At 35.5% G+C, this 72,089-nt stretch overlaps 1 long non-coding RNA gene across 1 annotated transcript; it reads left to right on the forward strand.

Annotated features, from left to right (window-relative positions):
* The first annotated feature begins 24,401 nt into the window (after positions 1-24,401).
* Positions 24,402-54,278, forward strand: LOC125962682 (uncharacterized). The gene is made up of 4 exons (XR_007474216.1): positions 24,402-27,883; positions 28,489-28,551; positions 46,036-46,108; positions 54,180-54,278. It is a non-coding gene; the product is annotated as an uncharacterized LOC125962682 (long non-coding RNA).
* The last annotated feature ends 17,811 nt before the right edge of the window (positions 54,279-72,089 follow it).

Consider the following 72,089-nt stretch of genomic DNA (forward strand, 5'->3'; position numbering starts at 1 on the left):
TCCATGTTTTAGCTTAGGTTCCACCAAAAAGCAAAGTTTTCATATGGGTAGTTTAATTTTGGAAATTACCCCAAGGAACAGGATTTAGGGAATTGAAAGAGGAAAACAGGAAGGAGGAAAAACAAATTTGTAAGTGTGATATGGATCTGGTTACCAATGTGAGCAACTAGGACACACACACTAAAAAGAGCTATGGGGAATGCACCTCGGAACTCCCCCCAGTGTAAAGAAGAGAGTATTTATATACTAGTACCTAGTCAGGAGTTATCTCATGCAGAGTTAATTTCCTCATATTTCCAGGTTTGGATACTCAACAGAATTACCGTCTGTAGCTGTTTGCTACAGCAACGTCTGTAAAAAAGCTGGGCCAGGGTCGTGAAAGGTGGAGCATGAGATCATTTTCAAAGATGCCTCTAGTCTATTGCTATTACTAGCTATGTGAATTTAGGCCTATTATATCTGTTTCTGAGATATAAACACTAATATCAGTTGGTTATTTTACTTACCTTGTATGGGTTGTTGTGAAGATAAACTTTTATCAATTTTTATTAAAGAACTGAACCATGCTTTACAAGCATTTCCTTATGCTGTTAATTAGCATATTCTTCAAGATGACAGATGATAATTATTAAAGATCTTGTAGTTAAACATGGTTACTTCTACACCTTGGGAAAGAACAAGTCTGCCTCTATGAGACAGGTTCAATAGGGCACGACGGTCAAGGAAAACTTACAAAGAGTAGTGAGGGAGAAGAGAACCTTCCCACTGACCATCAACCAGATAAACCCTTCAATCAATGTTAATCAGATGCCACAAAAGGATGCTCTTAAAGCAAATCATCAGTGTTCCCCAACGATGCAAAAAAATTCAGAAAGGCTATCTGTAACTCCTCTATAAGTACAGTTTGAGTACCTACACACACACAAAAGAATATGACCCAAGAATCACTTTCCTGGTAGCTTTTTCTAAGGAAATAATACAAAGTAAAGCTTTAGCTATAACAACATCAAGTTAGCAATAACTTCAAAGTTCAAGGATAAGGGAATTAATTAAGTTATTCTTCCATATGATAAAATTTTAAGCAAACATTAAAATTATGATTTCCAAAATAATATTTATATCACAGACACTGTGTTTTCATAGACACATGAAAAGAAACTATAAAATGACACATGTGATACTATTTCAAATATGCATAAATCTTTCCTATATATGGGAAAATGATGAGAAAAAATGAAGAATTGAAATCAAGAAGCAGGGCTGATTGAGGGTGTATTTTTTTAGTTTTTGTTTTAATATTTTACCATTATTCATTTTTATAGGCATTATAGCATAGTTGTTAACATGGGATGTAAAACCAACTACCTGAATTAGAATTTTTTTTTTCCATTCACTAAATATATGAACTTGGGCAAATCAATTTCTCTGAGTTTCTATTAGTTCCTCTGTAAAGCAAAAATAATAAGACTACCTTACACATAGGGTAGGGAGAGCACTGAATGAGCTAATGCACGATAAATGCTTGGCACAATACCTAACCCATAATAAGTGCTCAGTGAACATCATCTATTTTTATTACGTTGGAAGGTGAATTCATTGTAATTGTTTCCATGAACACCTTCAGCCAAGCATAAAAATTATAGTGATAATTTCCAAAGATTATTGCATCGTAGCCTTCTTTTCTTAAAAATTCACTTTGAAACAGAAATGTATGTATGCTGGTAAAGAAAAACTAATTAACACCTTTTGTTAAATGACGAGGTAATAAAAATATTGAGAGTTAGCTACGAGGGAAACAATGTAAATATTTGAGATGACTTAACCTTCCCTAATCAGAGTACAAATTTGCAAATTTGCACTGCAAATGTTCTTAGCTATAGATTTTGATCTGATGAATTGAAAATTTTCATCTTACTGTTAGCTGAGCGATTTTAGTTCAGGAATATGTGACACCCCCCCCCCTTTTTTTTAAGATGTTGGGGTTAGGAGTTTAGTAATTTATTTATTTATTTTTGCTGTGTTTGGTCTTCGTTTCTGTGCGAGGGCTTTCTCTAGTTGTGGCAAGCGGAGGCCACTCTTCATCGCGGTGCACAGGCCTCTCACTATCACAGTCTCTCTTGTTGCGGAGCACAGGCTCCAGACGTGCAGGCTCAGTAGCTGTGGCTCACGGGCCCAGTTGCTCCGCGGCATGTGGGATCCTCCCAGACCAGGGCTCGAACCCGTGTCCCCTGCATTAGCAGGCAGATTCTCAACCACTGTGCCACCAGGGAAGCCCTTGTGACCTTTTTGTAGGTACACATGACAGGATGAGGTAGGACAAAAGCCTTGCTTCCAGAGATATCAGCTACTTTAAGTTATTGTTTATTGTATTTTCTTCATCTAGTCAGAGCATGTGCCAGACATGGACAGCAGAGTCAATATAGAGGAAAGCAGGATCTCACAAAGGCGCCAAACTCAGAAAGGTGAACGTAAGTTGCTTCTTCTCAGCTACATACGTGGCTCCTCATCTGACTCAGTTTCCCTAACACTTTGTCCTTAAGCTGATTAAAAACAGAATGATAGTAGTTGGTAGGCAGAACCCACTGGATCTGAATGCCACGGACTGATTCCCCAAAGTACAGGTTATGCTGAGCTCTCCTGTATGGTAGGTGGCATGCTGATACTAAGTGTGCTGAGATTTCATTATGAGTACCCATGCAAAGCAAAAGGACGTTTCCTAAGGCATGGAAACATCCTTCTTCTCACTTCTTGATACAGAATAATACACTATCTCTCTCATTTTGTTGGTGGCTCAATTTTGTTCTACCTTCACCCCAAATTCATTTATCTTTGGTTGACTAAATAACAAAAAAAAGATCTGAGTGTTACTAGGATATACCGTATGAAAAATAAAAGCATCCAAAATAAAGGCTCTGGAATACCTAGTTTGGTTTACCACTAACTTAAGCACTTAATAGCTCAGAGTTTGGCAAGTTTATCAAAATTCCCTTTGCCTCAGTTTGAGCATCTGTGAAATGGTGAATCATATTTACCAAGAGGCTGTCATGTGTATTAAATGAGATAATATAAATACAAAACTGGTATGCCTACATTATATTCATTACTAAGTAAATTAATACTATTTCTTTATAGTATTGTTGATTATTTATACCAGTGAGTGTTGGAAAAGCATGGACCATTCTACACAGCTCATAAATAAAATGCATTAAATAGTAACACCAAAATAATTTATTATAGACAAAAGTCATAAACAGTCTACTATTTGTGGTATTAGGATAAGAGGGAAATGGAAGAAAGCAAGCTTGCTAGAAAAGCATTTCCTTCATATAAATCCTAGGGGAAAATAATCCATCTACCAAAGAAATGTACTCCATTTATTAGGAAAAAAGATAAACTGATTTCTTTAGAAAAGTATTTTTGCAAACTGTTGCTTCATCAAATTAAAACCTACAAACGCTTGTTTATAAAAGAGTACCTAACAGAATAGCTTCTATCTCAATATTTTAAATAGTTCCCTTCTAAGTGAAATGAGCCATTCACAGAAAAACAAACACTGCATGATTCCAGTTACTTGAGGTATCCAAAGTCAAATTCATGGAATCAAAGAATGGAATGGTCCTTGCCAGTGGCTGGGGAGAATGGGAAATGGAAGGTTACTAAACAAAGGGCAAAAAGCTGCAGTCAAGGGACTTCCCTGGTGGTCCAGTGGTTAAGAATCTGCCTTCCAATGCTGGAAACTCAGGTTCAATCCCTGGTCGAGGAACTAGGATCCCACATGCCGCGGGGCAACTAAGCCCACGCGCCTCAACTAGAGAGAGAAAACCCGCACACCACAACTAGAGAGAAGCCGGTGTGCCGCAATGAAGAGCCCATGTGCTGAGTCCACGCGCCACAATGAAAGATCCCATATGCCGCAACGAGGATCCAGTGTGCCACAACTAAGACATGATGCAGCCAAAAAATAAAAAATAAAATAAAATAAATAAATATTAAAAAAGCAAGTCAAGCAAGATGAATAAGCTCTAGAGATCTGCTGTACAACATCGTACCTATAGTTAACAAAATATTATACATTTAAAAATTTATTATGAGGCTCGAGCTCATATTAAGTGTTCTTCCCACAATAAATTGTTTTTAAAAATTAAAAAGGTGTACTAACATAGCTGCCAAATCAATAAAATTTGGTCCCAAAGTCAAGCATCTGTAAAAAAAATTTCCCTCTCTTATCCTATTCTTACCAGCTTGTCATCAAATTATGTATAGTATTTATGTTTAAAAAATTTTTAAATCTGATGTTATAGATACACAGATTTATTGCATAATTTTTACATACAGCTGTAGTGAAGTTCTCTGTTTTGCCTAATATTTTAAAATATTCTTTAAGTTTCTTCAACAGTCTGGCCAATGAATGGTATATTTTGTTAGTCTTTTCAAAGAAGCAACTTTTTCTGATGATGCTCTCTATTGGTTTGATTATTTTTCACTACACAGTTATGCTCTTAACTTTAATTTTTCTTTTCTTCTACATCTTTAATTTACTTTGTAGCTGCTATTATAATTTCTTGAGTTGGATATATTAGAAAAGAAGAAAGTTTGAAAATCAGTGAGCTGAATATTTAAGGCTACATATTTTTTTCTCAGAATCACCTTTACTGAATCTCTTTCTCTCTCTCTCTCTCTCTTTTTTTTTTTTTTTTTTCCACTGTTCCAGGAAACACAGTGGACAATTGCCATATCTCCAATAGGGCTCATACAGTAAGTCTAGGTCAGAGACACCTCCTGTTCAAGGAGTTCTTGGACCCACAGTGACCCTTGTGAAAAGGATTAAAGAGCATCAGAATAAAGAGAATGTTAGTAGTATGTGACCTAAGCAAGCTTTACTGTAGTTGACAACAATAAATTCTTTTAACCACATGGGTGTTCTCTTCCCGTTTTAACCATTAGAATGGCAAGAGCTACATGAAAGAGTTCAGGGCATATTGGAAATAGCCAAAAAGTAGTATTTTAGGTTGTTTTCATCTAGAACTTAAAATAGAAGGATCAAATGATCAATGTTGAGATTTATAGCCATATTAGTCTCTGCCTTTTTGATCTGCCCCCATGTGCCAGGTGATACCCGACCCCTTAAACTGACTAAAGTTTATTATCTGTACTACTGTGTTCGGTTCTTAGTGACCCCGTTTGACTCCACATGCTTACTGGCAAAGTGTGGGCATTTGTGTACATGCTTTATATAAATTATCATTTTGTAAAATTTACTGAATTATAAATTTAATGACTGGTGCTAAGTAAACTGAGACTGTGCTTTCATTAATCTGGACATTTAGAAGCGTCACCTGAGATAACAACCCTGTCAGGCAAAATGTCTAAAACAGCTGCTGCTGCAACTGATATTTTGAAATTTCATGGTTCCTGGCTGACTGAAACATATATTACAATATTTCCAGGCAAAATGTACAAAAGATTAAAATACATTGGCATAGACTAAAACAACCCACTACCATTGAATGAAACATTCCTCTCCCAGCTTTGTGTAACTTACAAATTTACTGACAAGGCTTCCTAAACCATCCTCCACATTATTGATTATATTGTAATGAAGACAAAGTGTCTGTTACTTGCTTGGTGTGTGTCACTTAGGAAGTGTTTCAGTATTCATCAGTTTTCAGAATTCATCACATATTTTTGAATAACTGCAATTACTGTTCCAGAGAATACAGTGAAAAGCCTTCCTTTTACTAAATTTCATATCTCCTGAATACATTCTTGTTTCCATACTAAATAAGTTTGTTTCATATTAACTTTCCATTAGTTTGTTTCATATTAACTTTCCCTTATGTGAATGAATTCCAACACATTCACTATACAGGTGTGTGTTATTGAATGCCCCTTGAATTTGCAGTGACTTACATGGTTTGGAGCTATGGCAGGACCAAATCATCCCCAATACAGATTTCCAAGGGACTATGAATATCTTTATGCTAGAAATTTTTTTAACAATAATAGTATATGCTTAGTTTATAATTGGCTCATGTCTAAAATAAAAAATCTGTGTAGGTGCTACTACACAGATTCTGTCAAATCAAAGTTTTATCTACATTTTATTTGAGTAAATTGTATTATATGATATAAATGGAAGGCTTATTCATCTTGATGGCATCTTATTCACATACAGGCTAAATACTGCTATACATAATTATTGATTACAAATGCCTTTATACTTTAGTAGTAGATGCAATTTAGAGGTTCATATTATCCACAACATTAAAAGGCTAATAAGTACTCAAGGACTTAGTAACTTAACTTCAATTTCTTCATCTATAAAATGGGCTAGTAATAATTTACTTACACCAAAAGGTGATCTTGAGTAAAATAATTCATGGATACAAAATTTTAATAAGAATATAAATGAGGTAAGCTGTAAAGTTTAAATATTTTTTAAAACATTATTCTAAATCAAGAGTTAGGGAGCTTTTCTCTGCAAAGGGTCAAAAAATAAATATTTTAGGTTTTGTAGGCCATATACATATATTATTTTTTTTAACCCTAAAAAATGTTAAAAGTATTCTTTACTTCCAGGCAGTCCAATTTGGCCTGGGAAATGTAGTTTGCTGACCCCTCTGCTCTAGGTTACCTCCTCTATACATTGCTTTTTCATTAAACCATATTATTCTGAGTTCTTTAAATACTAAGCAAAACAAGTTATATTATATACTTTTTATTGTAAAATATTTACACATAGTCTTTATGATATGCAGCTTTACTATAACCAGAGCAAAAAGAACTGAGTTTAGAGCGTGTTTTTCTTAAGAACATCTATTCACATGAAAAAATGCCACACAATCTCCAAAGAGCCAAATGCCTATAGCTTTTGCTCTCAAGAAAAAAAACTGGTCCTAAGGGAATCAATAGATTGAGCATTCAGAGTGAGATCTGAATATGAAAACCTTCAGTAGAGTTTCTCTTTCCTGCTGTGTTTTTTGTTTGTTTTGACTTTCAGAAAACTATCCAAGATACTGAATTACATCCATCTATTTCTTTCTCTAAATTAGGGAAGCAACTTTTCTCTCTCTGCCTGGTAGGTTATAGTTGACTGCCTAAATCCTTGCTAAGAGTTAGTAGAACTCTGGATATAGAAAACAAACTTATGATTACCAGGGGATAAGGTGAGGGAGGGATAAACTGGAAGACTGGGATTGACACATACACACTACTATACATAAAACAGATAACTAATAAGAACCTGCTGTACAGCACAGGAAACTCTATTCAATATATACTCTGTAATAGCCTATATAGGAAAAGAATCTAAAAAAAGAGTGTATATGTATATGTATAACTGATTCACTGTGCTAACACAACTGAAACTAGCACATTGTAAATCAACTATACTCTGATAAAAATTTAAAAATTTAAAAATAAATAAAATTTCAACCCCCCCCTCAAAAAAAAGTTAGTAGGACTCTTTCTAACAATTTACCATCTATTGAATCTATCTAAACCCCCTTCCTCCCTTGTTTGGTTCTAGTCTGAATAAGAATAATTTAAGCTTCTCTGCCTGAATCCATTAAACTCATTTCCAAGTATGTACTGCATTATATTAAAACCAAAACAATAAAGATACTATAAGTATATCTTTATGGTGACATCAAGAAGCTCATATCATTATTTTCAAGCAACAATTAAATTTCACAATTTTGTGAATGGTCATTTCTTATTTAGGCATTAGAGAAAGTCAAAGGAATTGCATTTCCTGCTATTCTCATGGTTTTAGAGCTATGACAGGACAGAATCATCAGTACAGATGGCAGCAGCTTAAAAACTATTCAAACATGCAGAATTTACACACCCAGAATGACTCACAACAAAACTGTAGCAGTATTAGTTCAAAGAAATTATTCTTGCCTTCTGGGAGGAAAATGAGGATGAAAGAACTTGATGGGCATTATAAAATGTAACAAATAATGAGTGACATAATATATCCTCTATGTCAACTGCTTAACATTTCAAATTTAACTAAAAATTTAAACTTAAACTTTCCAAAGTGTTTTATCTAAAGAGCCTTTTAGTCAAACCAATATGGTTCTGCTCTCACTCTTGGGAAGTCAAGTAACCTCTGACCTCAGCATCCCTGTCTGCCTCTGCCACATCATGATTTGGGGAGGATTAAAAGGCAGAATTGACTCATCTAAAAACACACAAAATATATTCTCAATCAATGTAAACACTCCCCCCTATTTCTCTTGATGTCATCATCTGCAAACTCATAGAATAAGCACCCTCCATACTGGGGAAAAAAGGAAAACTATAATATAATGCTGAGAAAAAAATCTCTCTCTAGTGAGAAGAGTATTATTTTGGTAGCTAGGAATACTGATTGCCTATTTCTAGGGCTGATGTTTGCTGGCCTTGGGAAAATAAACCTTTCTCTTTCTTTGGAACTGAGTGACTTCATTGGTAAAATTAAGGTGTTTCACAAAATACTATCTGAAATAGACTTTACTGATTTTAATGTTATTATGACATATTGTCCTCTGTATATTCAAAGATAGGCTTTGAAACAGTAAGAGGCAGGTTCAAATTCTGGAGCTGTTGATTTGTTCATAAATGATCTTATGCAAATTAAAAAACTTCTTTGAACATCAGCTACTTATTTTCTCTTAACTACTGTTTTCTCACTGATATAACTGAACTAATATCCCATTACTGTTTAATAGGTATATTATTTTCAAAGACAATAGTATATATAGCAGAGTGTTTGGAAGACAGTAGATGCCTAATAAATGATATATATGATGAATCTCAAGACAGAACCCAGGTATTCACCCTAGACTCCTCCCACATACTAACCGCCCCCAACACATTATAGAGGAGCAACCATTCTCATCATTATGCCAAGACACCTGGCACCTAGAAAAAGTCTAGCAGTTAGCATGATCTTCAAGAAAGGTAATACATGGCATGTAATTCCACCCTTACTGGCCTCACAAACAGATGATAGTGTCCTGTACTGGGGTGAACTCTCACAATACCCCTCCACACAGTATACCGGAGGATGTTAAAATACAAGTCATAAGGAAAGGAAACTCACATTTTACTCCCACTTCACAGCCTACCTGGCTGGCCAGGGTAAGGAATACCCTAGTGATGGAAGTAAACTGAAGTTCTCTAGCCATGAAGTAATCTGGCACAAGAACCTCATTTACTACTGTGGGAACTGGGGTCCAGTGACTTCGAGTAATTTACTCAAGCTCTCCTAAACACTGGAACTCATACTAGAATTCAGCTGTCTGTATTTTCAGTCTAGGGATCACTTCATAGTGTACATAATTTGCTCTTATTGTAGTAATAACACTGTCCCATGTCCTTCAATATAGCAATGCAAGGGAATAACGGAGAAACATCGCCTCTGTGGCCAATAAAAGGAAAGGCCCTGGTCCTGGTGCCCATTAACACCACGATATAATAAGCAATTAGTGAAATGTTCTTGTATTTCAAGGACCTGCAACTATAATTATATTCACAATGAAAATAATTAAACTTATAAATGTCATCTGCTCAACATCTTTAGTTATAATTCTTATCATTCAGTCAACTGTTAATGATAAATTCAAGGAGTTATCAACTGTTCTTTTGATGTGAAAGTACCTGGAGAACATTGTCTGACAAAATCAAGGTTCAGGGAGAAGATGTAATGTACCCAAAATCACATAGTTTATAAGAGGCAAATCAGTACGAAAACCCTTTCCTCCAAAGCTGTGTCAGCTTTTGTAAACAAACACATGTCAACCTTCATTCAGACATCCACTGATGCTCCTGAGACCATTCTGGCCATCGGCAGGAAGCTGATAACTTCAAGACATCCCATTGAATCCGTACAGCAGCTAATAAGCTATTAGAAATGGAAGAAATCAAACCCATTAATAGGTGGCATTGGAATAAAGTCCAGTTTTTGGTTAACATTCTTGACATATACATCTCTATCTACCCAGTGCCTAGCACTAATATATTTCCTCTATGGCATCAGTAATATTTTAAAAGCTAAGGGATTCCTTCATTCATTCAAAAATGATAAGTGAATTAAAAAAGATCCTATTCTGTGAAATAGCCAGGAATCCTAGAATTCATATCAACTTCTCTTTGGAAAAATGAGTAAAACTAACAAATAAACTTGGATAGTTCTTTCTGATAGTGACGCGTGGACACCTGGCATCTATTCCTGGCTTAAGTCTACTCCAACTTTCAGCATATAATTCACTTATGCTCTCTGGGCCTCAATATCCCCATCAGTGAAGTAAACAGTTTTTTTGAGCAGATGACTTATAAAGCCCACTGGCCCTTTCTTTCTAGATGCATGGAATTGCAGGGCAAGGAAGATAAACTACAACTCACGTATTCTGAGAAACGCCTAGTGGATATTCTTTGTCGTGACCTATGGCCTTAAAAAATGAATCAAAGTCCTCCTCCAAGCTAGTCAGTTTGGGATTGTTTATTTCTACCTACTATCGATATTTAATTTGGCATTTGCTGGATTTGGGGTGTCCTGGTCCTCAATCCTTGCTAATCCTAACGATTACACAGAGGAAAGATTATCGAAGCCTGGAATGTCATTAAATAAAATCAGAGAGAATTCAAAGGGACTCAAGGATGTCAACTTCATGCCTCTTCAAATATGAAAAGCACTTAAACTTGAATCTTTCCACTCCAATGACAGTCTCATTTAATTCTACAAACCTCTGATGAACAATATTTTACCACCATGTCCGTTGCCATTTTAATTTTGTTTTATGTCTGCTTTTTTTCTAAGGTCAGACCTAGAGCTTCCACTCTGGTTGGTCTTCTAACTTATGATCCTCAGAGTTCAGAAAGGTGTTGGTCAGGCCCCATAGATCACTGGAATTGTCTAGCCACATTTATGAGCTCTGGAGCCTCTCCTTGTACAAAATCCTACAGTAGTGATAAATGACTTGTAGTTTATCTGCTGAGTACTTTGGTTTTATATTCCCAGTTCTAGCTTTACAGAGTTTCTTTCTTTTATAAAAAGAATGTGTCACTTTGCTTCTTGTAAGTCATTGCGTTTATGGTGCAACTTGCTACAAGGTAATGTGCAGAGGCAAAAGAGAAGTCATGGTCAGACATAGCAAGCCTCAAATGAAGTTCATATTCTGTTTCTGCAGCCTGAGTCCCCCAAGAAACATCACTGACTCATGAAACGTTGTTCTCTCTCATGTTCTTTTTAAATCTTCATCTTATGTTAACTGCCTGGAGACATTGAGACTATATAGTGTTGTTGTTTTCTTCTTTTGTAGAAATGCCTAGAGGAGAAACATTCTTTGTCTTCAACCACTGTACGTTGATTTCACATCTGCCTACAAACACACTATACCCCCAAATGTTATAATCCTAATTATGACTTCCAGCTATTATAAATATTTCTCTTTTAAAACTAGTGATGAGTGACATTTTAATCTTTTTTTCCAATAAATTTGTATTTTACCAAACACTTTTTCAAAGACTGGGCATGCTACGGCATGCTATGTATACATGAAGGTGGAAATGCCACACAAATATGTCTAGCTTGTTGCTGGGCTACACAGGTATTATTTAGAGAAAAGTTTACTCTAGAGATGTCATCCAGAGAATTTACAATTCTTGGTGAATTTGACCAGATGCAAACGACTACTCCAGGGAATTCATTTACCCCTAAGGGTGGAGATACTAAAAGAGGTCCAAGAGGTTAATGCTATTCTGGGTGATTTCCCCTGCTCAATTCCAGTTAATGGTATGGCTATAAAAACCTTTGGGTAACTATTAATATCTAATGACGGAAGAAGAACAGCAATTCATGACAAGGTTTAGTTGATGGCACTTTTCACATAGAAGGATAGGAATCTTTAACAAAATGAAATTCTTTAACACAAAATGGCAATAATGCTTAATAGTTTTGTGGCTATTTTAATTCATGGATATAGATAATAATGAAATTTCAATGTAATATTTTCTTCCCATTATACTTCACTGTCTACAACTGATAATAACATTTAGCATATATATTACTTTTCCTAATTACATTGAATTGAATTTATTGAGCAGCCACCATGTGAAAGACTCTGCTGGAGGAGGGAGATTCAAAGATGAAATGACCAAATTCTAATTTTCTGGAGACTCAAAGTTAGAGATGCAAATAGACATTTTTACAATAAAAATCATTTGATATTTATTTTACAATAACAATTATTGAATGCCTTTATACCATGTGAGAGGTGCTATAACAGACACACCTTTGCCCTTAAGGGTCTCTCTTTCTGGGCTATGGAGCTAATAGTAGGGACACCACAGCAGTATCAATGAGTCATTGAAGGCTTCTGGTAGAAAATATATCTAACAGAAGCTTGAGGCATGTGTAGGGCTTTCTTCCACTACCCTCCATGCCCTATTCACCTAGTTTAAAATGTCTAGAAGGAGAAAGCGCTGTTAATGAAAAAGTTTTGAGAGACAGGAAATAGTATATTCAAGCCAAAACACTCTGTGAAAAAGCTTAACGGTAGAAAATGTTTTGAAGAATAACCAAAAGTCTGTTGTTGTAGTCACACAGGTTAGATATAGAGTTGAGCATTGTGGGAAATAAGGCCTTCAATATCAGGCTAAGGAATCAGTGCACCACTCTGATTGAAGAACCTTCCAAGGAAAAGCAAGAACTACATTTAACAATGGAAATAATCACAGCAACAAGAGCCTATGCTGTATCACGCCCATGGGCTTTTCTTTTAACCTGGGGATCAGGATGCAGGTAAAACTAGAGCATATGGAATGAAGATAACGGCAGTTCTGCCAGGAAGATACATGCTGACGCTTCTGTTGAAAAAAATCCAAATCGAGCACAAAAATATATTTCTATAACAAGCCCCTTTGAACCGAACATGTGCAAATCTAAGTTTACCAAAAAATAAATAAATAAAAGAAGTATGTCCAAAGTGATTACGGCAGTTCAAAATGATATTTCACTACAAAATGAACCACAATAGCTTCCTTCTGAACACTAAATTATTTTTAAGGACACAGATACTCTATTCAGAAAGGAACTTAAATCCCACTTTCACCATTGCCAGCTTTGTGAAAATAGGCAAAACAACTAACCTTCCTTTTCTTCTGTGTTATTTTTGATTGTTATTTTTCCAGAGGTGTGATCTCACTCTGGTCTGGCTGTGTTCCGACAGGTCTACCAGGGAAAACAGATGATAGACTAAGAAGTTAAGGGACTTGTTTTGAGAGTTCCTCAAAGTTACAGTCCTCTAAATAAGGAATCACTTGGACTGCCTGTTGAAATAAAAATAGTATTCATACCACAGACCTGCTGAGTGGAACCCACAGGGCTGGAGCCTCAAGTAATTCATGTGCTGCTCCCCAGCTAGTAAATGACCCACTTGAGATGTGAGCCTTTTCTGGCCACATTGCCAGAGTAAAGTGCGATTGAAAATAAGCCCCACTGTTTAATACCTGTGTTTGAAGACTACATATGTAACAACTATAGTCAGTTTGGATATTCCAGAAGACAGATGCCAAGAAATCTGGGGGGAGGGGAGTTGACACCCCTGTAAGGTAAGAGAGAGAAGGAGCTGGAATGGGCTAGGAGAGCTTTCGGACTACAACATGAAAGGAATGAGGGAAGGGGAAAAGATGGGAAGAGACTCAGAGGGTGGTGCAGCTCTGAGAATGTTTCGTCAGCCCCTCAGGGGAACCCTGGCACAAGGACAGCCCAAGAGCAGTCCTGCACTGAGCAGAAATGACCATGCTCTACTACCTGACTATGTGCCATTACTGGCTGGGAGCTGCTGGGATGGGTGTGGCCTGGGCTAGAGTGCTACAGTGGATCCCAGAAGCTATCAGCTAACTGCACTCTTCATGGCAGGTTGTTATTATTATCATCATAATCCACACAGTGTGGATCAAATCACACAACCAAATTGCACACAGTGATTTGGAATCATGTTGCTCTTACAATGACCTAAAAGTCCAGGCACATCTTGCTTAAATGCACATATATCTTCCTGCCAGTTCATTTTAAAATTATATTACTTGATAAGGGAATTATGTAAGCTTCCTTCTCTATTGGGTCTTTTAAAAAATATGTTGTATTGTCTCTTTCATTAACTTTTTCCCAAGCCCCTCTCCTAAATATAGATAGCACTTCTCTCTCTAGTGCCTCACCTGAGTCATGCATCACTTTCTACCTTAAAATGGTAGATCGGTCCTTCTTGGCTGTAAGTTATGTAAAAGCAGAATCCAGTTCAAAAATATCTCTGTAATTCTCACCAACCATTACAGGGTGCCTGGCCACAGTAGAAGCTCAGTAAACATCTGCTGAAGAAATGAAGATTGTTATTTTTCCAGAGGTGTGATCTCACTCTGGTCTGGCTGTGTTCCGACAGCAATAAACCATGTTTAACCAGGTTCTTGTGAGGATGTTTGTGTAGACAGTATATAGTAAGTTGACACAGCCGTCCCTGAATAAAACATTCAGGCCTTTTGATGTTTCTTTATACATATGCTTTTTATATTTAGTATTTTGGACTACACTTCTTCTCTTTTTTTTTTAAATTTCACTGCATTTAGGACTTTATAATGATACTTTGCAAAAAGTGAAAGATGAATTGCTCTCCAGCCATAAAAGACAATGAAGATTTCCCTTAGGGATTTCTCATTATGGAGAGTGAAATGCAGACCTGTTGCAATACTCCCATGCTGTAATAAATGCTTGACAAGCCCAAAAGTAAGTAAAATATGATACAAAAGAGGCTTAGCGCAAGTTGGTACATTAGGGCTGACTTGCCTATCTTGGCTCTCAAGCAGATTAGTCATGAGAAGTGAATGGTGCCACACCTGCATGAATATTTCAGGAATGTTTCTGCATCTAAACATAGATGTTTAAATATGCCAGTAATTATCAAGACTCTGCATGTGTGGAGCCCTCTTCTCCTCTGCTCCCAAGCAAATAGTACTACTTCAAGGATACGGAAAATAAATTAATCCAACAAGGACTTTAACCTTCAAACAAACTCCTCACCATTAAATTTCTGCCCAAGAAAGACAGTCATAACCTTCACAAACACGGCTTTTCATAAAATATTCTCTGCCAAGGATTTCACATCTCCTAATCCTTCAATTAAGGATCTTTGTAAAATAGAGACGTCCCCCATATTTTGGCTAGAAATACAGAGATTTAAATGCAGACCTCTTTTAAGTTCACTCTCTTGTGTACAAGTATTGAGAAGGAAAGAAACACATTGGAATACGATTTAACAAGTGAGGGGAAGTGTTTCTCTCATTTCTTAAAGTTTTAGTTTAGGAATTCTGAGAGCTCATCGAAAAAGAAACCAACAATGAGAAATTGTGAAGCAAGAAAAGTTTTTATTGCCACCTTAAAGATCATTTTAGTTATGCTTTCTGTTGTTATTCTCCGAGAAGAGGAAGGGCTGAGCTGACATAGACTCTTTTTTTTTTTTTTTTTGCGGTACGCGGGCCTCTCACTGTTGTGGCCTCTCCCGCTTCAGAGCACGGCCTCCGGACGCGCAGGCCCAGCGGCCATAGCTCACGGGCCCAGCCGTTCCGCAGCATGTGGGATCTTCCCGGACTGGGGCACGAACCCACGTCCACCGCATCGGCAGGCGGACTCCCAACCACTGCGCCACCAGGGAAGCCCAACATAGATTCTTTAATGCAGACATTATCCCAGAGATAAGATCTTGTAACACCCCGTAGTTTAAGTACACCCTAATGATATTTTTTTTCTTTCACTGTTTATCTCTAGTTATTTTTATTTTTCTAACATTTTTATTGGAGTATAATTGCTTTACAATGCTGTGTTAGTTTCTACTTTATAAAAAAGTGAATCAGCTATACATATACATATGTTACCATATCTCTTCCCACTTGCGTCTCCCTCCCTCCCACCCTCCCTATCCCACCCTCCAGGCGGTCACAAAGCACCGAGCAGATATACCTGTGCCATGCGGCTGTTTCCCACTAGCTATCTATTTTACGTTTGGTAGTGTATATATGTCCATGCCTCTCGCTCGCCCTGTCACAGCTCACACTTCCCCCTCCCCATATCCTCAAGTCCGTTCTCCAGTAGGTCTGTGTCTTTATTCCTGTCTTACCCCTAGGTTCTTCATGACATTTTTTTTCCTTAGATTCCATATATATGTGTTAGCATACGGTATTTGTCTTTCTCTTTCTGACTTACCTCACTCTGTATGACACACTCTAGGTCCATCCACCCCAATACAAACAACTCAGCTTCGTTCCTTTTTATGGCTGAGTAATATTCCATTGTATATATGTGCCACATCTTCTTTATCCATTCATCTGTTGATGGACACTTCGGTTGCTTCCATCTCCTGGCTATTGTAAATAGAGCTGCAATGAACATTCTGGTACATGACTCTTTTTGAATTTTGGTTTTCTCAGGGTATATGCCCAGTAGTGGGATTGCTGGGTCATATGGTAGTTCTATTTGTAGTTTTTTAAGGAACCTCCATACTGTTCTCCATAGTGGCTGTATCAATTTACATTCCCACCAGCAGTGCAAGAGTGTTCCCTTTTCTCCACACCCTCTCCAGCATTTATTGTTTCTAGATTTTTTGATGATGGACATTCTGACTGGTGTGAGATGATATCTCATTGTAGTTTTGATTTGCATTTCTCTAATGATTAATGATGTTAAGCATTGTTTCATGTGTTTGTTGGCAATCTGTATATCTTCTTTGGAGAAATGTCTATTTAGGTCTTCTGCCCATTTTTGGATTGGGTTGTTCGTTTTTTGTTATTGAGCCGCATGAGCTGCTTGTAAATTTTGGAGATTAATCCTTTGTCAGTTGCTTCATTTGCAAATATTTTCTCCCATTCTGAGGGTTGTCTTTTCGTCTTGTTTATGGTTTCCTTTGCTGTGCAAAAGCTTTTAAGTTTCATTAGGTCCCATTTGTTTACTTTTGTTTTTATTTCCATTTCTCTAGGAAGTGGATCAAAAAGGATCTTGCTGTGATTTATGTCACAGAGTGTTCTGCCTACGTTTTCCTCTAAGAGTTTGATAGTTTCTGGCCTTACATTTAGATCTTTAATCCATTTTGAGCTTATTTTTTGTATGGTGTTAGGGATTGTTCTAATCTCATACTTTTACATGTACCTGTCCAGTTTCCCGAGCACCACTTATCGAAGAGGCTGTCTTTTCTCCACTGTATACTCTTGCCTCCTTTATCAAAGATAAGGTGAACATACATGCATGGGTTTATCTCTGGGCTTTCTATCCTGTTCCATTGACCTATATTTCTGTTTTTGTGCCAGTGCCATACTGTCTTGATTACTGTAGCTTTATAGTATAGCCTGAAGTCAGAGAGCCTGATTCCTCCAGCTCCATTTTTCTTCCTCAAGATTGCTTTGGCTATTCAGGGTCTTTTGTGTTTCCATACAAATTGTGAAATTTTTTGTTCTAGTTCTGTGAAAAATGTCAGTGGTAGTTTGATAGGGATTGCACTGAATCTGTAGATTGCTTTGGGTAGTAGAGTCATTTTCACAATGTTGAGTCTTCCAATCCAAGAACATAGTATATCTCTCCATCTATTTGTATCATCTTTAATTTCTTTGCTCAGTGTCTTATAATTTTCTGCATACAGGTCTTTTGTCTCCTTAGGTAGGTTTATTCCTAGATATCTTATTCTTTTCATTGCAATGGTAAATGGGAGTGTTTTCTTAATTTCATTTTCAGATTTTTCATCATTAGTGTATAGGAATGCCAGAGATTTCTGTGCATTAATTTTGTATCTTGCTACTTTACCAAATTCATTGATTAGCTCTAGTAGTTTTCTGGTAGCATCTTTAGGATTCTCTATGTATAGTATCATGTCATCTGCAAACAGTGACAGCTTTACTTCTTCTTTTCCGATTTGGATTCCTTTTATTTCTTTTTCTTCTCTGATTGTTGTGGCTAAAACTTCCAAAACTATGTTGAATAAGAGTGGTGAGAGTGGGCAACCTTGTCTTGTTCCTGATCTTAGTGGAAATGCTTTCAGTTTTTCACCATTGAGGACCCCCCCCCAATGATACTGAAACAGCATTTTTGTAATATTTCTTGAATAATAGGAGGAAAAAGAAATTCTCAAGTCCTTGATTCTGGTGTTGTAATGAAATGTCACACAGAGAAGTAGCCATTTCATTAAATGAGGAGTTGCACTGAATTCTTTCCAACTGAGATTATAATTCATTATCTATTATCAGACTATCAAACACAATTTAGAGTGACATTATAGTTCCCAATCTAATAACTATCATTTCTTTATCATTAGAATTTTAATAGTTAACTTCGTGTTCTAAGCAAACAAATATCTACAATTAGAAACGTGATGAAATATGAGGATATTCTGGTGCTTTAGAAGTAAAGAGCTTTGGGTTATAATAGAAAAAAATGTCAGTGAATGGCAACATATCTTAAGGTAAGTGTAGGGAGCTTAGAACACGATACCTAAATTGAAGTCTTGGCTCACCCACTCACTAGCTACATAACTTTGATGCTTGGAGATATTAAATACGTTTCTCATTGTCTAATTTATAAAATGGCTGCATTTCTACTTTATTCAATGGTTACTGCTAAGTTTGGATGACATGATTATTAACATGCCCGAGGCAAAATAAATATCTAATTAAATGAGTGTGTTCTCCAAGCACTTTTCCTATAATGAGCTTTATAGTTAATAACACACAGTTTATCACATCATAAAACAAACATTCAGTTCAATCTGTGATTTTCCATAGAGGACCTGGTTTTCACAAAGGCAAGAGGAAACTGTTTAATGTCATGAAATGAGTGAGTGGCCAAATGAGCATTAGGAAACAGACACCACAATCACTGTTTTGGGGCTCCCATTCCTCACTAAGCTACACCTTTCAAATCATCCTTCAGGACTGAGAACCACTAGAGAAGGGGTTACTTTTCAGGCAGAGACTACACAAAGAATGGCGAGCCTTGTTTCAGCACAGAACGCTGATTGTCACATAAAAGAGAATGTCTCTGCCCCTTCATACTTATTAACTGTGGACTATCAATAGGCAACTTAGTAAGACGATTAATTCTTTTTAAAAGTATTCTTTATACTGTACTTTAATTCTTTAGTTTGACTATGCACAACAGAACATAGTAATCAGGTGGGAATCTTTTGTAACACCAATAACTCAATCAGCTTGACAATACAGTCATAAAATTTTTGGAGTGAGGAAACCCTGGAATGATCATTACATGGTGTACCATGGAGATAGATACAACATAATTAAGTGAACTAACTGCAAGGCCAGAAGTAAAACTCAGTTCCCACATTTCTAAATTTGGTGATTCCCTGCCAAAACCTCCAACTTTCACAACATCTGGATATTAATATAAATAAAAATATGGCAATAACCCCCCCCCAAAAAAAAAAACCCTGAAAGGGCATTTCTCTTACCTGTGAAATTTTTGAAAAAAAAGGTGTATTATTTTACATTGGTGTTCCTAAGTATAAATCACCTTTCTTTGTAGTTCTACTCATATTATTACCCTCAGACACATTTGTTCCCCTGTTTCTATTTGTTGGATTGTTAAAAGTCATTACTAAGTGTTGGTAGCCTTTGTATATATTTTCCACAACCAGAGGCAAGGTAGGTGTGAGAGTCTTTTAGGTAGTTATCTCTTCTTTCCAGACTTAGTAATTGGAATATCTGTTAGATCAGGTGGGTCTTGATTTCTCTGGCCAAGAAATCTTAGCCAAATTTTTACATAGACAATGGGTAGCAGTAACTTTGAAATAATTATACTGAGGCTTAAATGAAGAACATGATACCAAGTTATGGCACTCAATATTTTATAATCTGTACAAATAATTCAGCCAAATCAGTATAAAGTTACATATTTGACTACATCTTGTTGCTCCTCCATCCCTACCCACTCTTACAGAGTGGCAAAATAGTGCCTTACACTGAAATCTAATTTAATATGATACCATCAGCTTTTACAGAAGAATGCTACAAAGAACTGCTTTAAGGAACTCACCATGGTTGTTATCTCAAGTTGGTTGAGAACACGGATGGCAATGCATTTCCTGAGACCTGTCAAGAGAATATCCCACCTCTTTTGACCATCTCTTCCTGAACAGTTCATTTTTTTTACAGCCTAAGTATTGTCAGTGTAATAACCTACCAAATTCCTTCAACATGGGTTGCTTAAAATCTTAGAAACAATAGTAAATGTGTAAAACTTTCACTAAATGATACTTGTATTATATTTTGTTCTATTTCTGGTTTGACTTTAGGTTGATAGTCTTGTTATTTTTCTACTTTCTCACCTATTTCTAATTATGTTGCTTTGATATATTTTAAATATCCTCATAAGCTCTCCTAAATCCTTTTTAGAACAAAGTGAGGAATAAATAACTAAAACTATGAGCAACTTCACATGTGCAGAATACGATGGGAGGGTGAATATTCATAACATAAAATTAGGTTTTCTTTAAATAGAGTCTATGTCAAATAAATTGGGCTTTTTACTTTTCTGTTGGCTTAGCTGCCATCTCTCTTTCCTCATTAGTTCAGTGAGGCCCTTACTTTACATCTTTCTCTTGTAACTATCCCAGTGTTGATTAAATAGTAGATATCTATCTCTGTCTGCTTAGTATCAACATATCCCTGAAAATTAAATCATCTAAAATACCACAAATTCATCTACTGAGAAATTCAGCACAATCTTGGATAACAAGTAAAAATAGTAAGAATGTCACTATTTTTGATGTCCACATAATTTTGATTGGACTAAGATCATGTGAGATGTAGAAAAATAACAGAGAAGACTTTAACTAGGTAAATATTTTAGCGAGCTAATCAGACTCTGTGTGTGTGTGTGTGTGTGTGTGTGTGTGTGTGTGTCTGTGTATGTGTGAGAGAGAGAAAGAGAGAGAGAGAGTAGAATCTGCACAGGTTTGAAATAGCAAATTAGGAAGGAAGAAAAGTAAGAATAGTACAGTAGAGAAGAAATAATTAAAGAAAAGGAGATGAGTAAGAAGTAATGGGACTTCCTTCCTTTCTTTCTTATAAATTATGGAAACAGAAGTGAGGAATTATGAACATAATTATTCTTTGGAGTTTTACCACACTCGACTAGGACTGACAATCAATGTGGATAATTATATTTTCCATAATTTCATTTTATTGCTGGAAAGACATTTTCTATGCCTTTTCATATATTAAAGCATTTTCAGCAGTTATATTCTCTCGGCACACAGATAGTTGCTCAGGCAAATATAAAAATAAAACTATTGCCATCTATTTATCTGTTTACATTTTGTCCTGTCTTTTAGATTCTGAACGCCCTGAGATCAGACCTTTTCATTATTCATACTTATCCAAACATAGTGCCTGGCTCAAGGTAAAGCTTCTGCTGAATACCATAAATAATTTACTCAAAATAGTCCCTGTTTTCAAAGATTACACTTGGAAAAGAAATATTTAGGCAATAAAACAAGAGGAAGAAAAGGGTGCTAAAAATGGGTGGTGGTCAAATGGGGGGTGTACTCTAAGAGAACACCTCAAAATGACAGAATCGTGTGGGTTATAATCATACAGAAGGCTTCATGGAAGCGATGGGATATGTACTGGGATGAGAAAGTACTTAGAGAAAGAGGAACAGACTTCCACATCATGGGGAACATATTTTGATTCAACACCCTGCTGTGTTCCCTTTGTGTGTCAGAGCTTATGATTGCCAGTAAGAACACACAGGAATGAGACAGACTGAGTCAGTGCTTACAGCTTAGTGGGGTGTGTAAAGAAGCAACTAGGCAATGAAAATACAGTGTAATGAGAGTTACTGAGGAGGAAGTCCAGTATCCCCTATGAGTATATGAGAAGGGTCTCAACCTGGAGATTAAGAACAATCTTCCATGAGTAACTACCTGTTTGGTGGAGACCTACAGATAAGGAGTTTGCAAAATAAAGGTGGGAAACTGTGTCAGTTTTTCCAGCCTGGAAAAAAAAAAACATAAAGAGAAGACTGGCAGAAGATGTGGCTGAAGAAAGCCAGAACATGAAGGATTCATTAAGCCCTATAAAGAAGCTTATGGTAGAAACAATAGTGAATCATTGAAAGACTGTGATCAAAAGAATAACACAGTAAAAATAAAACAAAATAATAATATTAGATATAGTAAAATATAGAAGAATTTGAATAGATTGAATTATCTAGAGTAGAGATTATCTGGAGTTCTATGAAATCAGTAAAGTGGAGTTTGATTCTGAAAGACTTTGAGAGACAAGTTAAACAGCGTTTCAGTCTCTTACCCAAAGACTCTAGAGAGCTGTAATTGCTCATTAGCCAAGACAGGCTAGTGTATTCCCTATATGTGAGGCACTTAACAAAGCAGATAGTTTTTAAAATTTTGTTTCTCCTTTATTATGTGCTGTCGTGTACTGGGCAAGGTCATTCAGGGAACCAGGCTCCCCATCTTGAACAGGTATCATCTAGAAAAGGGACAGATGATGTTGGCTGTGGGTCTGTCATATATGGCCTTTATTATGTTGAGGTAGGTTCCCTCTATGCCCACTTTCTGGAGAGTTTTTGTCATAAATGGGTGTTTAATTTTGCCAAAAGCTTTTTCTGCATCTATTGAAAGGATCATATGCTTTTTATTCTTCAATTTCTTGATGTAGTATATCACAAGGATTTTTTTTTCTTTTTTTTAAAATTTATTTTATTGAAGTATAGTTGATTTACAATGTTGTGTTAGCTTCAAGTGTCCAGCAAGGAGATTCAGTTTATATATATATTCTCGTTCAGATTCTTTTCCATTGCAGGTTATTACAAGATGTTGAGTATAGTTCCCTGTGCTATACAGTAGGTCCTTATTGTTTACCTATTTTTTTTAACATCTTTATTGGTGTATAATTGCTTTACAATGGTGTGTTAGTTTCTGCTTTATAACAAAGTGAATCAGTCATACGTAAACATATGTTCCCATATGTCTTCCCTCTTGCGTCTCCCTCCCTCCCACCCTCCCTATCCCACCCCTCCAGGCTGCCACAAAGCACCGAGCCAATATCCCTGTGCCATGCGGCTGCTTCCCACTAGCTATCTACCTTACTACGTTTGTTAGTGTGTATATGTCCATGACTCTCTCTCGCCCTGTCACAGCTCACCCTTCCCCCTCCCCATAACCTCAAGTCCGTTCTCTAGGAGGTCTGCGGCTTTATTCCTGCCTTACCCCTAGGTTCTTCATGACATTTTTTTTCCTTAAATTCCATATATATGTGTTAGCATACGGTATTTGTCTTTTTCTTTCTGACTTACTTCACTCTGTATGACAGACTCTAGGTCTATCCACCTCATTACAAATAGCTCAATTTTGTTTCTTTTTATGGCTGAGTAATATTCCATTGTATATATGTGCCACATCTTCTTTATCCATTCATCCGATGATGGGCACTTAGTCACAAGGATTTTTGATACTGAAAAATCCTTGCATCCCTGGGATAAATCCCACTTGATTGTGGTGCATGATCCTTTTCATGTATTTTTGGATTTGGTTTGCCACTATTTTGTTGAGAATTTTTGTGTCTACAATTGGTTCTGGGAAAACTGGACAGCTACATGTAAAAGAATGAAATTAGAACATTCTCTAAAACACCATACACAAAAATAAACTCAAAATGTATTAAAGACCTAAATGTAAGACCGGGTACTGTAAAACTCTTAGAGGAAAACATAGAACACTCTTTGACATAAATTGCAGCAATATCTTTTTGAATCCACCTCTTAGAGTAATGAAAATAAAAACAAAAATAAACAAATGGCACCTAAATAAACTCAAAACCTTTTGCACAGCAAAGGAAACCATAAACAAAACAAAAAGATAACCCACATAATGGGAGAAAATATTTGCAAACGATACTACCAACAAGGGATTAATCTCCAAAATATATATACAGCTCGTGCAGCTCAGTATCAAAAAAACAAACAGCCCAATTAAAAAATGGGCAGAAGACCTAAAAAGACACTTCTCTAAAGAAGATATACAGATGGCCAAAAAGCACAGGGAAAGATACTCAAAATCGCTAATTATCAGAGAAATGCAAATCAAAACTACAATGAGGTATCACCTCACACCGGTATGGCCATCATCAGAAAGTCTACAAACAAAAAATGCTGGAGAGGGTGTGGAGAAAAGGGAACCCTCCTACACTGTGGGAATATAAACTGGTACAGCCGCTATGGAGAACAGTATGGAGGTTTAAAATACTAAAAATAGAGCTACCATATGACCCAGCAACCCCACTCCTGAGCATATATCTGGAGAAAACCATAATTTGAAAAGATACATAGTTCAATGCAGCACTATTTACAATAGCCAAGACATGGAAGCAACCTAGATATCCACTGGCAGAGGAATGGATAAAGATGTGGTACATATATACAATGGAATATTACTCAGCCATAAAAAGAATAAAATAATGCCATTTGCAGCAACATGGATGGACCTAGAGATTATCATACTAAGTGAAGTAGGCCAGACAGATAAAGACAAATATCATATAATATCGCTTATATGTGGAATCTAAAAAAAAAAAAAAAAAAACATAGATACAAATGAACCTATTTACAAAACAGAAACAGACTCACAGACTTAGGAAACAAACTTATAGTTACCAAAGGGGAAAAGTGTGTGTGTGGGGATACATTAGGAGTTTGGTATTAACAGATACACACTACTATATATAAAACAGATAATCAACAAGGACCTACTGTATAGCACAGGGAACTCTACTCAATATTCTGTAATAACCTAAATGGAAAAATAATCTGAAAAAGGATATATGTATAACTGAATCACTTTGCTGTACACCTGAAACTAACACAACATTCTAAATCAACTATACTCCAATATAAAATAATTTTTTAAAAATATTTGGAACAATACACAGCCAAAAAGAAAAAGAGAGAGAGAAAGAAAGAAAAGGGACAAATGTAGGGTAAGGAACTGGCCTCTTCCGTGCTTCCATTGAAGTACCCTCTGTTACTTTCATGGGTAGCCCATTAGCCAGAACTAGTCATGAGGACCTACCTACATGCAATATAGGTCTGTTTATATACGTGTTAACTTGCCCCGCTTCCTTCTTAGTGTATATGTTTAAGTTTCTGATCACATAGCTCTATTTACAATTTTGCATTTCAAATGTGGGGCAGCAAATGGAATTTTCGCTGAGCACCACCGTCCCTGTTGCAGCAAAGGATGAAGATGTCAAGGGTTAGCTTCGGATGTAGGAAAGCAAAAAATATATATAAAGAGATTGATTAGAAGCAAGACACTGTCCAGAAAATATGTGCAACAGCACAAGTGGGAGATGAGAAGAAACCGAACTAGAAATGGAGCATAAGAAAAATGAGAACGGTGCCTATTCTTACCATTAGAAAGTCTATTCAACAACGCACTGAAATTAGGAAGTTTGCTAAATAAGCAGTACTCTAGTACATCCTGACTTATATTTTTTTTTAATGCAGATCTCTAGAGATACAGATTTTTATCCCGTGAAGCAAATGCCCATTTTCTGAAATGACTGAATGTCAAAACAGAACATTTCATATTAATGGCATGAAGTGAGAGCACTGAATGACTTCATGCCATTAATATGAAATGAAAGTCAGAATTGAAAGTTTGAGAATCTAGCCTCTAAGAAAAACAGTGCAGCGTTTGTAATATATAAAAGCTTTTTGCTCTGTGGGAAACAGTTACTAGCGAGGGCAGTCTGAAAACATACTGTTTGGAGATTTGGGAGTCGCAGTCCTTGAAGGGAAGATTTACTCTGGTCAATTTTACAATTTATGCATTTTTGGTGGTTGTGATGTATGAGTCACAAGGGTAATAAACTTCTAATAGGTTGAAGTAAAGTTAAGCATTTCCCAGCATTTCTATTAATTATCTGTGAAAGAGAAAAAAGAAAATTAATGCAGAGACATAAGCTGGTCTTTGAACAAAGAGGGATATGTTTTATTATGATGGTTTTGGCTACAGTCCTTTTCAAAATGGGCAAAGGACCAAGAAATATTTAAGCAGATTAAAATTATAAATAGAGCAATGTGATCAGTAACTTAAATGTTATATACACTAAGAAGGAAGGGTAGCAAGTTAAAATGTAAATAAACAGAGCCAGAATAAGATCCAGAAAACGTCTAGCTAACCGTAAGTACTGAAAAGGCTTCTCTAAATAGGAGAATTTATATTCTGTTAACAGCTAGAAAATGCATTTGTTTCACAATTTTTTCAAAAGAAATACAAGTCCCAGTAATTTAAAAAGTATTCTTAATTTCCATATGCTTACGTACAGAAAAACAAAACTAGAGCTTAGAAAATAATCATTGTGTATTCACTGTAGCATTCTTTGAAACAATGAAACATAGCAATAGTTGAAATGTATATTAACTGGAAATGGATAAATATTATATAACATATCCGTATGATAGAATATTTGGCATCAGTTAAATAAAATCAATAGATCTATCTATTACCAAATATCAACATGCACTAGAGGTATCAGTAGAAGTGAAGAGACCTCATTTCACTCAAGCAGATCATAGTATAGGAAATAGAAAATTAAGTTTATGGCTACAGTATGGCATCAGTCATAGAAGTACGTCAGGGATGTGTGGTGGTAGCACATGAGAGCATGAGGACAAGACACAGGAAAGATAATTATAGGGATATAGTGAGTTGAGTCTTGAAATGTGAATATGGGTGTATTGAACACCTCTTGTATAAAACTTTATATGCTCTCTTTTTCCAGCCCCTGCTGGGTGACAAGCCTATCCCAGGTAAAATCGGAGAGCACCTTGCTCAGGCCTCCGCTACAAAATTTTTTTTCCTGCCCTTTGTTTATCAGCAACCCCAGCACCTTCTCTGACTCCTTCAGGTGTGTTGCTGCCATAAATCTGCATGGCACTCCCACACGAGCCACTCAAAAGGACCGTAAGTAATGCACGTGGGCCATACTTGACTAATGGAAGCTGGGAGACAACTGATAAATGCTTCTCCTTTCTGTCTGTTATGAGAACAGACACAGATGAGCAAAGGAGAAAAAACAGTACATCCAAAGAGCTGCAAATCATTCACTTTTCTTGAATCTAGAATACGATAAAAGTGTGATAAGAGACTCATTCAAGTGCCTGATCATGAAGAGCCTTGTGTAGCATACAACAAAACTAGGAGTCTATCTCATCAGCATGGGATTACTACTGAATGGTTGAAATCTGTGTGACAATATGAAATGTCAATTTTTTTAAATTCTTTTAGTTATGTGGAGGTGAATTTGAAAGTAACATCACCAAAGATAAGAGACAAGTTAGATACAATTCTTGATCCAGAAATGAAATCATTAAAACGTAAAAAAAAAACCCTCAAATCTACAGCTATTATTGGATCCAAAAAAAACAAAAAAGACAGTTCTTAGTACTTATGACATTAAGGATAAAGGAAAAATTTATCGCTGCTGTTTTTGTTTCCTGAAAGATGCCATAAACTCATCTGGGAAGATCCACTTTCGTTAGGAGATACAAACACATTTACACATACATACACACATACATTTGCAAGTTTGAGTTAGAGGTAACCATGGCTACTCTGGTTAAGATTGCAAGTAGGCTGACACAAATAACATGGAGTTGGACTGCAGAAGAGAAGTCTGCTTTGGAAATATGAGTTAAAGCATTTTTGTTGTGTTTCACTATCAACAGGCAGTTTGACTAGATGGAATTGACTCCTGCAAAGAATATGTAAAGGGAGAAGAGGAGCCTGACATGGGGAAAAAGATGGAGATTTCCTACTAGGTGAGTAGGTGGAAGAGGAATCTCCACCTTTTGAGACTTATGGATAAGTCTCAAAATACATAGTCACAAGAGAACAGAATGGTGTGTTAAAGAAGCATAGTTCAGAAAATTTTATAAGTCACTGAGAAAAATCAGTGTCAAAGACCACAGGGAGGTCAGCTGAGAGAAGTCTGAAATTGATTCACTGAACTATACCAAGAAGAGTCCACAACGAGTGTAGACTCATTTTAAGTAGATTGTAAGGAAAGTGGAGAGGTAAGCCTAGGCTTGGTTACACTTTTCTGAAAATTCTTATAGAGTTAAGTTACATTTGTAAAATACTTGTTGCTAAATGTAAGAAAAGATTGGATGATTGAACTGGGAATAAGAATGTCTTTCTTACTGTTAGAAGCTGCTAGTGAAAAGTCTAACACATACTCGGGTATAGTAAATGTATTCTTTTAAATTAATGTGCAAAACTTTTTGCGCTTAAACCCTGTGCCTAATTTCACCTGCAAGAAGAGAACAGGCTGAACCTAAAAGCAGCATTTATTTTTATCAATCACAATCTGTAATTACTATACACAAGTAAAATTTTTTTTTGTTTGCTTGCTAACTTGCTTTAGGAAACACACAGAAATGCAAACACCGAGATGAAAGAAGGTGATAACTATTGAAGAAACAAGAAGGTAATTCACTTTTTTTTTAACACAGAAGCCAAACAGTCAATATATTCTGAATGTACCTTGGAGGGAAAAAATTTTTCTCAGGCACCAGATAATCTGAGATTTATTTGAATATCTTAACTGCCTAGTAGAAAATCAATGATTTTCAGAAGAGAAGTAAAAACTTTGTGTTTATGTAACCAAACAAATTGCAGCCCAATGGTTGTGATTAACTCAGGCCACAGTTTTAGCATTCTTGTGGCTTACTATCAGTTAATCGGCTCCAGGATTCACATGTGTTAAAAAACGAAGAATGTATGAAAGTGAGATGATAAAAGTATTTTAGGGAAAAAAATTAAATTGAGTAATGGTGCAGGACAATACATTTTACTATCTGCTAGAGAAAGAGAGTGCAGCTACCCAATTAAGGGCTGAATAGCTGGATAAAGGCAGCCTTAGATTTAGACACTACCTCTGACAGAATCTGTGAGATGCTGGGCAAATCCTTCACACCATCACTCCATGGAAGATATTGTTAACATCTTCATTATACACATGAGGATGCATCTATAAAAGGTAGTGTGGTAAAAATTAATACTGGTACTGTTTATCGTTATTATTGTGGTGGTAGTGTACCAGCTTTCAGTTAGCATCTGGAGTCCAGCACACATGATGACATAACATCAGGGTTTAATTGGAACTAACTTTTTGGAATTACACATATTCTGTTATAAGTATTTTAAACTGCAAATGTCTACGATGGTTTCATAACTTTTTCAAGAAAAACTAGAAAAATGGCATGTAATTTCCTTTGGGCTCTGGCTCTACCTACTCTCCTATCATTTCTATCACCATATTTCATATGTGGAGACCTTTGTGGACGTACAAGAAAACAATGAAAATGGAGTACAGCGTCTCCCCTGCATCTGCCTGGATTTTCTGCACTGGAATGACTGTCTCTACTTCCTGAAAGCCATTCAGCCCTGCCTGCCAGGTGGCCTTGGCCAGTTGAGCTACTTTTGCACTAAATGCTCAGCGACAGAATGGAGTGTCACAGGTGAAAGTACGTTTTTAAAAGGAGGAAAAAGAGAAAGATTCATAGAGAAAGAAAAATGAAGAAAGTAAAGGAGGGAGGTATGAAGGAAAGAAGGAAGGAGGGATGAGGGGAGGGAGGAAGGAAGAAAAAAGGGAAGTGGGAAGAAGGAGAAAGGAGCAAGGGGGGAAAAAGGATGTGAATCAACTAACTGGAGCCATAGCGTGAAGGTGAAGACCACATAGCTTCAGATGAAGATTGTTTCCACTTGGATCCAAGCCAAGGCCTTTTTGCCATCCTAAATGCCTCTCCATTATCCATGCTAAGCAACTTCCTTTTCTGAATTACTCAGAGCGAAGTGAGAATGTGCTTCAAACTTACCAGCCATAGAAAACATGCAGTTAAAATATATTCAAAGGGAGACAGTATGGAAGAGAGCAGTGCAGTCAAATACTAAATTGACACAATTGTTACCATGCTTTTTTCTTAAAGCAGTTATTTTAGGTCTATTTCCATTACCACCTCCTTCAATTAAAAATTATGTATACATCAATTTTCAAGTAACCTCTGCTTTCGAGGAACAAAGAAGATTAATTATACCGTGCCACCACATCCCACTACCCTGTCGTCTCCTTACCACAGCAAATGAACACTAAACAGCCCAAGATTAAAATCAGAAATAAAATATATCAGAAACATCTTCTTTTAAGTCAGGACACAAAATAAAGATTTCTGTTGTGTTGGGAGATGTAAATGCCAGTTTTCTTGCTATTTACAAAAAAAAAAATGCCCATGAAATATTTTGTGAGCATTATACTGGGAGCCAGGAGACCTCGCTAGGCACTATTCTCCATTCTGTCATTTGTTCCGTTTTATTTTTATTGTACTTATACTTGAGTGAATGTGTTACTCTAAATATATAATCACTCAATATTTTCAATACATTTTGCCCTCAATTAGTTTCCTCAAACCTCTGTGGAAAATTACGTTAAAGTTTAGCTTCATCCAAATTAGCGTCTTCCTAATAGAAGAAACTTGGCCTTAGAGTACATGCTGCATGGACATCCCAGGGGAAGCAAAGTTTATGCAATTTATCTTATCCTCATTAATAGCCATGCTGGGATATGGAATCTACATACATTTTTAAAAATAGCAAATTTTCAGAATCCTTAAACCACTTATCAGGAAATCCCTCTTCTTTTTTGTGGCTCAGTGGTCATCTAGCAAGTAGGTTTTTAATTGTTGTTCATGTTTATTTGTTTGTCTTTCCACATCTCTGTCTAATGTAACCATCATCTCCATAGATAACTTGGCACAGAAAAACTGGGACAGAGAATAATCTTCTTAGAGGATAATCTCACTGTAGTATCATAAAGTAGTTGAATAATAACATTAAGATATGGTCTTATCTGAGGTTTCCTTTCTGGAAATAGTCATCCTAAACCATGTAAAAATTGAGAAAAAAAAATCATTACCAAGGAGCTTTCATAGGGGTCTAAGAGGCACGCTAGTCTAAGGAGTTTGCACTATACGCAAGGCTTACAGAATTGTCACAGACTCGAATGCCCATTCATTGTTCAATCCTAGTCTTAGATGATGCCTTCCATACACATGCCTTCCAATTCAAAATTAATTATGTTTTCTATTTCCTTAATTTCCTTACTTATTTGAAATCATTTGAGGACAAGCAAATCGAATGGACAGCAGATTGAAATGAGTGCCAGAACATTGTTTAAATTGGGATATTCCATGTGGAAGGGACAGCCATTTATTCAGACTTCTATTCCCTATTCAAATTGAAGTCATTTGGAAAATTGCCCTCTCCCTTTATTTTCCTCCTAGTTATGTATGGGAAAAGCATAACCTCAGCAACATCATCCACTTCCCAACTGTATTAGAGAAATTTTGGTAGAACTTTTAATGACAAAACAATGAACTCAGTTATCTATAATCCTGAAAATATTCAAAAACTGTTCCACTATCATGATGGCAACATATGCACACACCTCAATATGCGCTTACACATGAATACAGCATCAATATCTTAATGTGATAATGAAACCAAAGTGGGGAAAATCAAACAAATTAGCTTACCAGATATAAAATTGTTAAAATAGCTCAATTTACTCATTTTATCACTATGGAAACGAAAGCACAAAGGTGAAATTGCTTACTCATGTTTCAGTTCACTGTCAGAGAGTCAGGATAATAAAAGTAATCAAAATACTGCCACAAAGCAGGTTTAGAAAGTTGCAAAGCTATTAAAGGTATTTTGACATCGTTCTCTCATTTGTCAGTGCCAATCATACTTGTACAAATTGTAAAGATCTCTAAGGAAAAGATTAGATTATCAGGTTTCTAGAAGTTTTAGAATATAATACAACCATTGGTAGCTCTTAGGTAAATTACCTAAATTAGTGATTAAATAAAAAGTTGTATTTCTTATGCTTATCAAAACTGCAGAATTGTTCTAAGATCTACATTCTGCTAGGAAGTTTTCTGCTATTAGCTCCATAGAAATTTGCAGTTTGAGATTTTTTTTTTGTTTTCTCTCTGGCTTTTAATGTTTACAGAACTCCTCCACTTTTTAATTTAAAACATTTTATGAATAGAAAAATAAAATAAAAATACAACAAACATGTATATGTAGATTAATAATGTAAATGTATGAGACTATGTAATAAAAGAGGTATAATACAATTATGGTAATTACCTATCTGAGAGTTTTGAGATATGATTTTCCTAGAAGAAATATAATTTTATTTGCAAAGAAGCTGAATTTAGATCTTATCAAAAAATGTAACTTTTAAAAGATAAAAAAGGTTGAAGAACTTGTCTACACTGGATACAGTTTTGCGGGGTATTTTTTAATTTGGAAATTCCAATCTTTGTAGTATATATGGCATTCACTGAGTTCTCCCAGTCTGTCTTCGGCAATGAAACAAGCAAAACTGCATCCTGCTATCAAACAGAAAAAACTTCAAAAAAGAAATTAACATTCCAAACAGAAGAAAGGGGAAGTGTTTACTGAGACTTGTTTTTGAATTATTTATATTTCATGATTTGTGCATCCCATGAGGGGATTCAGAGCATTGCCAAGAAAATATGGGAACACCTGCCCCAAGAGCTGTGGACAATGATTCACTAAACTTAATGATAAAATGTTCCGAGACTCAGGATCAAATGCCATTTACTATAATTTCTGGTTCACAGTTTTGCTTTAGCAGTGTATGTTTTATCCTTCAATGAAGTGGAGGCTTAGAAAAAGCAAACTGACTCTTACAAAGAGAAATGTATCCTCAGAATTTTCTACTCAACATATTATCAGCCTAAACATTTTCATCCAGCCCTCAAGGCTGGGGACTCTTCTTAGTAACTGAGAAGACGAGTCCATAAATATGTATTTATTTGTATACCCACTTATTATATATCTCCTCCACCAGAATCGACATATGGTTGCTAAAGTTAAGAATCCTGTCTTATTTATTGGGCTTCCCTGGTGGCGCAGTGGTTGAAAGTCCGCCTGCCGATGCAGGGGACACGGGTTCGTGCCCCGGTCCGGGAAGATCCCACATGCCACGGAGCGGCTGGGCCCGTGAGCCATGGCCGCTGAGCCTGCGCGTCCGGAGTCTGTGCTCCGCAACGGGAGAGGCCACAACAGTGAGAGGCCCACGTACCACACACACACACACACACACACACACACACACACACACACACACAGAATCCTGTCTTATTTATCTTGGTAGTGTCTGAAACTAGAAAAGTTGGTATTTAAAAATATTTGTTGAATGAATGAGCAAACGTCATGTTTACCTGGATAAGCTAGCTATCCAAACACCTCTAACAATACTAAAGCTACATAAGGGAGGACAGCAATGTGATTCTAACATGAACAGGGTTGGAGGAGGGAGCAAAAACAAAATTTAAAAATAGTGGCTGGAAAATCACCATTGGGATTTATGAGATGTGGGCTGTATTAGGTGTTTCAGAACTTAGCCTGTGAAAGCACTGTACATGATGTTTGACTACTTTGGGTTGAAAAGTACGGAAGCATGAGTTTACCACAGAAGCAGAATGATTTCCAACCGTTATAACAGTTATTGTCACAAACCAGGAGAGAATATATTTTGGTCAGCCCAGGGGAACACTAACCATGTCAAATATAAAAGTCCCAACAGCTTTGAAGAGAAACAAAAGCAACCTTATTACTCCTGCTTCTATAATTCTAGAAACGAATGTTTCCGTTAGGAAATATGCACTATTGAAATGCACCCCTCTCCCTGAAAACTTCATTTAGACAGTTAAAATTGGTATTTAGTTGTTTGCCCAGATAAATATTTCATATTGAAAACACAAACATTTTTGCTTGGGATATTACAATTTAATAGGAAATATTCAATAACTTCTCCTGATAGGATAATGTGACTGTTGCTTAGTGATATTTTAATGTAACTTTTTATTTTAGTTAAGAACACATTCTCATGATTCGGAAAAAAAAAAAATCTTTTTTTTTCCACATTGTATTTTGTTGCTTGTCTCATTGAGGATGCTTAATGAAAACCTAGACTATTTATTTACTGGCTTCCAAATCGTCCAGGCAAATAAAAGCAAGAACTCTTAATGACAACAGTGCACGTATTGTCAGGATTTCACTTTGCTACAATTTATGCCCTCCACAAATGTCTGGCATCCTAGACTAGAAAACACTTAGGTTCTCACTCCTACCACTGTCTGATTATCTTTGCAAGAACTTCCCTAATACTACAGGGGAAAAAAAAAATCTCTAAAAGCCTCAGAAATTTTATCTCCTAGTAGCCTCTTCATTGGCTATAAACCTTAGCGTTAGCTTCTACCCATTTGATCTTATTTGGGATTGCTTAATTGTTGCTTCCTTTTATATAATACAGTTGTTTTCAAGAAATATCACATGTTGCAAGTGAATATGGCCATGGCTAAATGAGGTTTACTGTAAAATAATAATTAAGTTTCATTTTTAAAGTACAGTGTCACTTCTGATTTAAAAGAACCATAGCGTAGAGTATCATGAAAGCAAATAACTATTGGCATAACCTAAATAAATATATTTTTAAATCTATAAGGTACATTGCAGTTGGAAATATAAAACGTGAAGCTGTCATCACTGAGGCCAATGATAACCTTTTCAAACTTTATTAACATGATTAGGATTTAAAGTTAGATATAATTAAATTAATAACAGCATCTTTTACTTAATTTTAAGAATAAAGCTTTAATAAAATCAGTATGCATTCTAATTGTTTATTTACACAATATTAATATTCAGACAGAAGGATCGCTAAAACACAGTTAATTAAATATAAATTAATGTGGTGGAATATTTAATTATCTTTTCTACACCTCACGACTAATGATTATGTAAATGCCTTGCATTTAATCTTGTTGCCAGGAAATTAACTTAATGGCCTTCAACAAATGAACATTTTGTATGCATTACAGGACACTTTATCTAAAATTTAACTGCATGGTATTAGTTTCAGATAATAACATGATTACACAATTTAAAATGTAAATGTATGCGATACTTTTGCCTCTCCCCCCACCTTTTTTACAAAGAGGAGACTAAAATTGTTCAAGTGTCATTTAATAACCCAGGTTCTGACATGTGAGAGATTTCCTGCTTATCACTGAGGAAGCCAACTCCTTTTAAAGGAAACACTTCCAAAGAAAAAAGACAAGTCCCTTTGCAGTGGACAGTTAAATCAATGATTTCATACAATGCCACCTTTAAAAGTAAATTACTTTGGATGTCAGAGGATGGCAGGGCCATCAGCACTCTGAGTGGTTTCTCCAAGCTTTGGGAATTCTCTGAAGTGCCAGCACTTTGGGATTTGTTAACAAAATCTCGGGACTTGTAACCCTCTCAAAGAACTGAAGCTCAGAATAATTACAAGTCTCATTAGATATCACTAAAAATATGGGAGACAGAGATTTAATTTTCCAGAGTAAGATCCTTGTCTTGAACAATTTTAATGAATAGACATTCCAATACCTAAATGAATAGAAATGATCTGTCCTACACTGAATGGGAAATCTCACAGAGGGAGTGACGTGAATAGCCAGGCAGCTCTCGTCTCACTGACTGTAGCAGATGCTGTTGTGCCCCCACGTAACTCCTCGTTCTTACCCCTCAGAGACTACCAACCAACCGACAGCACCAGCAATTCATTTCCTGAGATTTCTCTTTTTTTCCAACAGAGACCACTTTGCTGCCTACCTGGCAGATCAAGTGACAAGGTTTGGGATTTAATCCTCCCCATCCCAGCAGCCCTCAATCAATTATTAGAGTTGGTATATTAATGACCTGGCTACCTTGCTTACCCCTTGAGTGAGATCATTTGGAAGCATATGTTTCACACCGAGACCCAGAGTTTCCTATTGGAATGAAGTTCTAGTTACCTGTGCAAAGTGTCTTGATAATGGACCCTTTATTGCCTCTCCTTCTCTCCTTCATTTCCCAATTCCCTTACCGGTGTTTATTTCACTTCTCAGATAAATTCTATGCATTTATATTTTAACTCAGCCTCTGTTTCTGAGGAAATCCAAACTACATTAAGTCTGCTTGGGGGAAATCAATGCAGTCTGACATAGGACTGAGATCAGGACACTAAAACGTGGCATTAGGATTAGTAGAATATCCAGGAATTTCTAAGTGTATTAGATCACACCCATTCCTTCCTCACTCAGTCTCTGAATGAGATGTATAGAAAAATATTACATATTAAGATAGCTAATAGTTGAGGGCTTATTACATATCAGACATTTTTAAGTGCTTTACACATATGACCACATGTGTCTCAAAAAAAAACTCAACAATATAGACACTACTATAGCGCCCCCCAAAATTCCTTGCTTGTAACAACAGCTAGTTTATTATATCTCATAATCTTTTGAGTTAAGAATTGAGGCAAGTCTAGATCAAATAATTCTCTTCTTTCTCATAACGTTGATAGAAGTCACTGGCTGTATTCAGTTGAAATATGGGCTGGTCTAGAGGGTCCACAGTGGTTTCACTCGCTCATCTGGCACAGTGGGAAGAGTGGCTAGAAGGCTGGGCTCATTTGGAATTATCAACCAGAGCACCTTCACCTGGCCTTTCCAGTGTGGTGGGCTCATATAATAGTCTGACATCTTAATGGTAACTCAGAGCTCACAGAGAGAGGACTCCAGGGAAAGGAAGTATAAGCTGCCAGATCCTTAAGGCCTGGATCTAGAAAGTGGCACTGAGTCACTCCTGCTGTGCTCTATTGGTCAAAGGAGTTACTCCTCAGGTTCAAGGGGAGGGGGAGAGAACTTGCAGCCATCTTTAATCTTCCACATTAGGTTAAGTAGCTCACCTGCATAATTAGCAGAGCCAGATTTCAACCCCAAAATGCTAACTTCAAAGCCTAGATTCTTAAACACTATGTTTTCTTTCTTCCTATATAACAAAGAATAAGAAATGTAGAAGCAAATTAATATTTTTATTAATATCTGAGGCATTGTATCCATACTCCAACTCAGAGAATTCTTACAAATTGAACCACAGGTAGCATGATGTTACCAATACTGGGTAAAAATAACAGCTAGCATAGAAAGGTGTACCCAGCACAACATGCTAAATGCTAACACCTTTTTATTTTTTTTTCAGTTTTCACTCCAAACACAAAGCAAAGTGAGCCAAAAACGCAAAATATAACTAATTTTCAGATATTCTTCCTTGCACTCCCATCAAAACTTTGCACTCACACCAAGATGTATATACATGTATACATATACACACATATATATACACACATACACAGACATATACATAATGTGTGTGTGCATATATATATGTCTATATATATATATATATATAAACATAGATTTCAGATACTCCGATGAACATGCAGTTGTCTTTTTCATGTCTTTCATGCAAGGGCTACTCAATATAATATTACATATTTCAATGTATTCAGTAGGCAGTTATTAAGGGTGAGTCTAATTTTTAATGGATCTTATGCTCACCATTAGTTGTTGTGTATTCACATCTGGAAAGCATTTTATTACCAGCTGAGGTATCCTACAAAATAAGCCACCTTTCCCCAGAGCCTGCCTGCTTCACCATGAGATGTCTTCAGTAGTTAGAAGTAGACATCTCATTCTGCCTATTTCAAGGCCTTTGCTATATTATGACCATACTCCTTAGGTCTCCACATACCTGGAGGGATGTTTCCCTTGTTTATAAAAAAGAGATAAATGCCAGATGATGAGATCAGTAAATCTTTTCATGCATTTTTTAGATTTATGATCACTCATTTCTCAGAAAGTCCCAGGAGTGTAGGCTTCCAAAGTTCCAAGTTTATAATTCTAAATATGCTGTACTAACAGCAAACACTTTTCTCTATTGGGGAAAAAAGTAGCTTATGCATGATTTCAATATGATGGCTTTGATTTACTGCTTTATTGCTGCAGCTATTCAATGAGATTTCATAATAGAATTAATATATGTACTATATTTACTATATTAAGTATCTCAGTCATTTTCCTATATTCTATATGAGATATAGTCTATAGAAAGTCTATAAGGAGACTAATTCAAATTACAAAAAGACACAGCATTCTCTAATTTCTAGTTCATGGATTCATTCACAAAATATTCTAAAACCTTCAGAGTCACCTATTATATTCTGATGCATACAACATGAATTTATATCTTGCAACTTGGTAATGGTTCTAAATGGTTAACTATCCTAATTAATAAGTAACAAGAATGTTGCAATTCCCTCTATGTTTTTTCTATCATACAAGTAGTATTTTATACTTGAATCTCTGCACTGAAGGAATCTGAAATTTTCAGCTCCATGTAAAAATCCTCCATTTAGTTTTCATCCATATGAAACCACATTTATGCATAAGAAAATCCTACATGTTCTCTTTCTAAGCAAAGCTGGAAATACTGAGGAGATAAACATCTCCTCTGCACTCACTCCACAAGCAGGAACCAAAGAAATATCAGGCAACAAATCACAATCTATTTTTTTTCTTTTTTAAAAAAAATTTTATTGAAGTATAGTTGATTGACAATATCATGTAGGTTTCAGGTGTACGGCACAGTGACTCCGTTATACATATATATATTCTTTTTCAGATTATTTCCCCTTACAGGTTATTACATAATACTGAGTATAGAAACCACAGATATTTCCATTTCATACTATGGTAGTTGTAGATATCTCCCAACATCATTTACTCTCTTGCTGCTTTAGACTTACAGTAGTTATGAGACTTGTGGCTAGATCTTGTTTTTTATTTTTAATATAATTTTTTTACACACCATGTTCTTATTAGTTATCTATTTTATATATATTAGTGTATATACGTCTATCCCAATCTCCCAATTCTTCCCAATACCACCACCACTCCTCCACTTTCCCCCATTTGGTATCCATACGTTTGTTCTCTACTTCTGTGTCTATTTCTGCCTTGCAAACTGGTTCATCTGCACCATTTTTCTAGATTCCACATACATGCGTTAATATATGATATCTGTTTTTCTCTTTCTGACTTACTTCACTCTGTATGACAGTCTCTAGGTCCATTCACGTCTCTACAAATGACCCAATTTCGTTCCTTTTTATTGCGGAGTAATATTCCATTGTATATATGTACCACATCTTCTTTATCCATTCATCTGTTGATGGGCATTTAGGTTGCTTCCATGATCTGGCTATTGTAAATAGTGCTGCAATGAACATTGGGGTGCATGTGTCTTTTTCAATTATGGTTTCCTGTGGGTATATGCCCAGTAGTGGGATTGTGGGGTCATACGGTAATTCTATTTTTAGTTTTCTAAGGAACCTCCATACTGTTCTCCATAGTGGCTGTATCAATTTACATTCCCACCACAGTGCAAGAGGGTTCCCTTTTCTCCACATCCTCTCCAGCATTTGTTGTTTGTAGATTTTCTGATGATGCCCATTCTAACCAGTGTGAAGTGATACCTCATTGTAGTTTTGATTTGCATTTCTCTAATAATTAGTGATGATGAACAGCTTTTTATGTGCCTCTTGGCCATCTGTGTGTCTTCTTTGGAGATATGTCTATTTAGGTCTTCTGCCCATTTTTTGATTGGGTTGTTTGTTTTTTTAATATTGAGCTGCATGAGCTGCTTATATATTTTGGAGATTAATCCTTTGTCTGTTGATATGTTTGTAAATATTTTCTCCCATTCTGAAGGTTGTCTTTTCGTCCTGTTTATAGTTTCCTTTGCTGTGCAAAAGCTTTTGAGTTTCATTAGGTCCCACTTGTTTAGTTTTGTTGGAATCTGCTTGCTAGTATTTTGCTGAGGATTTTTGCATCTATATTCATCAGTGATATTGGTCTGTAATTTTCTTTTTTTGTAGTATCTCTGTCTGATTTTGGCATCAGGGTGATGGTGGCCTCCTAGAATGAGTTTGGGAATGTTCTTTCCTCTGCAATTGTTCAGAAGAGTTTGAGAAGGATGGGTGTTAACTGTTCTCTAAATGTTTGATAGAATTCACCTGTGAAGCCATCTGGTCCTGGACTTCTGTTTGTTGGAAGATTTTTAATCACAATTTCAATTTCATTACTTGTGATTGGCCTGTTCATGTTTTCTTCCTGGTTCAGTCTTGGAAGGTTATACATTTCTAAGAATTTGTCCATTTCTTTCAGGTTGTCCATTTTATTGGCATAGAGTTGCTTGTAGTAGTCTCTTATGATGCTTTGTATTTCTGCAGTGTCCATTGTAATGTCTCCTTTTTCATTTTTAATTTTACTGATTTGAGTCCTCTCCCTATTTTTCTTGATGAGCCTGGCTAAAGATTTATCAATTTTGTTTATCTTCTCAAAGAACCAGATTTTAGTTTTATTGATCTTTGCTACTGTTTTCTTTGTTTCTATTGCATTTATTTCTGCTCTGACCTTTACGATTTCTTTCTAACCTTGGGTTTTGTTTGTTCTTCTCTCTCTAATTCCTTTAGGTTTAAAGTTAGATTGTTTATTTGAGATTTTTCTTGTTTCTTGACATAGGCTTGTATAGCTAAAACTGCTTTTGCTGCATCTCATAGTTTTTTGTTGTTGTTGTTTTGTTTTGTTTTGTTTGTTTGCGGTACGTGGGCCTCTCACTGTTGTGGCCTCTCCCGTCGCAGAGCACAGGCTCCAGACGTGCAGACCCGGCAGCCATGGCTCACGGGCGCAGCTGCTCCGCAGCATGTGGGATCCTCCCGGACCAGGGCAGGAACCCATGTTCCCTGCGTCGGCAGGCGGATTCTCAACCACTGCACCACCAGGGAAGCCCTCCCATAGGTTTTTGATCGTCGTGTTTTCATTGTCATTTGTCTCTAGGTATTTTTTTATTTCCTCTTTGATTTCTTCAGTGATCTCTTGGCTATTTAGTAACATACTGTTTAGCCTCCAATGTGTTTGTATTTTTTACGTTTTTTTCCCTGTAATTGATTTCTAATCTCATAGCATTGTGGTCGGAAAAGATGCTTGATATGATTTCAATTTTCTTAAATTTACTGAGGCTTGATTTGTGACCTAAGGTGTGATCTATCCTAGAGAATATTCCGTGCGCACTTGAGAAGCGTAATCTGCTGTTTTCGGATGGAATGTCCTATAAATATCAATTAAATCTATCTGGCCTTATGTCATTTAAAGCTTGCGTTTCCTTATTAATTTTCTGTCTGGATGATCTGTCCATTGGTGTAAGTGAGGTGTTAAAGCCTCCCACTATTACTGTGTTACTGTCAATTTCCTCTTTTAGAGCTGTTAGCAGTTGCCTTATGTTTTGAGATGCTCCTATGTTAGGTGCATATATATTTTTAATTGTTACATCTTCAACTAGGATTGATCCCTTGATCATTATGCAGTATCCTTCCTTGTTTCTTGTAACATTCTTTATTTTAAAGTCTATTTTATCTGATATGAGTATTGCTACTCTGGCTTTCTTTTGATTTCCATTTGCATGGAATATCTTTTTCCATCCCCTCACTTTCAGTCTTTATGTGTCCCTAGGTCTGAAGTGGGTCTCTTGTACACAGCATATATATGGGTCTTGTTTTCATATCCATTCAGAGAGCCTGTGTCTTTTTTTTGGAGCATTTAATCTATTCACATTTAAGGTAATTATTGATATGTATGTTCCTATTACCCTTTTCTTGTTTGGGTTTGTTTTTGTAGGTCCTTTCTTCTCTTGTGTTTCCCACTTAGAGAAGTTCCTTTAGCATTTCTTGTAGAGCTGGTTTGGTGGTCCTGAATTCTCTTAGCTTTTGCTTGTCTGTAAAGCTTCTGATTTCTCCATAGATTCTGAATGAGATTCTTGCCAGGTAGAGTAATCTTGGTTGTAGGTTCTTCCCTTTCATCACTTTAAGTATATCATGCCACTCCCTTCTGGCTGGTAGAGTTTCTGCTGAGAAATCAGCTGTTAACCTTATGAGAGTTCCCTTGTATGTTATTTGTCGTTTTTCCCTTGTTGCTTTTAATAATTTTTCTTTGTCTTTAATTTTTGTCAGTTTGATTACTATGTGTCTCTGCATGTTTCTCCTTGGGTTTATCCTGCCTGGGACTCTCTGCTCTTCCTGAACTTGGGTGGCTATTTCCTTTCCCATGTTAGGGAAGTTTTCAACTATAATCTCTTCAAATATTTTCTTGGGTCCTTTCTCTCTCTCTTCTCCTTCTGGGACCCCTATAATGCGAATGTTGGTGCATTTAATGTTGTCCCAGAGGTCTCTTAGGCTGTATTCATTTCTTTTCTTTCTGTTTTCTTTATCTGTTCCACGGCAGTGAATTCCGCCATTCTGTCTTCCAGGTTACTTATCCATTCTTCTGCCTCAGTTATTCTGCTATTGATTCCTTCTAGTGTAGTTTTCATTTCAGTTATTGAATTGTTCATCTCTGTTTGTTTGTTCTTTAATTTTTCCAGGTCTTTGTTAAACATTTCTTGCACCTTCTAAATCTTTTTGCCTCCATTCTTTTTTTGAGGTCCTGGATCATCTTCACTATCATTACTCTGAATTCTTTTTCTGGAAGGTTGCCTATCTCCACTTCATTTAATTATTTTTCTGGGGTTTTATCTTGTTCCTTCATCTGGTACATCGTCCTCTGCCTTTTCATTTTATTGTCTTTCTTTGAATGTGGTTTTCATTCCACAGGCTGCAGGATTGTAGTTCTTCTTGCTTCTGCTATCTGCCCTCTGGTGGATGAGGCTATCTAAGAGGCTTTGGAAGTTTCCTGATGGGAGGCACTGGTGGTGGGTAGAGCTGGGTGTTGCTCTGGTGGGCAGAGCTCAGTAAATCTTTAATCCACTTGTCTGCTGATGGGTTGGGCTGAGTTCCCTTTCTGTTAGTTGTTTGGCCTGAGGTGACCCAGCACTGGAGGCTACAGACTCTTTGGTGGGGCTAATGGCGGACTCTGGAAGTGGTTATGCCAAGGAGTACTTCCCAGAACTTCTGCTGCCAGTGTCCTTGTCCCCGTGGTGACCCACAGCCACACCCCACCTCTGCAGGAGACCCTCCAACACTAGCAGGTAGGTGTGGTTCAGTCTCCTATGGGGTCACTGCTCCTTCCCCCTGGGTCCCGATGCGCACACTACTTTGTGTGTCCCTCCAAGAGTGGAGTCTCTGTTTCCCCCAGTCCTGTCAAAGTTCTGCAATCAAATCCCACTAGCCCTCAAAGTCTGATTGTCTAGGAATTCTTCCTCCTGTTTCCAGACCCCCAGGTTGGGAAGCCTGACATGGGGCTCAGAACCTTCACTGCAGTGGGTGGACTTCTGTGGTATAATTGTTCTCCAGTTTGTGAGTCACCCACCTAGAGGTTATGGGATTTGATTTTATTGTGATTGCACCCCTCCTACTGTCTCACTGCAGCTTCTCTTTTGTCTTTGGATGCAGGGTATATTTTTGGTGAGTTTCAGTGTCTTCCTGTCAATGATTGTTCAGCAGTTAGTTGTGATTCTGGTGCTCTAGCAAGAGGGAGTGAGCGCATGTCCTTCTGCTCCTCCATCTTGAACCAATATCCTCATTCTTTTATTTCTAAGAATTCCAACTTCTAATTTCAAAGATATGATTTTTTAGGTGACAATTTCTCATTTTTTTCAGACTTCTGATATCCAGAACCATAAGATAATAAGTTTATATTGTTTTAAGCCACAAATTTGTGGTAATTTAGAAAACAAGTACCTACCAAATATTATGTTATATGGCTTTCTAATTAACCAAGTACCATTTATAAATAATCATATCATTCTGGACTGCAAAGGCAACTTTATTCTAAATGAGATGACCATATGTGACTCTATTTCCAGACCCTTTATTATACTTCAGTATTCTCTTCATCTATCTTTTCACCAATATAGCACTTTCTTAATAACTGTAACGTTACAGTAAGTCTTAATATGTGGTAGTGTAAATCTGCAAGCTTCTTCTATGATAGTTTTTTTGTTTTTTGTTTTTTTTTTTACCATTTTGGTCTTTTGAAAATCTGATAATAAAATTTATATGAAAATTTGATTTCAACAATAACAAAGAATCCTACTGGAATTTTGACTGAGATTGCACTGATTTATAGAGCAATTTGGGGAAAACTGATATCTTAAAAATCCTGAATTTCAGATCTCTGAATATGGTATACCTTCCATTTAATTTAGGTCCTCTCTGTTTTTCCATTATAATGTTTTTCTCTTTCTGTGTGGATATACTACCAACTGGACTTATACTTACCTTGTGGGAAAGTTTTTAATTTCATATTCAATTCTTGAGATGTTTTTCAATTTTTTGGTCAGTTTTGGCATCAAGTGATGGTTTTCAAAGAATTCATTTATTTCCTAACGTTAAAACTATGCTGGTATCAAATTATTCATTATTGTCTCTTATTATAATTTTCTTATGTCCCTTTTACATTCTCAGTAATGGGAATATTTTTTCCTTATTTTTAGATCAGCCTTTCCAGTGGTAATTGTGATAATGGTCTTTATCATTATCTCTCCCCTTACAAAGTAATAGAAATACTATATAATGCAGACCATCATGTTTAATAACATTAGCTAAAGAGAAAGCAATGTTTATGGAATATGATGAGATCATCGTTCAAGTTATTAAGTTGCTATTAAGTAGTATTTTTGTTTGATTTGAATAGAAAATATAACCACTATCCTAATAAAGTTTATAAATATAGCCTTGTTAGTATATAAGAGCTTAATTTCAAATTTAACAATTTATACCACAACAGTTTAACATAAGGCCTATATCATCAATGATCAGTGATCAATAAAAATGCACACACTAAGAAAAGTACCATACAACAATAGGATATGCACGTTGGAAAAATATCTTTTAAAAGGCTGGCTTAAGACCTCAATTATTTGTAATACTTACAAAAATTCTGCAAAATTTATATTCTTTTGTGGTAATTCATCTCAGAATGATTAAATCAAATGCCCAAGTAAGAGGGTCATATTATGAACACTGGCCCATGAGAATTTCAAGCCTGTGTTATCTCATCTATGATACTGTTCTTCAGATGAGCAGATCACTTATCAATCTGAAATCTTCCCATGTCTATAGATTTTTAAACTATCTAACTAAAAGTTATCAAAATGGAGAAAAATCTTAAAGATCTGTTAGAAACCCAGTAATGTTTTGCTTTAGATATTTATTTTTCATTATTTACACCACTTTTTAGTATTATTGCTATTGCTCCACTGGCATTAGATATTCTTCATTTTGTCAATATCTCTGCAGATATACATATATTGCTCAATCACTTTAAAAAAAAGAGAGATGGGGTGGAAGTAGAACTAGAGATTCACTGTAGTCACCTCAAATCTCACCAATTCTCATTATACAAATCTTGCATTAGTACAGGATTAAGTGAAGGACTCTGCCTTACAATGTATTATCAACCAGACACAATGGAAGGGCAGTTCTATTAAGCATTTGTATCTTACTAATAATGAATATAATGCTGTGCTAAATGAATGATACCTTCAAAACATTTTAAACAAACTTCCTAAAATCTTTAATGCTTCGTCGAAAAGAAATACTTCATTTTACTAATTGGAGTGGTGGGATTTATCTATGTTACACTATGAATCTCAACCTATTGTTATTAATCAATCACCATAATTACAGAATAAAGTTCTTCATTTCCATTTCTTTCATAAAAATAGAAAAAATTTAGTACTTACAAACCCTATCTTGTTATTTTCATCTGTGAAAACAAGTGACTTTTTCAACATATTCCAGAAAATCAACATATAATGTATATTATATAAGAACTTAAATTAGGCTTTGAAGGAAATTGGGTAACAGTATAATTTTCTTTACTCACCTTAACTTCTGGCCAGGAAAATTGGGAAAAATGCTGGATTTCCTTGGCAGTCTCTTGGTCCACTTTCTATCCTTGGTGAAATTGCAATGCAAACTTAACAGTTCTTGACTCTGTCCTCTTTGCAGACCATGTGAAGGTGACTCTGGGACCTAGACAGAGGAAGTACAGGAGGAAGGTGATACTTTTTCTACCTCGCAGGTACTGAAAAAAAATAGCTCAATATATTCAGAATTTTTTAATTTATATAAAAATGTTTGAATAAAAAGATTCCCCTTATACAATGGTTTAAAACTTGGTCAAACTAGGATCTACAGACGAGCAGAGGAGAGGAAGAAGGAAAGAAAAGTCTGACCAAGGTTAATCCTTAGGAACCACTCAGTCATGTGTTATAAGATTCAATACCAACTGAATATTCAGCTCTGTGTTACTACAACATGATCATAGGAGACAGAAGGGAAAAGAGAGAAATATAAGCTCCAATTCCATTGCAATCTAGTAAAATATTAGTTTTTTTTCAAATATAGACATCAGGTTAATATCTCTTTAAATTACATGGTTTTAAGTAACATGGCTCCTTGAGGCCAGGTAATAATTGTCACAGCGTTAGCAACTCATGTTAAGAGAAAAAATTGTTTCCTTCATGTTTGACTCTCAGCATTTACTAGAGAGTGTTACAAATAGAAAAGGTTTCTAAAAATCTGTTGAGGACACAGATCCAGTCCCAATTCTACAGGTAATAATAATTGTATACGTTGAGAAGTTGAAACAAATTTCTCCTAAATTCAGATTTCATTCAGCCACTAATTCCCAATTTATATATGCAAAGGCTCATTGTTTCATTAAAGACCAAAGGTAACACTAAAATGTATAGGAGTTTGCTACACAGACTGGAGCCTCTGTGTTCCTCTTGTCTGAGTTGGAAAGTAAATGTAAAACTCCGATATTCTGCGTTCCTGAAGCTGGGCAAAGCAGTGGGGGTTTCAATTAAAAACCACAGGAATGGAAAGGGATACGTCAATAAAACCACAGACTTGTACGTATGGCATACTAGTTTGCAAACAAACACAGCAAGGCTTCCTGGAGTATGAGTCTATTACTGTATGTTTAAACTGAATGTGTGATGGCTGAGGTGACTATCGCAGCATGGTTTTCCCTCATTTCATGTACAGGGGAATGCAGACTTGCATCCTTGGTTCCCTGTAACAAATGAAATGAGGAAACTGCTTAACTGAAGAACGCATCACCAAAGTGGGAAAAGCTGAAATGATACTAAATCTGCCTTTTAAGTACAAACATCATTAAAGAAAGAGAATCTCAATGCTGAACTGATATGCAATCAGTAATGGTGGAAAATTAGTTTTTTCAAATATAGACATCAGGTTAACATCCATTTAAACTACATGGTTTTCACTATAAGGTTTCTACAAACAGTGTCTGACATTAGAATATATTTGTTGAGTAATCAATTGGCTATAGAGGAGTACAATCAGTACATAAAAATATTACATATTTTACAAGGATAAAACCAGAATAAAGGCAGTCAAGTTGAACAGAGCATAGGCAAAGTATTTAATTTATAATTCACGGTACATAGCTGTGTATTTTTTTAAAAGATGTGATGTGTTACAAATATTTAAGAGAAGACAGCTATGTGGGAAAAACTGGATAGTTTACTTGGTTAATTAATTAGGCTAAATGTTGCTTAACTTTGCTACCAGTTAGCAACTGGTTTCAAATATATTGGCTTCTCATTACGCTTGAACAATTCTTGAAATTAATCTTATTGACTACCTAGTGCATTCAGAGACTGTTTGAAGCTCAAAGAAAAATCCACGATATTTTTAGGTAAGGATTATCTCATTTGACTCTGACAAAGAATGCTTTCTTTCCACAGAAAACATGTTTATTTTATCCATATTGAAGGATAACAGAAATAAAAGTCAGCTTTGTTTATTTTCCAACATTTTGATGCTTACCTTATTGCACAGTCTAATGAAACATGGTGGTAGACACAGCACTTATTGTGGGGTTTATTTTATGGAGGGTTTTATTCCTGAGTAAAAGATAAAAGGCTGGGGATTGGGGGGCTTCCCTGGTGGCGCAGTGGTTGACAGTCCGCCTGCCGATGCAGGGGACACGGGTTCGTACCCTGGTCCGGGAGGATCCCACATGCCGCGGAGCGGCTGGACCCGTGAGCCATGGTCGCTGGGCCTGCGTGTCCGGAGCCTGTGCTCCGCAACGGGAGAGGCCACGACGGTGAGAGGCCCGCGTACCGCAAAAAAAAAAAAAAAAAAAAAAAAAAAAAGGCTGGGGATAAAAGTGAACATACTTTACTTTCCAAGCTTCCTATATATTGTAAAGGATATACATTGTGATACTTCAGGAAGTTCAAAGATTGTGAGATGTCTTGCACTTCCTAAACAATTAACTTTTATGAATTACAAATTTCAAAGAGTTTGATAAAGGCTTAATCCTAAATCTCTTGGTTATCTTATCAGTCAGTTGTGGGGTCTTCTGATTACTATAATGATAGAGCCCAACAACTATGGGATGTGTTATTTTGAAGTCAAAACATAAATGTACATGTGTAAAATGGAGCACAGCATCCTTGTACTTGAAAATATAATTAGAGTGAATAAAAACAGAACATAGGATAAGTTTTATCATAATCCCTTACTCACTGCTATGTCTCCAATGTTTATTCAGTCCAGTCTCTGACACATAGTACAGGTTTTATAAACAGCAGTTGGGAAGATAAATAAAGATAAATAAAAGAATTAACAAATAAAAATAGATGTTAAGTGGAAACAGATCTAAAACCTAGATTTTCTAAAATGTGCCTTCCTCTGCTTCTTTTTTAAAATTTTATTTAGTTATTTACTTATTTTAATTCACAAGACATTTTATTATATTCTTCTTCCTTTTTTTAAAACATCTTTATTGGAGTATAATTGCTTTACAGTTTTGTGTTAGTTTCTGCTGTATAACAAAGTGAATCAGCTATACATATACATATATCCCCATATCTCCTCCCTCTTGTGTCTCCCTCCCACCCTCCCTATCCCACCCCTCTAGGTGGTCACAAAGCACCGAGCTGATCTCCCTGTGCCATGCGGTTGCTTCCCACTAGCTATCTATTTTACGTTTGGTAGTGTATATATGTCCATGCCACTCTCTCACTTTGTCCCAGCTTACCCTTCCCCCTCCCCATGTCCTCAAGTCCATTCTCTACATCTGCGTCTTTATTCCTGTCCTGCCCCTAGGTTCTTCAGAAACATTGTTTTTTTTAGATTCCATATATATGTGTTAGCATACGGTATTTGTTTTTCTCTTTCTGACTTACTTCACTCTGTATCAGACTCTAGGTCCATCTACCTCACTACAAATAACTCCATTTCATTTCTTTTTATGGCTGAGTAATATTCCATTGTATATATGTGCCACATCTTCTTTATCTATTCATCTGTCAATGGACACTTAGGCTGCTTCCATGTCCTGGCTATTGTAAATAGTGCCCTCTGCTTCTTCTTTAAGGAAGCCTGTTGCATCATAAAAATCATATAAAATGCCTTGCTCCCTCAGGCACTACAATTCTGAGACAGCATCACGACCAAGCAAATGAGTTTTCACGAAGAACACCATGTTAGAAATGGACACCATAAAAAATAGTCAAAGTCCATATTTTCACAGGATAAATAGTAATACAGGAAACTCAAAAATCAGTATTTGATCTTAAGAATTATAAATATTTCTTTGAGGATCTGTAGTTGCTGCAAATTATTTTTTTAAAAAAAGAACAATTATGATTAGCCTTTATTCTTAACCTACTCAAATATATTATTAATAAAATATCAAATGTTTAATACTGAAATTCCCTAAACGCTGCTTCATTAAAATGGAGGCTTATAATAGATTATTAAAAAACAGTTAGCACAAAGCATAGTGGAGTAGCTATAAGTAGTTATTTACCTAATGTAATGTGTATACAAATTAAAAGGTTAAAGTTAATAAGAAGCTGAGAAAGCTAAACAAATTAAGACATAATGCATATATCATTTGCTAAATTGTTTGACATTTATTTAAAATAAGGAATCTCGCTAAATCAGCTCCCAACATAAAAAAGGCCTTTATGTATTAAAATATGTCAAATAAAAATTTTAAATGTTTTCAAGCTCCTAATATAAACACTGTGATTGACACATTAGAGAATACAAAAAATATTAATAATAATAATAAACTGACCATAGTTGAACTGCTGCTATGCTTCAGTAAAGTTAAACCATTTTTAACATCTCCTTACTTCATCTCACACTAACTCCTGGATTGTCTATTTTAGTGTCAATACAGACAGCAATAACTGATGTCTTTGGGCCAAGGATAGGTACCTAGGAGGACATGTACCTTGACTCATAGGTACTCATGTACCTGTGAGTCAAAACCCATTTGAGCCCAAGGTTCATACTTTTTCTCCAAACTGAAATTGAGTATACATGAAAACTTGCGCGCACACACACACACACACACATACACATATACACACACAATGCTGTATATAGCAGTGTGTCCTAGAAGAGCTATGAAGAGATTGTATCAGCATGGGAAATTATGGGGGTTTTTTTGGTCGAAGGATGAATGAAGGTTTGATGGAGGAGATGGCTTTTGAAATGAGCTTAAATGTATCAGTAGAAATTCACTGGCTCAGGTTACAGAAGACACGGCAGGCAAAGGTAAAAAAAACTGAGACAAATAAATCAAAATTTGTGGAAAAATAATCTAGGCTATTCAAATTGTTAACTAAGTTGCTAACTAAGTAGCATTTAGGATGCTGCTGGCATCTTCCTCTCTCTTCAATACCATTCCCAAAATATTAATTAATCTTAGGCCCTTATATAAAAAGGGCCATTTCTTTGAAGCATTTGCTAGATATACAAAATAATAAATACAAATCAAAGCACAATTTTGATTTAGCATCCTAAGAAGCTAACATTGCATTCCCTCTAAATTAAACAAATAAACTAAAATACTTCGTTTGAGCCTATTAAAAAGTTAGACAGCATAACTTAGATAGATAATATTTAACATGTATATTTTTAGCTTGCACTATATTATTTTATATACTTTTGTATAGTATGCACAGATGTATATAATACATAAGGGATATTTACACTATTATTTTGATCTTCAAAGATCTCAAACTCCTACACAAAGGTCAAGTTTAAAGTTGGTATCTTCCATAAATTAAATATAAATGTGTCTATCCATACTTGGGCAGTTATACACAGAGTTCAGGAAAACAGGATGTACATGAAAATAATGAACTATTTATAGACAATATTAATAATCTAGAGACATTTTTTACAGATACATAGAAATATCTGACTCTGCCTCAGTCAGCTGAGACATGTTTTATAACATAAGATATTTTTATTAGTAACAGAAGGAACATGAAGACATTTATTTACTATAAGCACATGATATAAATTTTCTAAAACCGATAGTATTAAATAAATTAGTGGTAACTACTATGGGTTTAAGATTGACATTACTGATGGAGTTTAGACCTTCCTCAATATGACAACCTTCAAGTGACAGAATCTGGAAATAAGGTAAATTTGTCCAAACTGCTTTGGGGTTAGTGGGCATAAATCTTGCCATATATACATAAGTATACATGTATATACACACACATATGTACATATGTATTACATATACAAATATAATTTATATAGACCTAATTTAAAATAGTTAAATTAGTAACAACAGTAATTAATGAACATTTCAGAAAACTCATAAAACAAAAAGAAACCTATAGAAATCATTATTATCCATCAACTCCAAACATACAGATAACAATTAATATTTTGGAATATTTTCTTCCAATATTATTCTCTCTATATATATTTACAGTACTGAATATCTATAGCTAGATGAAAAGGAGGCTTTCAAAAATAAATCAGTTACATGAATATTTTTAAAGTCATTAAATACCCTTAAATATTTTTTAAAGCATGTCTACATTTCAAGTATTGAATTTATCAAAATGTTTCATTATTTTCTCAATTATTATTTATTTAAATTATTGTTAGTCACAGTTATAAATAAAGCTGTGACACATAATATTTTTGACCATTTCTCTCATTACTGAATTCCTCAAAGTTGGATTCTTGTATAAAAGTGTCCTGACATTTTTAGAGCTCTTGATGAAGAAGGAATATAATTTTTATAGCAGTTGATATGGATTTAAATTATTTGAATGATGGGTGTTTATTGAGAGACAACTATTTCTCTTCAAATCTATCAGAATATAAGGTCAAAAATTAACTGTGTGTAAAAGTTTTATTAAAACATAGTAAGTCCAATAAAACACTTGTATTTTTTGAGCAGTACCTTTCTGCACTTTTTTGAACTTTTTGAGTAGTACTTTTCATCATTGTATTGTTACTCTCAAGCTGACTTGGATTTAAGATTCATATTGCTGGGTCAAAAAAAAAAAAACTGAAACAATTTTAGTAAATAGAATTAATTTTGAAAATGTGAAATGGTTTGTTACCACAAATATAAATTAGTCAAGTTTAATATTTTATATAAATATACCAACCATGTTAACGTTAGGTATCAGACCTAAATAATTCTGTTTGAGAAAACTGTGTGCCTACCATATCAAGCCTTCATCTGAGACTCCTGAGGCACATGTGGCATTCATCGCCAGCAACCCGCTCACAGACTAGTGATCACCCCCTTGCCAGCTGGCTGGTCGCATGGATGAATAAGGAAAAGGTTTTCATGACTGCCATAGGAGCAGTGAGTTGGCAGGGAGCAAAGTAATCTTCAACAGCCAACTGGCACCAGGGAACTCCTTAACTCTCAGAGGGTTAGCCATGCAGAGCTTACTGCCAGGAAGCCTACATTTGGAAAGGCATTCTCCCAAAGAAGCAGGCAGAGCACTCCCTTCATGAAGAACTGCCTCATTCACAGATTCAGCACCTCAGAAAACGCTGAAACCGGAAAAGCTGGCATTGCTCCTGAGGTTTACTTGCTTATTACATTGACTCATTTATTTGTTGACTTTCAGACTATTCAATTTTTAAAGATATTCAGTAGAACTCCTACCTACCAAGTGGTAGACCACCTGAGTCAGTTTGTTTTGAACAGCCCTGTTTTGTGATTGCGGTCCTAACTCATTAAAAGCGCCTCCATTCATTCCCAGCAGGGTCCTGGTTTAGATGATATAGGATATGGTCACTCAGCTGCTAACAAAATACCTAAATTGAGTTTTGGGCCAAAATAACTAAAATGACCAAAGTACCGATGCTCAATAAGAGAACAAGTGAGATGACAACCCTGTGCATTTTTTAAATTTTAGCTTTTTATTATAAAAAAATCAGATCTTTATAAGATTTAGAAATCTTATAAAATTTTATGAGTATAAATAATATATTATGGACCTCCACATACCCATCAACCAACTTCAACAACTATCAACTTTTTTTTCCTATTCTAAACTTTAACTAAATAAAACATGACTTCCTTGAATTCTCGCTCTATCACAATGTTAAGGAAGTATTTACCAGAGTTTATTCATGCAAAAGTAGTCCTGGGAATTGTTTCAAGAGAAAGAAGAGAGTTGTATATTAATCCCCTGCTTTTCACACCAAATGTTAATGCTGCTACCAAATCTTTAATAGGCTAAAGAAAGTATGTTTATGTGTGTTGGATACAGTTTTCATAAATCAAATCACACATATTAAGATCCTAGAGAATTAGTGTTAACCTAAAAAAAAAATAGTCAACTTGTAAACATAACCAGATTTTTTTAAACCACTGTCTTTGGAATGATACAGTTTTATAAAATTAAATTTTATCTAACTACCTAGGCCTCTGGGCAATCATATCAATGTATGGTTTATCTGGGACCAAGGAAAATAGCACCTTGGGAGAAGTAAACCTGTGTCGTTCTTCACGGGTGCAAACCCCAGAGAATAAGCCTAAATTTCTGTTAATGCACTCATCTACCAATCCAGTTATGAAGCACCTACTGTGTTTTTTAAGTTCTGTGCCAGAACTTCAGTGAAAAAGAAACATCGCCCAGTGGGGAAAGATATTACATGCCTATTGTCTATTTAGTTGTTTAAGTGCTTTTCATTCATTCCTTAATCATTCATTAATCATTTGTCGAGTACCTACTATTTTCAGGTCTCGTCTAAGTTTTGGGGATATAATACTGAGAGAAACACACAACATTTCTGTTCTCATGGTGCTTTCATTGTAGGTTGACTGGGGACAGCAGGCAGAACACAATGAGGAGAAGCACCAATCTGACCCGAGTGGGAAGATGTTGCAGGGAGGAAGCAAGAGGAGAAATTCCTGGATGACATAAACTTGTTCTTTAAAACAAAGAAAAGTTAGGTATGGAAGGGGAATAGAAATAAAGGAAGTCAAAAGATAGCATTTGCTAAGATTAGAAGATGGGAGAGTGTCTGTTCTAAGACTTTGTTTTACTTGACACCTCACTTATAAGCACTATGGATAAGTGTTTTGCTCTTGTTTCCAAAGTCCTAGTACAAGACTGCTCATGAAATACTTTTGACTAGATTTCTCTAAAAAGGACTGCTTCTTCCAAACAAACAAACAAACAAAAGCGTGCATTGGAGATATGAGTTGACAAGGGATTTTTCATAGTTCTCTTGGATTCCGCATCTTTCCTCCTCCCCCTAGTAATCCTCACTTCTAAGACAATAGAGTCAGCCTCATGTTTCTGTGGCCCACACTCACCATATTATCTTTAGTCATGATGACGCCACAGAAACATACTATATTCTGCCTTGTTCTGTTCAATGGCCATTTTGTTTGGTCCCTGTTTACTTCTGCCCATATGGTCACCAGCCCCCTAACCCTCCTTTTGTCCCAAGACCTGGACTACTTGTGTGTCTCATAAAAGGGTATTTTCACCTCAGGGCTTTTGCTTTTGTAGTTTCCTCTGCATGGAGCTCTCTTCCACCTGATATTCATGTAGTTTGCTCTCTCATGCCATGTTGGTGTCAGCTAAGACACTGTTTTGTCAGTGATGTTTCCTGACCACGCAAGATAAAACAGCAACCACCATTTACCTAATCACGCCTACCCTACTTTAGCCTTTTCCTTTCAATTATTATTATATTACACTCTGATACATGTTTCTTTCCCTTTTTTAACAAAATTATCTTCCTACACCAGGCTCTATACTCCATAAGGAAAGGGACTTTGTCTGTTTTAGTCACTGCTGAGTCTTCTCTACATGAAACAATTCTTGGTATAATGTAGATGCTCACTGAACAAACAAGCCAATGAATGAGGGAAACTATGCCAACCCTAGATGGTATCATGCTTTTTCTTAAAGCATTCCAATATCAAAGGGTCAGTATTAGGGAGAACATTGGTAGCAAACTGATAGAGAGTAAAGAGTTTCTATATTTGATGTTTTTAAATGACATGGATTCATAGTTGGTCCTTTCCATTTGGGCTTGCTGTGATTAATTAAATGCCCAACATGAAATGGGAAACCTTGTTGGTGTCAACCTCAGTTTCCATATCTGCAAAAGAAGTTAGGCTTAAAAACTACTATAAAATTAGAAAAGCTGTAACAATACTTCGGTTGCTAAAATAATGTCACCAGTGAATCCATTACTGTATGTGGAGTAAAATAATAAACCTTCCTTCAGGTTGAACTGTCAAAGTACAAATCTGCAGGAAGCCTCTCTTGATGAAGAGTGCAGCTCTCTTCCTCAGATTAAATTGGAAAAGTGATAATTATACCTTTCATGCATTCCAGATTTTATAGGACAGTTTCATTGTAATATCCACTTGCAAAACTGTGTGGAGTGAGGTGGTGTTAAATAGCACATATTTTTAATTTAAAATCCATTAGCATTCCACATAATTAATTAGAATTTTATACTCCAGTGACTTTTGGTTCCCTACAGAAAACTGAGCACACAGAATATAATTTGATTTAATTTTTCGTTTAGGTTTAATCTACCTTAAACATTTTTTTAAATATCTCGGGGGAAATTTTAACTACTTAAAATTTTGTGTTCTTTCTTTAGTAAACTCAGCATTCTATTCTAATATTCTTTGATGTGGGGCGGGGGCGAAGCTTAGAAAAGTATAGGTAAAGCAAAACTATTTAATGCAAGTATTTAGAATCCAAAATACAGAGTACATAGCCTTGCTATGGTAATATACTTGGGAGAAATGAGAGGTTGTGAAATTCTCCCTGTCAATTTCACACCCTTCTCTTCTTATGAGAATTATGGAACTGTATCTCCACACAGGTCTTTTAAAGTTTCAGTCTATGCCACTAAAATGATCTCTCACAAAAGGTATCACATGTATTTTACATTCTTACAACACATTTATTGTGGCTCAGGAGGCCAAGTACAGGCTCATAATTCCACTCCATAACAATTTCCAAGGGCCATTTTCTGTGGGTAAGTTTCCAGTTGGATTATTTATAACCACGGAATTAAATCACAAGGTTTGGAGCGCCTTAGCCTAACTTCAAACTGCTTTACAATGATTATAATAAATATTAGGTCTTTAGAATTCTTTGTTCAGTTTAGTGGGGTCATCAATTAAATTTTCTGTACATTTTCTTTTTACTCTAATGTTTTCTTTAATTTCTTGCCCTCTTTTAACCTTATCCTATGCCCTTTTATCTCAAAGGCTGACACATTCATATAGTATTTGTTAGATATGCAAGTAGATTTATTTATCATTCACCTGGATAAGGTTTTTCAAACTTCTTGCATTATTGTTACACTAAGTAGTCTTTCAAACATTTAGATTGAGTAGGGCCATTTAGCATTTACTAAAAACAATTATAATATTGTGACATACTTTCTACAAATGGCAATGCAGTTCAATTCAAAACAGTGGTAATAATAAGCTATTAAATAAAACACACATATACACACAAGTGCACACACATATACATACATAAAACATACAGATTTAATTAAGTCTATCAAATAACAAGCTTTGAAAATTTTAATAGAACACCAAGGATCTGTTGCTTCTTCTGTTTTACAACCAGAGATTTGAATACTATATTTCATTTTAAAATATGTTTAAAGTAGTATAAAGCAGGAGATACAGTGATCTTTTAGGTTTTCAAATCTTGGGGGACAAAATAAGATGTCATTTAGTCTCCAGATCCAAATCTGAATGAGATACTTTCCAGATATAGACATTTTACAGAATTTAAACTCATTTTGTCTATAGGTAGAATTAAAATGTTGGCTCATTTATACACATATAAATTTAGGTGGATTTAGGCTTATTTTGACTCTTAGAAATGTGCATTCAAATGTAGGGTAAATATCGTTCGATCTCAATCACAAACATTTTTTTAATATTAAGATTTGACGTATTAAACATAAAATATTCTGAAACACAAGTTAGTTAAAATTAGACAAGATCAGGTTACTATACGGGAAAACACTATTCATTGGTTTTATGTCATAATGTGAATCTGCTAATAACTACGGGAATAATTGACACTGGAGGAACAAATATAAACACGTTTAATGAGGTTATTGATTTTTTCCCTCATAAATGCTCTTACACACTTTATATCGTAAGCATATCACTAATGATGGATGTCTTTTCATTAGAGTTGGCATAATAAAGATGACAATTAATCTTTAATGCATCTGTTAGTGAAATTTAATATAGAAAAATTAATAAAGCAAACTTAATTTCATTGCTGACTCTATTATTAGCATTACATGTATTAGCAAGCAAATTCACCAATATGAACATTTATCAGGCAACTTGGTTAGGAAAGCTATGATAATGCTAAATCACTATCAGCCTGGTCAGGAGGAGAATAAAACAGTTCCTCAGAAAATAAACCAAAGCCCACAGTTTGAGAGTGTCGTAATCCTATAGGACTCATTTCTCCTTTGACACAGAGCATTCAGGACAGCTGTACAAAGGTCAGCTTGTTGAGTCGTTTCCTGATTGGCATTAAATGAATTGGGCTACTCTGGACTGTCTGTGAAGTCCTCAACAGGCTTCCGTTGGACAAGGATTGTAGAAAGGGAATTCTTATTTCTATCCACTTACACCACCAATTGTAATACACTGTCTTATTTAAGGCGTCTTCCCTCTGGAAGATAGGTATTATTCTCATCTATTCTATAGACGAGAAAACCAAGTGTCAGAGAGGTTAAGAAATATTCCATCAATGGATAGAGCTCTGATTCTAAAACAACTGGGTCTCACTCCAGTACGTCTGGTCTTTCTAACTTGAGAGGCCTGTGGCCTTGTTTTGTGTAAATTGCATTTGAGCAAAATGACACATGTTTTAAGATTCTGAAATGGGATGAAATGGTCATTTTATGAAATAAAATGTTAAGCCCAGAAAACTTTCCTCGTGTGATTAAATCTAGCTCAGATTTTATTCCGCACCAATTCATTCAAAGACATTTTTAAAGTGTCCGTCAGGTAAGCTTTGCATCTTTTTTCTTCCTCTACACAACACATGATACAACTATCCTCTGGTCTGTCATTTGTAACTATTATATCTCTAGAAAAGCATTTGTTTTAAACGGATGATTTATCACTAATTTTCAACTTTCTACACATATAGGCAGAGGATCTGAGAGAAGGCAAGCAGAAGAAACAAAACAACAGCCCAGTTTTCTGCAACTAGGGTGGTATAAAATCTTTCAAAAGGTAGCAAGTTCATCAGAGGCACCAAAAAATTTAACATATTCCTGCCATAAATATTTTTGAAGAGAAGACTGAAAAAACACAAAACAGCAACAACAAAAAGAAAATTTGCGTCAGTAATATTCCATTTTATCTTATAATGTTAAACCAATTACCTAAAAATTCTCCATCTTTATCAATCATTTATTAAGGCCACTCATTTATTCATCTGGTTTGTGCATTAAATATATGTTCAAATAAATTATACAAACTTGTGATCCAGAAAGAGGGTTGGGAATTAGAGAAAGCTTAAAAGATCACTGAAGTACATCTCCAGACTAACTGTCCCTAGAGCCTATACTGACTCAAAGCAAAACAAAACAAAAAAAACATGCACAGAACAAATATTATGTGATTTAAATTATGCCTCTATCACTGATGACCTTGGGAAGGTACTTCATATGAAGAAGCCATTTACATTTTTTAACAAGTAGAGGGCTACACATATTTAAAAAAATAATTAGAAAGGTCAACTATTAGACAAAGAAAACCCAGAGAAAGCAAAGAAAACAACACTTACTAAAAAAGAAACTAAAAGAACATTAAAAACTAAAAACTGGACATAAACCAGATATATCTGTCATGTCAATTAATATTAAAACCGTGAGAATATCTATGAAAACTTTCAGATTGGACACTATGGAAAATCAAAACCAGAAAAATTTAGGGGAATAAAAGCAAACAAAAACAAAGTAGGGCACTTGACAAAGTAGAATTCAGGCCAAAAACAAGTAAATAAACTAGACTAAGAAAGACAATTTATACTGGTGAGAGTACAACCTGCATAAACATATAACAGCTATGAATATGCATAAGCTAAATGAAGCAGCAGCAGTGGTGATAAAGCAAAAACTGTAAAAGACATCAGAGGGAAATACATAGAAATATGCAACAAGCAGGAAGCTTTAATTCACAGATATTGGACTATGAAATATCGAGTGCATAAAATTAAGTTAATAAAAGAACACTTAAAATTTTTTTAAATTTAACAAATATACATTAAATTTTCTTCCCTGAAAATAAAGAATGTACTTTATTTTCATATGCCCATGGAATAGTCACAAAATTGATCATATATATTATGCCACAAATTGTCGATAATTTTCAGAAATGTGTAAATAAAACAGTATTCTCTAATTGGATGCAATAGAACTAACACAATAAGAAAGCCAGAATAAATCATCCCTACCACCTGGCAAAAAGAGAAGTATATTACAAAACTAAGTTAGTAAGAATATAAATGAAAGACAGTAAAACAGATTATAATATTAAATATAGTAGTTAATAACAAGCCATGAGATACAGCTAAAGAGATTCTCAGAGGAAAATTTGTAGTCTTAAATTTATATGTCAATATTAGCAAAGACCTTTTTCTTTACATCAATTAGGGAGGAAAAGGGAACTAATAAGTAATTTTATAAGAGTGATGTTTTGAATGGCTACCGTAAGGCTAAAGATTAAAAAATAACTGTACATAAATATTGTACTCTAGTTTTGTTTCTCACAGAGGTATGGATTAGTAATTCTGAAACTACTTTATGTATATATATACAGTCATCCCTCAGTATCTACAGGGTATTGGTTCAGGACCTCCCACAGATACCAAGATCCTCAGCTGCTCAAGTTCCTTATATAAAATAGCTTAGTACTGCATATAACCTCCTCCCACGTATTTTAAATTATCTCTAGATTACTTATAACACCTAATACAATGTAAATGCTATGTAAACAGTTTACTAATGCACATCGAATTCAAATTTTGCTTTTAGGAATTTTCTGGAATTTTTTTTCTAAACATTCTTATTCACTGTTGGTTGAATCCACAGGTACAAAACCTGTAGATATGGAGGGCCAACTATACTAAGATTGAATTAATGAATACTGATATATATATATTCACATATAAATATGAATTCACACTGATATTACATAATAACTATACATATACATATGTAAATATATGAATATATATAAATATATACTTATATAAATGTATATATGTAAATATATATTTGTTGTATATATATGTAAATATATATATATAGCAGTTGTAACAAATTATAACAGGCTTAGTAACGTAAAACTACACAAACTTATTCTTAGAGTTCTGGAAGTCAAAAGATCAAAATGGGTCTTACTGGGCTAAAATCAATGTGTCAGCGGGGATGCGTTTTTTTTGCAGGTCCTAGGGGAGAATGTGTTTCCTTCCTTTTTCCAGCTTTAGAAGCTACCTGCATTCCTTGGTGTATGCCCCTTCCGCCAACATCAAAACTAGTAGCACAGCATAGTCACATCTCTCTCTGGCTCCTACCTCGTCTGCCTCCATCTTCCACTTTAAAGGACACTGTGATTATATTGAGCCCACCTTGATAAACTTCTTACTTTAATATTAACTATTTTCCCTTGCCAGCATGTAACCTAATATATTCATAGCTTCCAGGAATTAGAACATGGATATTGTTGGGGGGGGCAGGGGCATTATTCTGCCTACCACAAAACCTAAACTCTTTTGCAAGAAAACTCTACCAAAATTTTAAAGAGCAAATAATTCCAATGCTTTCTGAACTGTTTCAGGGAATAAAAAGAACTGAAACAATTATTTCTTTTAATCAAGCGAAAGACATTGATACTTAACTTGGCAGTGTTAGCCCGCAAAAGATGATTACAAACAAATCTCATCTCTGATAATCAAAGCAAATATCTTAAATAAAATATTAGCAACTGGAATTCAGTAGCATATCAAAAGAATAATACATCATGACCAAGTGTTACTTATCTTCTTATACAATGAAAAAGTATTTGATACAGCTAAACGTCTATTCTTTACTTTTAAAAACTTTCAAATATTAATATTATTGTGATAAAACATATATTAACCCAAAAGATAACATTAAACTTAACAAGAAAAAAAGAATAAGACTATGAAGTCTTAAGTTGGAAAAGAGGAAGTAACTGTCTTATGGTTTATAACTGAAAAACTCAAAAGAATCAACTAAAAGCCACTGTGAGAGTAATAAATACGCAGACATAGAGAACGGACTTGAGGACACGGGGAGGGGGAAGGATAAGCTGGGACAAAGTGAGAGAGTGGCATGGACATATATACACTACCAAATGTAAAACAGATAGCTAGTGGGAAGCAGCTGCATAGCACAGGGAGATCAGCTCGGTGCTTTGTGACCACCTAGAGGGGTGGGATAGGGAGGGTGGGAGGGAGGGAGACGCAAGAGGGAGGAGATATGGGGATATATGTATATGTATAGCTGATTCACTTTGTTATACAGCAGAAACTAACACACCATTGTAAAGCAATTATACTCCAATAAAGATGTAAAAAAAAAAATAATAATAAAAAAATGAAAACCACTGTTAGGAACAAAACTTGGTAATGTAGCAATGTACAAAGTTAATATTTCAGATAGTAGATTTTCTACAAGCAAACACAAACAGCTAAAAAACTTAAACTAAATATCTAAATTTACAAAATAAATATAAAACCTGTGAGGATATATATGATAAGAAATGTCTGTACACACAACCAGCTAAAAAACTTAAACTGAATATCTAAATTTACAAACTAAATATAAAACCTGTGAGGATATATTTAATAAGAAATGTCTCTATGAATTATATGGTGAAAAAACTAGCACATATGATAATTATATTTATTGAAAATATATAATGATTTCAATTCTCTCCAAATTGACTGCAATAAAAGAGTAATCTTTTATCTTTATGTTAACAAAAGGAATTAAAATTCTCATGGATCAAAACCACAATGAGATATCACTTCACACCCACCAGGATTGTTCGAACAAAAAGTCAGAAAATGATTGTATTGTTGAAGATATGGAGAAATCAGAACCTTTATACACTCCTAATAGGAAAAGAAAATGCTGTATCCACCCTGGAAAACTATCTGGAGCTTCCTCAAATAATTTAACATAGAATACCACATGACCCACCAATTCATCTCCTAGTTAAATGAAATGAAATGAAAACATATACCCACAAAAAATAATTGCACATGAATATTTATAAAAGCATTACTCAAAGTAGCCAAAAGGAGGAAACAACCTAAATGTCCACCAAGTGATGAATGGATGAACTGTGGTATATCCATACAATGGGATATTATTCAGCCTTAGAAAGGAATGGAATACTGATACATGTTACAATTTGGATGAACCCTGAAATTGCCTGCTAAGTGAAAAAAGCCAGTCACACAAGACCATATATAGTATGATTCCATTTGTATGAAATGTCCAGAATAGGAAAATCTATAGAAACAAAGAGTAGATTGGTCATTGCTTAGGGCTGTAGAGGGATGTGTAGACAGGGAGGTGACAGTTAAAAGGTACAATGTTTCTTTATAAGGTGATGAAGATATTCTAAAACTGACTCTGATGATGGTCACACATATCAGCGATTATACTGAAAACCATTGAACCATATACTTTAAATGGGTGAATAGTCTAAGAATTACATTTTAATAAAGCTGTTAAAAATTCTTATAAAAATGAACAAGCAAAAATGGCTAGGGGAGAAAACTCTAAAAATGAAAAGCAATAAACATGAACTCAGTCCAATAATGAAAAAAAAAAATGAGACTGTGGTACCACTCATGAACAAGGACAGACAAATGGAGCATAATATACAGAGCGAAGTCAAACACCAATGAGGATGGTATAAATGTTTTAAGGGGTATAATAAATCCGTGGGAAGATATGGAGTATTCAAACACTATGTTTGAGACAGCTACTTAACTAGCTGGGGGGTAAAAACTGAAATGACATATAACATCAAATACCAACATAAATTACCAAATATCAAAGATTTCATTGTAAAAATAAAATCAGAAAAGCAATAAAAGAAAACTTTGGATTTCAAATTATCAGAAAGACTTTTTCTAAAAGTAGCTCATAATACAGAAACCATGAAAGAATGAATCAATTAAAATTGCATTTTATAGTTACAATTATATTTATATAATATATATTATAATAATCATACTGTTATATTTTATATATTATTATATTTACATTATATATAATATATAAAATTGTATATTTTAACCTTCATGGTTGAAATATATAAAATAAAATTTTAAAAACACTGTCATAATACAAGTGACACACCAGGGGTATTACTTGCAAATCACTAAACAGAAAAAAAGAGCCCCTAGAAACTAATAAAAATAAAAACAAACATTTCTTAAAACTGGGGAAAAAACTATAAACAACCATGCACGAAAGATAGAACATTGAACGGGCCCTTAATTATGAATGGATGCTCAACCTAACATAATAAGAGAAAGAAAACTTTAAAACAGACTCAAATAACACATTTTCAGATTGATAAATTTCTTAATGCTTGTTAACACACAATGTTGGCAATGTAGTTGGAAATAAACCTTAACACGTTTCTGAAAGGACTGTAACTTGACAAAACTCCCAATGCATGAAGTTTTTTCACTCTGAAATGAAAAATTCTTTAACTTTTAACAATCAATTCTACTTCTTGCAAATAGTCTCTCGTATGTGAAATAAAGCATATGCAATTATTCATTCTGGCATTGCTGTAATAACAAAATTTTGGAAATAACTCAATTGTCCATCAATAGGGCATAGGTAAATTGGGGTACACCCATATAACACAGGATTTTTCAATCTTAGCATTATTGATATTTTGGACCAAATAATTCTTTGGAAGGGGAGGGGCTGTCCTGAGCATTGTAACATGTTTAACACCATCCCTGGCTCGTACCCACTAGATGCCAGTAGCACACCCCACCCCCAGTTACAACAACCAAAAATGTCTCCATACATTGCCAAATGTGCCAAGTGGGACAAAATTGCTCCCTCTCATTGAGACACACTAATATAATGGAATACCACACAGTTATTTCTAAAAATTGAAAGTATTCTAATGCATCGAATTAGAAAGACATATATATTTTGTCAAGTTCTACCATTTTTGAATATAGGTTGGGAAAAAGAAAATATCCATATTTGCACAGAAATGCTTTGGAAGAATTCAAAAGAAACAAAACAGCGGTTACCTATTGTTGGAAGGTGGATAGATGGGTGACAGATAGGGAGGGGGATGTCTTTTATTTTAATTTTTATGATAGATTTAATTAACCACGGGAATGTTAAAATAAAAACACATTAATCAAATTTGACAAATGCATTTGAGTCTTTTCCATTAGCTCTGTCTTAATAATCATGCTTTATAAAGGTGCTGGACCTTGATTTCCCTCTCAAGCTACTGAGAATCTTTAATTAAGGGGACAGATTTTCTTTACCTGTACATTGGTTTGGGTGCCTGAAATATCTGCACAGTCAGTCATGTTTTAATGTCTTGAGAAGGGGAAATTTTAAGGAAGTGGAAATAGTACTGTAGTTTGCTTCTTGTTGTTCTGATAGTTTTTCAACTGGGAAAAACTTTTCAACAGTTTTCAGTTTGGGATTTTTATTTCAGTTTTCAGGTTTTTACAACAGTTGAAAAAGTGGGGCCCTTCTGTGAAGACCTGTGGAGTGTCAATCTTATCAGCGTTCTCCAGCTGCTAGCTGGGGAGTGATATCCTCTTTTAGAGGCATGGAATTACAGGACTTCAGACTACCAGGGCAGTCCTTCAGGACCGCCACTGTCAGCAGGACTGGACAGGCCCCACCTCCAGGTGCCTGATGCACAGGAAGCAAAGTCATCCCTCTTGATATATTAATGTGATTGTCTATGGTTTGTTGGGCTGCTCCTCCAGGAAACCTCATAGTCCATGGATTTGAACACAGTCTCTTCCAAAGAGGTAACTTTGGACCAGATAAGCAACTCTGGATTCTACTTTTCAAATCCTGTCCCATTTCTGAACCGCAAATAACAACTTCCTGTACCTGTTCTTCATTCTGTGGAACTTATGGATTTAGATGAATGGAAAATTCCCTCCAGAAGATTTTAAGTGACTCATAGAAATTTGGGAGAATTAACATAAAAACACATGAAGCAACATTTTTACACAAATTGTGTTTAGCCCAACTCTTCATATCACAAATAAGGAAATTCAGTTGAAGAGGTTAAGCAACTTAGCCAGGACCAAATAACTAGATAACCTGATGCTAAATCTGAGATGCTTGCTTAAAGCAAATATCCATTTGAAAAATATGTACTTGGTATTCTGAACTAGAACATAGGGAGGCAGTTCTCGATTGCATTATAATGAGAATGGAGATTAGAACTGAAACCAGGGGGAAGAGGGCATTCATTAAGAGAATATATAGAAAGATCAGATCACTGACATGTGAATTTGCAGGAATGCCCACAGTTGAAGTATGAATAGAAGAAGAAGACACTTTTCCCTTTAACTTTCCATTTCTTCTGACTTTAAGTGCTATATAGTTTGGTTTCGTGAAGAAAGAAAGGAATGACAATGTCGTAAGTGGAATAGAGTTTATTTCTCAACTCTCCAAAGATGTCTCTTTCTTAGACTTCTATTTCAATCCAATAATTTCAGTATTCTCCAACATATTTTATATGGGCACTGTTTCTGTGGAATATTTATTGAAATTTCTCTCACATTAACTTTGTTAAGCTTGATATTTTCAAAATCTAAAGGCTTTGAGAAATTTTGAAGTAAAGCAACCTGATAATAGGCTACTATTTCCCACTCTGAAATTCACTAGTCTATTTGACCACAAACCCTTCTACCTTGTGTTTAGCAGAGTATCTCTCACAAATAGAAATTTATGGGCAAGGCTTGGGTAACATCACTCCAGCTCTCTTCCCACGTCCATGAAAACACTAAGAGTCCTGGAGTTGATACACATTGTGAAAGTCTCCTCACTGGGCTACTGTCTCTCCTTCTATCCATTCTCCATCCTTCCCTACTCTGTGCCTAAGGACCCATATTGCTGAGGACTGCATCACCGGGGTTTCCTCACCTCCTGGCTTCTGTACTGAATTAGCTAATATGAGGCATCCTCCAGGAGAGTCAAAAGAAGGAGAAGAGAGAACAACTAATTTGTTCCTCATTCCCTCCCTGCACCAGTGCTGCATCTCTGGCGGCAGCTGAGATGCTCCACAACTATCCCTCTGCTAAGCAGCCCTGTGGCCACCACTATTCCAGCTCTCACTGGGCTCTGGTGTCATCATTTTCTCCCTTATCTCCTTCCAGACCTTTGACTGTCCTGGTGTTATTAGTTTCTGAATTCCTGAACATTCTTTGTTCCCTTAATATCTCTACATTTGAACCAACTGGGAAGAATTCTATTTTATGCTGAAACCCTAAATATTAAAAGTCGGTTTTTTTCTACAAATTTCAAATTTGTACACAAAAAACGCTGAAGAACATTTATGCTTCCTGTACTTCTCAAATTAAATATATACAAACAATAGTATAAAACTAATGTTAAAATATCGATGCTATATGCAAATATAATCATATATTTTTGGGATAATGACTTTTTCTTTGATTATTTTTAACATCTTTATTGGAGTATAAGTGCTTTACAACAGTCTGTTAGTTTCTGCTTTATGACAAAGTGAATCAGTTATACATATACATATGTCCCCATATCTCTTCCATCTTGCATCTCCCTCCCTCCCACCCTCCCTATCCCACCCTCCTAGGTGGTCACAAAGCACCGAGCTGATCTCCCTGTGCTATGTGGCTACTACCCACTAGCTATCTGTTTTATATTCGGTAGTGTATATCGTACATGCTACTCTCTCACTTATTTACACTTCCCTCTCCCCGTATCCTCAAGTCCATTCTCTAGTAACTATGCATCTTTATTCCCATCTTGCCCCTAGGTTCTTCAGACCATTTTTTTTTTTTTAGATTCCATATATATGTGTTAGCATATGGTATTGTTTTACTCTTTCTGACTTACTTCACTCTGTATGACACACTTTAGGTCCATCCACCTCAATACAAATAACTCAGCTTCGTTCCTTTTTATGGCTGAGTAATATTCCATTGTATATAGGTGCCACATCTTCTTTATCCATTCATCTGTTCATGGACACTTTGGTTGCTTCCATCTCCTGGCTATTGTAAATACAGCTGCAATGACTATTTTGGTGCATGACTCTTTTTGAATTATGGTTTTCTCAGGGTATATGCCCAGGAGTGGGATTGCTGGGTCATATGGTAGTTCTATTTTTGGTTTTTTAAGGAACCTCCATACTGTTCTCCATAGTGGCTGTATCAATTTACATTCCCACCAACAGTGCAAGAGGGTTCCCTTTTCTCCACACTCTCTCCAGCATTTATTGTTTCTAGATTTTTTGATAATGGCCATTCTAACCGGTGTGAGATGATATCTTATTGTAGTTTTGATTTGCATTTCTCTAATGGTTAATGCTGTTGAGCATTCTTTCATGTGTCTGTTGGCAATCTGTACATCTTCTTTGGAGAAATGTCTATTTAGGTGTTCTGCCGATTTTTTGATTGGGTTGTATTTTTTTTAATATTCAGCTGCATGAGCTGCTTGTACATTTTGAAGATTAATCCTTTGTCAGTTGCTTCATTTGCAAACATTTTCTCCCATTCTGAGGGCTGTCTTTTTGTCTTGTCTATGGTTTCCTTTGCTGTGCAAAACCTTTTAAGTTTCATTAGGTCCCATTTGTTTATCTTTGTTTTTATTTCCATTTCTCTAGGAGGTGGGTCAGAAAGGATCTTGCTGTGATGTATGTCATAGAGTGTTCTGCCTATGTTTTCCTCTAAGAGTTGTATGGTGTCTGGCCTTACATTTAGGTCTTTAATCCATTTTGAGTTTATTTTTGTGTATGGTGTTAGGGAGTGTTCTAATTTCATTCTTTTACATGTAGCTGTCAAGTTTTCCCAGCACTACTTATTGAAGAGGCTATCTTTTCTCTACTGTATATTCCTGCCTCCTTTAACAAAGGTGACCATATGTGCGTGGGTTTATTTCTGGGCTTTCTATCCTGTTCCATTGATCTATATTTCTGTTTTTGTGTCAGTACCATACTGTCTTGATTACTGTAGCTTTCTAGTATAGCCTGAAGTCAGGGAGCCTGATTCCTCCAGCTCCATTTTTCGTTCTCAAGCTTGCTTTGGCTATTTGGGGTCTTTTGTGTTTCCATACAAATTGTGAAATTTTTTGTTCTAGTTCTATGAAAAATGCCAGTGGTGGTTTGATAGGGATTGCATTGACTCTGTAGATGGCTTTGGGTAGTAGAGTCATTATCACAATGTTGATTCTTCCAATCCAAGAACATGGTATATATCTCCATCTATCTGTATCATCTTTAATTTCTTTGCTCAGTGTCTTATAATTTTCTGCATACAGGTCTTTTGTCTCCTTAGGTAGGTTTATTCCTAGATATTTTATTCTTTTCATTGCAATGGTAAATGGGAGTGTTTTCTTAATTTCATTTTCAGATTTTTCATCATTAGTGTATAGGAATGCCAGAGATTTCTGTGCATTAATTTTGTATCCTGCTACTTTACCAAATTCATTGATTAGCTCCAGTAGTTTTCTAGTAGCATCTTTAGGATTCTCTATGTATAGTATCATGTCATCTGCAAACAGTGACAGCTTTACTTCTTCTTTTCCGATTTGGATTCCTTTTATTTCTTTTTCTTCTCTGATTGCTGTGGCTAAAACGTCCAAAACTATGTTGAATAATAGTGGTGAGAGTGGGCAACCTTGTCTTGTTCCTGATCATAGTGGAAATGGTTTCAGTTTTTCACCATTGACGATGATGTCAGCTGTGGGTTTGTCATATATGGCCTTTATTATGTTCAGGAAAGTTCCCTTTCTGTCTACTTTCTGGAGGGTTTTTATCATAAATGGGTGTTGAATTTTGTCAAAAGCTTTTTCTGCATCTATTGAGATGATCATATGATTTTTCTCCTTCAATTTGTTAATATGGTGTATCACGTTGATTGATTTGCGTATATTGAAGAAGCCTTACCTTCCTTGGATAAACCATACTTGATCATAGTGTATAATCCTTATAATGTGCTGTTGGATTCTGTTTGCTAGTATTTTGTTGAGGATTTTTGCATCTATGTTTATCAGTGATATTGGCCTGTGGTTTTCTTTCTTTGTGACATCCTTGTCTGGTTTTGGTATCAGGGTGATGGTGGCCTCGTAGAATGAGTTTGGGACTGTTCCTCCCTCTGCTATATTTTGGAATAGTTTGAGAAGGATAGGTATTAGCACTTCTCTAAATGTTTGATAGAATTTGCCTGTGAAGCCATCTGGTCCTGCGCTTTCGTTGGTTGGAAGCTTTTTAATCACAGTTTCAATTTCAGTGCTTGTGATTGGTCTGTTTATATTTTCTATTTCTTCCTGTTCAGTGTCGGAAGGTTGTGCTTTTCTAAGAATTTGTCCATTTCTTCCAGGGGTCCATTTTATTGGCATACAGTTCCTTGTAGTAATCTGTCACGATCCTTTGTATTTCTGCAATGTCAGTTTTACCTCTTTTTCATTTCTAATTCTATTGATTTGAGTCTTCTCCCTTTTTTTCTTGATAAGTCTCTCTAATGGTTTATCCATTTTGTTTATCTTCTCAAAGAACCAGCTTTTAGTTTTATTGATCTTTGCTATCGTTTCCTTCATTTCTTTTTCATTTATTTCTGATCTCATCTTTATCATTTCTTTCCTTTTGCTAAATTTGGGTTTTTTAAAATTCTTCTTTCTCTAATTGCTTTAGGTGTAAGCTTAGGTTGTTTATTTGAGATGTTTCTTGCTTCTTGAGGTAGGATTGTATTGCTATAAACTTCCCTCTTAGAACTGCTTTTGCTGCATCCCATACGTTTTGGGTCGTCGTGTTTTCATTGTCATTTGTTTCTAGGTATTTTCTGAATCCTCCTTGATTTGTTCAGCGATCTCTTGGTTATTAAGTAGTGCATTGTTTAGCCTCCATGTGTTTGTATTTTTAACAGATTATTTCCTGTAACGGATATCAAGTCTCATAGTGGTCAGAAAAGATACTTGATACGATTTCAATGTTCTTAAATTTACTCAGGCTTGATTCATGACCCAAGATATGATCTATCCTGGAGAATGTTCCAAGAGCACTTGAGAAAAATGTGTGTTCTGTTGTTTTTGCATGGAGTGTCCTATAAATATCAATTGAGTCCATCTTGTTTAATGTATCATTTAAAGCTTGTGTTTCCTTATTTATTTTCATTTTGGATGATCTGTCCATTGGTGAAAGTGGGGTGTCAAAGTCCCCTACTATGATTCTGTTACTGTTGATTTCCCCTTTTATGGCTGTTAGTATTTGCCTTATGTATTGAGGTGCTCCTATGTTGGGCGCATAAATATTTACAATTGTTATATCTTCTTCTTGGATTGATCCCTTGATCATTATGTAGTGTCCTTCTTTGTCTCTTGTAATAGTCTTTGTTTTAGAGTCTATTTTGTCAGATATGAGAACTGTTACTCCAGCTTTCTTTTGATTTACATTTGCATGGAATATCTTTTTCCATCCCCTTTTTCAGTCTGTATATGTCTCTAGGTCTGAAGTGGGTCTCTTGTAGACAGCATATATACGGGTCTTGCTTTTGTATCCATTCAGCCAGTCTATGTCTTTTGTTTGGAGCATTTAATCCATTTACATTTAAGGTAATTATCGATATGTATGTTCCTATTACCATTTTCTTTATTGTTTTGGGTTTATTATTGTAGGTCTTTTCCTTCTCTTGTGTTTCCTGCCTAGAGAAGTTCCTTTAGCATTTGTTGTAAAGTTGGTTTGGTGGTGCTAAATTCTCTTAGCTTTTGCTTGCCTGTATAGGTTTTAATTTCTCCATCAAATCTGAGTAAGATCCTTGCTGGGTAGAATTATCTTGGTTGTAGGTTTCTCTCCTTCATCACTTTAAATATGTCCTGACACTCCCTTCTGGCTTGTAGAGTTTCTGCTGAAAGATCAGCTGTTAACCTTATGGGGATTCCCTTGTGTGTTATTTGTTGCTTTTCCCTCGCTGCTTTTAATATTTGTTCTTTGTATGTAATTTTTGGTAGTTTGATTAATATGTGTCTAGGCATGTTTCTCCTTGGATTTATCCTGTATGGGACTCTCTGTGTTTCCTGGACTTGGTTAACTATTTCCTTTCCCATACTCTTCAAATATTTTCTCAGTCCCTGTCTTTTTCTCTTCTTCTTTTGGGACCCCTATAATTCGAATGTTGGTGCGTTTAATGTTGTCCCAGAGGTCTCTGAGACTGTCCTCAATTCTTTTCATTCTTTTTTCTTTATTCTTCTCTGCAATAGTTATATCTACTATTTTATCTTCCAGGTCACTTATCCGTTCTTCTGCCTCTGTTATTGTGCTATTGATCCCTTCTAGAGAATTTTTAATTTCATTTATTGTGTTGTTCATCACTGTTTGTTTGCTCTTTAGTTCTTCTAAGTCCTTGTTAAACATTTCTTGTATTTTTTCCATTCTATGTCCA

This window comes from Orcinus orca, chromosome 20 (assembly GCF_937001465.1).
Source record: "Orcinus orca chromosome 20, mOrcOrc1.1, whole genome shotgun sequence".
Taxonomy (NCBI): Eukaryota; Metazoa; Chordata; class Mammalia; order Artiodactyla; family Delphinidae; genus Orcinus; species Orcinus orca.